The sequence below is a fragment of the Lolium perenne genome, chromosome 4, assembly GCF_019359855.2.
Source record: "Lolium perenne isolate Kyuss_39 chromosome 4, Kyuss_2.0, whole genome shotgun sequence".
NCBI lineage: Eukaryota > Viridiplantae > Streptophyta > Magnoliopsida > Poales > Poaceae > Lolium > Lolium perenne.
This window is the reverse complement of record NC_067247.2, coordinates 257952809-258024516: the sequence shown is the minus strand read 5'-3', so window position 1 is coordinate 258024516 and position 71708 is coordinate 257952809. Positions and strand designations below refer to the sequence as shown.

The 71708-nt window shown below is 44.5% G+C and overlaps 2 protein-coding genes and 2 long non-coding RNA genes across 6 annotated transcripts; 1 reads left to right on the top strand and 3 right to left on the bottom strand.

The window, feature by feature from the left end:
• Window positions 1-21515: 21515 nt before the first annotated feature.
• On the bottom strand, window positions 21516-23689 carry LOC127332158 (uncharacterized). 2 transcript variants are annotated; one of them, XR_007870240.2, is made up of 5 exons: window positions 23438-23689; window positions 23253-23349; window positions 23011-23087; window positions 22051-22141; window positions 21516-21884 (listed from the first exon to the last, which is right to left on the bottom strand). It is a non-coding gene; the product is annotated as an uncharacterized lncRNA (long non-coding RNA). The 2 variants fall into 2 exon arrangements; XR_007870245.2 differs by lacking the exon at window positions 22051-22141.
• A 5802-nt stretch (window positions 23690-29491) lies between these two features.
• LOC139829815 (uncharacterized) lies at window positions 29492-31665 on the bottom strand. Of its 2 annotated transcripts, XR_007870239.2 has the most exons (5): window positions 31414-31665; window positions 31229-31325; window positions 30987-31063; window positions 30027-30117; window positions 29492-29860 (listed from the first exon to the last, which is right to left on the bottom strand). It is a non-coding gene; the product is annotated as an uncharacterized lncRNA (long non-coding RNA). The 2 variants fall into 2 exon arrangements; XR_007870244.2 differs by lacking the exon at window positions 30027-30117.
• Window positions 31666-54691: 23026 nt separating this feature from the next.
• LOC127328450 (protein DGS1, mitochondrial-like) lies at window positions 54692-68438 on the top strand. Its single transcript, XM_051355047.1, has 15 exons — window positions 54692-54979; window positions 55038-55435; window positions 55522-55636; window positions 55732-55935; window positions 56192-56320; window positions 56436-56603; window positions 57283-57477; window positions 57697-57791; window positions 59310-59399; window positions 66726-66798; window positions 66877-66911; window positions 67012-67138; window positions 67405-67503; window positions 67850-67954; window positions 68325-68438. The coding sequence occupies exons 1-15, from the start codon at window positions 54692-54694 to the stop codon at window positions 68436-68438; spliced, it is 2235 nt and encodes a 744-aa protein (XP_051211007.1).
• A 558-nt stretch (window positions 68439-68996) lies between these two features.
• Window positions 68997-70448, bottom strand: LOC127332159 (annexin D4). The gene is made up of 2 exons (XM_051358418.2): window positions 70148-70448; window positions 68997-70063 (listed from the first exon to the last, which is right to left on the bottom strand). Exons 1-2 carry the CDS (start codon window positions 70314-70316, stop codon window positions 69153-69155), a joined length of 1080 nt encoding a protein of 359 aa, XP_051214378.1. The 5' UTR covers window positions 70317-70448; the 3' UTR covers window positions 68997-69152.
• Between the last annotated feature and the right edge of the window lie 1260 nt (window positions 70449-71708).

Genomic DNA, 71708 nt, shown 5'->3' with positions numbered 1-71708 from the left:
TCAAAGAAGGAATAGCACCTCTGGACAGTGAGGATATCAGGCAGCTCAGCTCTGCTTTCTGTCAAGTCGTGAAGGAAGAAGTGCGGAGACACTTTCCCGAGACCAAACTGCTGGGCTACTACCACCGGCTGGTAAGACTCATAACCGGGTTTGATGATCCTGTTTGAAGTACTCATGCCAACTGGAAGGAAGCAGGGGCGGATCATGATGGAATACAAGTGCCGAGTGCTGGGGTCATCGGCAAAGCTGTCCAACCTAAAGGAGACTGGATTCTCAAAGTTCTCAGACTCAGTGTAAGGAAAGAACAGGGGGTTGTCCAAGCCTTGGAAGAAAATCCTGAACCACTCTGATGCTTCCTTAGGGATCAACCTACTGCCTGGGAGGCTATACAGAGCTTGGCCGTAGCTAGTGCATCGGATCTGCTTCCCATTAGCATCTGGGAAGGTGCAGGTGGCCAAAGGTGGAAAGTTTGGGATCTGGTTTTGGAAGTACTGCTGAGCCCATAACTGAATAAACCACCAGGGGCCTCCTGTTTTAACTGTCTTTTGGGAGAACAGTTTGACAGACATCAGTTGGAGAGATCGATAGACCTCTCCAAGGAACAGTTTGCCGATGCCAAGCTGAGTGCCTTTGGCGAGTTCATAGGCCAGGGAAAGGTAATTCTTGGTTGGGGCAAGTGAAGGGCCACAGAATATGAAGTGCTCCAACCAGAAGTTCAGGAAGGCCGTGTGTTCTTTCTCTGTCACAGGGCCTTTGGTTTTCATGTAACGTCTGAGGTAGGCACCCAAGCTTGTACACTCTGTTTTGGAGGAGAGGGTGAAAGGAACCTTTGGCAGCATAAAAGCAGAGGGGCTTGGGGATGCAATGTCTAGGCCTGTGATCATGGCCACGTCTAGCAGAGTTGGTGTCATGGGGCCATGGCCAAACATGAAGCAATTCAGTGCATCAGACCAGAAGTAGCCGATGGTTTTCAGAATGTTCTCATTCTTCTCAAGTGGAGACAATGATAATGACAAAGCATCGGCTATCCCTATAGTTCCCCAGGTGGCATAATGGGTTTTTGACACTCTACTGTACCATGCCACCCAACCCTCAGGAGGATTAGGCCAGGCTCGCAGGCAGTCGGCCCAGGAAGTCAGATCTAAATTCTGGTTTACAAAGGGGATTCTGTTGGCCTCGCATGAAATTAAATGAGCGGGACTCTCGGAAGAACGGGGGCCAAGACACAGAGAATTTGGGAGAGAAGGATGCGGCAGCAGGATGTCTGAAACCTAAAATTAATAACGAAATAGGACATTAATTCAGGTGTTTGCTGTTAATCCTAACATTTACTCGGATGGCGATGAGCGGTTAAGGATTACCTTCAGACCGGAGACCATAGCATTGGCGTTGGATGATTCCGCCATTGGATGCGCTGCGGAGTTGGTTTGGCGCGGTTGAGATCTGAGGTTCGTGTGCCCGTGGGTTGGATCTGTTCGAGCGGCAATTTGGGGATCTGAGTTTGCTCTCTCAGACGGAGGTTGCAGGTTACCGTTTGAAGAGACAACTGGGTTGGCCTTACTCGCGTTTTATGGTAAAGGCCGATGCGATGCCATCGGCTCTTTGGGAGTTGACTGACTTTGACTATCGGCAAAATTAATTGGAAGCACTTCTTCATTAATAAAAGGGGTTTTTTACAATGAAGAGCCGATTGCTCAAGGAAGGAAGAACAAAACAAGAGCCGATTGCTCAAAACTACTACTAGCCCTGTACTAATAGTTCCTATTCTAAGGGCTGTCACTGGCTTCGTTGTCGGCGTCGTAGCTGCCGTCGGCGCTACTTCCAGCGGGCTCCTCGTCGCTGCTGCCCCAGCCCTCGGCCGGGGCTTCTTCCTCCTCATCATCATCATCGTCGTCGCTCTCCGACCAAGCGCGGAAGCGCTTTGCCGGCGGATACCCGGCGGAGGAGGAGTCATCCTCCTCCTCTTCCTCCTCTTCCTCCTCTTCCTCCTCCTCGTCGGAGGAGGTAAAGCTCGCCCAGGAGTAGAGGTCGTCCTCACTCTCACCCTCCAGTTCCCCGTCGACAAGGAACCGGAGGTCCGCCTCCCCATCGGTCATTGACAGGTCGTCGTCCGACCCGACGGCGACTAGGGGAAGGTCGTCGCTGGAGAAGGAGGATTGAAAAGAGAGACCCGACGAGGCGGAGGAGGAGGAAGAGGAAGACATTGCTACAGGGAAAGGGGGTTTTTGGGTGCCGATGGCTAGTACAGAGCAAGGGGATGAAGAGGCGAACTGTTCGGCGCGGTTAAATACAGGGGATATAGTGGAGATTTAATGCCACAACAGTTTCCGAGGAAGTGGTGCCAAAAAAAAAACTATCAGATCACGCGGAGAAGTTGAGAAGGCAAGGCATCATGATGAAGGATACTGCGACGGTTCTGCTCTGCCACGACATGACCCGACGAAGAAGAAGCAGAGTGGTTTTGGAATTATCATTGCCAAAACCAGGGGGGCATGTGTTATCACCAGAATTTAACCGGATCAGAGGTGGGCCGTGATTGAGATGGGTTTGGAGAATATACACGGAAATTATTCATGAATCGGCCTTGTATAAAGAGTTTGGGCCAAGTATGCCCGTGTATCTGTAAATATAGTAGGATACGTGTCGGTTAGGATTAAAAGAGTTTAGCTCGTGCACGGTTGGGATTATTCCCACGTTAGAGAGTCTACGAACTATAAATATGTATCTAGGGTTATTGAGAAATGAGGACGATCACGTTCACAACAAACCAATCTAGGCGCATCGCCACCCCTTGTTTCGAGGGTTTCTTCCGGGTAAGCACCATGCTGCCTAGATCGCATCTCGCGATCTAGGCAGTATCAAGTTTATTCGTTATTCATGCGTTGCTCGTGCTGAAGCCTTGTTGATGGCGAGCAACGTAGTTATCTTAGGTGTGTTAGGGTTAGCATTGTTTTACCGTGATATATGCTTTTATCTATGCTACCCTTAGACATCTAGCTGCCTTTACACCTATCTTAGGTGTAAGGGCAGCACCTTGCTTGATCCTTGTTTAGTAGATCCGATCCGTTATGATTGCTCCTTGTTCTTCAAGGATTAGTTTGATATCTACATAGTTAGGCCTTGCAAACGGGTTGAAGGATCCAGTAGCACGTAGGGTGTAGTTTGCTAGCCCTAGAGAAGATGTTCCGGGAATCAACTCCATGTTGGTTTTTAGGCCTTGTCTAGGGTTGGTTTATTATCATCTTTCGCATCTGCCAGGCTCAATTACGTGTAGGATGTTCCGGTTATGTGGTGAAAACCCTAAATCGTCGTAGGTCGTTTTAACTTAATATTGATCAAGCAGGACCACCATGTTATCGTATATCTCATACGAACCATGGGTGGATCGGCTCCTTGAGCCGATTCACAGGACAACCTGAGAGCCGATCGAGGCTCGTATTTAATGTTTACATGTATGCCATGCAGGAAACTAAGCGAAGCAATCCATCACCTTCCTGACCAGGTATAGGTCAGGTGGCACGTCCTTGCACCAGCATCGGACGTGCGTGCCGGAGCATTGCGGGCCGTCGCCCGAGGGACCAGGACCCACCGCAGTTCTGGGAGCCTCCCGGCTCTACGTGTTGCCCGTCGCTACTCGCCGGTGGGTTTTGGTGGTCAACACTTGCACATGATCCAAACTAGTGTGGGGACAAAGGATTTGGCTCGTGTTCGGAATTTCACCACCGCCAAGGAAGCTTGGGATGGTTTGGCCGCTAGTTGCATTGGAAGTGAGAGCATGAGAAGGAACAAGTATAATGCTCTTCAGAATAAAGCCGAAGGTTTCTTGAGGCTACCAGATGAAGATCATGAAGCCATGTACGGAAGACTTCTCACTGTTGCCGATGCCTTCTGAAATGTGGGTGCCACCCACATCAATGACTCTTGGATCAAGGATAAGTACATCGATTGCATGATGCCGTTTGAACCCATTGATGTCAAGACTCTTGTTGGGAGAGAATGCTTTTCCTCTCTCACTTCTCAACAAGCCGTGCACGAGATGCAAGCTCTCAAGGTGCTTGAGCAAAACTCTCATGATTCTCGCAATCGAGCTCTTGGGATGTCAAAAGGGTCCAACCTTGCCTTGGCGGTCAACTCCGTAGAAGAAGTGATTCCTCAAGAATCTTATAGGGTATCTTGGAGTATGTCCTATCTGGAAGAGTTGGAACACCACTACCATGACCACATGGCATTCCATGCAAACACCTTTTGGGTTGACCCATCCAAGGCCAAGGAAGACAACATCAAGAGAAACAACTCAAGTGGTTTCACAAGCTCGGGCCCAAGAACAAGATCTTGCTACAATTGTGATGACAAGCGCCATTTCATTGCCGAATGCCCCTATGAGAATAGGGAGACTCATGGTGGAAGGCTCATCCCCAAGGACAAGAGCAAAGACTCAAAGGGAAAGTATTCAAAGGCCCCCAACAAGAGATTCGACAACAAGAGAAAGAAGGGCAAAAGGCCCTCAAGGATTGTGCTAGTGACTAAAGAAGAATACTCTTCCGATGAAGTTGAAAGTTCTAGTGATGATGATGAAGAAGAAAGCTCAAAGAAAGTGGCCGCCATTGTCACTACCAACATTCCCTCTTCTTCTCTCTTTGATTCACCCAATGAGAATCCTCAAATCAAGAATGCACATTGCTTCATGGCAAGGTCCACCTTGGACACATCAATTGTGCTATCAACTCAAGAAGAGTATATTTCCGGAGATGATGATGTTGATGATGAAGAAGATGCAACCTCAAATGGATTGGTTGCCCTTGCCTCCCACTCCACTAACTCTTCATCACCAAGTGAATCTCCCAATGAGGTCATTCATGTGGAGGAAGAAAGTTGCCTCATGGCTAAATCTTCCGAGGTATCATCCCCTAACCCCCCTATGCCTAACATTTCAAATGATCTAGGGGTTGATCTTGCTAATCTAAAAGTGAAACAAGAAATGCTAGAATTTGATGATTTCATTCTTAACCTACAAGGTAACACTAAAATGCATGTTTCAAATCTCATGGTTCGTATAGCTCAACTAAATGATACTCTTGAGAAAAAATGTCAAATAGAGAGAGAAGACTCTCTTGAAATACATGCTCTTAAAAATGCTCTTGAGGAATGTCAAGAAACCATATCGTGTCTTGAAGAGAGGCAAGAAAATCTTGAAGAGCCTCAAGATAAAATTAACAAGCTCACTAAAGCTAGAGATCTTGCTAGAGCTAAGACTAAAGTGCTTATAAAGGAAAAGGCCAAATTTGGTGCTGATCATGAGAAACTTGTGAAGGATCTAGATGAACTAGATAAGGCTCACAAAGCCTTGAAGAGTGAATACTCTCTCCTCTCCAAGTCTTACGAGCAACTTCAAATTAGGCTTGCTTCATATGACATACCTAGTACCTCTACTCCTTCATGTGATCATGCAAATATTATTGAGGAAAATGCTAGGTTGAAGGATGAACTTGCTAAGGCCTCCTCTCCCCAAAGTAAACTTTCCTTGGATGATCTTTTGAGTAAGTAAAGGTCAAACAATGGGAAGGAGGGACTTGGTTTTAATGCCAAGGCTAAAAAGGCAAACAAGAAAAAGGCCAAGCCCGCACATGAGAAAAAGAAAGCCACCACTAATGGTGAAACCCCTAAGGGCAAAACCATTAATGATGATGATGCGGGAATTGATAACCCTCACCATGTTCTATTGAAAGATTATTATGGTGATGTTTATGCTAAATATGTTGGCCCATATGATGGTTATGTTGCTTGGTCTATTTGGGTCCCAAAGACCCTTGTTGCTAACAAAAGAGGACCCATTGACAAATGGGTACCTAAATCCAAGAATTGATCTCATGTAGGACTATGCCGCCGGAGGTTCAAAATGGGTACTTGATAGTGGATGTACAAGTCATATGACCGGCGGCAAGAACCTCGTCAAGGAGTTGAGGCCCAATATTAATAATATCACCGTCTCCTTTGGCGATAATTCTACATCCAAGGTATTGGGTTTTGGCAAGGTTGTGGTTGCACACAACATTACTCTTGTGGATGCCATGCTTGTCAAAACCCTTGGTTACAATTTGCTTTCCATTTCCGCCCTTGGAAAGATGGGTTTCGACGTCTTTATTGATAATGATATTGTGGTCCTCTTGTGGAGCAAGACTCTAAAAGTCGCTTTCGTTGGGTATCGCGAACACAACTTGTATGTGGTGGAATTTTCGGGGACCACCACGACAAGTGCGATGTGCCTATTCGGAAAGGCGGATGTGGGTTGGTTGTGGCATCGCCGCCTAGCCCATGTCAACATGAGAACTTTGCAAACTCTTCACAAGGGGAACCATATTGTGGGACTAATGGAAAATGTGTCTTTTGCCAAAGATCGTGTTTGTAGGGCTTGTGTTGAAGGCAAAATGCATGACTCTCCACATCCAAGCAAGACTATCATCTCTTCCAAGAGGATCTTGGAGCTCCTTCATGTGGATCTCTTTGGTCCCGTTGCTCATGCAAGTCTTGGTGCGAAGAAACATATATTGCTTGGTGATTGTTGATGACTACTCAAGATACACTTGGGTCTACTTTCTCAAGACGAAAGATGAGACTCAAAAAATATTCATTGACTTTGCTACCGAGGTGCAACGCCAACACAACCTCCTCATTATGGCAATAAGAAGTGACAACGGCTCCGAGTTCAAGAACTATACACTCAATGATTTTCTTAGTGATGAGGGGATTCGACATCAATATTCCGCTGCTTACACCCCTCAACAAAATGGTGTTGCGGAGAGGAAGAACCAGACTCTTATGGATATGGCAAGATCTATGATGGCGGAGTATAAATCCCGCTATAACTTTTGGGCCGAAGCCATCTCCACCGCTTGCCACTCCTCTAACCGGCTCTATCTCCGCAAGGGCTTGAACAAGACTCCATATGAAATACTCACCGGGAACAAGCCTAATATCTCATACTTCAAGGTGTTCGGGTGTAAGTGTTTCTACAAAATCAAAGGAGTTCGTTTATCTAAATTTGCTCCTAAAGCTTTGGATGGTATATTTGTTGGTTACGGTGCCGAATCTCACACTTATAGAGTCTTTGATGTATCCTCCGGGATTATCATCGAATCTTGTAGTGTGAAGTTCGAAGAAAATGATGGCTCCCAAGTGGGGCAAGTTGATGTATGTGCAGGTGATGAAATACCTCAAGATGCCATAGTAAGAATGGGTGTGGGATTTTTCCGCCCCATTGAGGGACACGGTGTGGCGTCTCGGGAAGGACTATGCTCTACCACGGTGGAGCCCTCATCTTCTCAACATCAACAAACCCCATCTAGTGAAGCAAGCAAATGATGCACCAACCCAAGAACAAGAACAAGACCCTCCCTCTTGTGTGCAAGATCAAGGACAAGATCAACCAAACATTCATGATGGCTCCAATGAGGATCCATTCAATTTGTGTCATTCACCTCATAATGTCCAAGATCAAGTACATGATGTTGAGCACTCTCAAGAAATTGAGGAAGCTCAAGTTGAAGGTCAAGTCGGGGACCCAAATGATCAAGTTGATCAAGTGATACCTCCAAGGCCAAGAAGAACCAAGGAGGACATCGAGGCCCGTCGTCTAGCAAGAAGAGAAAGGAACCTTGAAATTCGTGAACACACACATGACAAGGTCCTAGGTGATGTAAGGGCAAGTGTTTCCACAAGAAGGCAATTGGCTAACTTTAGCAGTCATCATGCTTATATCTCCTTAGTGGAACCCAAGAAAGTATTTGAAGCCCTTGAAGATTCGGATTGGTTGGAAGCTATGCATGAGGAACTCAACAACTTCAAGCGCAACAAAGTATGGACCTTAGTAGAGAAGCCAAAGGGGTGCCGCAATGTTATAGGCACTAAATGGATTTTCAAGAACAAGCAAGATGAGTTTGGAAATGTTGTGAGGAACAAGACAAGATTAGTGGCTCAAGGTTTCTCTCAAGTTGAAGGAATTGACTTTGGAGAGACTTATGCTCCCGTTGCTCGTCTTGAGTCCATCCGTATCCTTCTTGCTTATGCATCGCATCATAACTTTAAGTTACAACAAATGGATGTGAAAAGTGCATTTCTTAATGGTCCTTTGCATGAAGAGGTTTATGTTAAGCAACCCCCGGGGTTTGAGGATCTCAACTTTCCTAACCATGTCTATAAGCTTGACAAAGCACTTTATGGTCTCAAACAAGCTCCTAGAGCTTGGTACGAGCACCTTAAAGAATTATTGGTAGACCGTGGGTTTGATGTTGGGCTAATCGATCCCACTCTTTTTACTAAGAGGGTCAATGGGGAGCTTGTCGTTTTCCAATTATATGTTGATGAGATTATCTTTGGCTCTACTAACAAAGCTTTCAATGATAAATTCTCAAAGTTTATGACCGATAGGTTTGAGATGTCTATGATGGGAGAGATGAAGTTCTTCCTTGGTTTTGAGATCAAGCAATTGAGGGAAGGAACCTTCATCAACCAAGCAAAATATCTCCAAGACATGCTCAAGAGGTTCAAGATGACCGAGTTGAAGGGTGTAGCCACTCCTATGGTTATTAAATGTCATCTTGCACTTGATCCCAATGGTAAAGAGGTGGATCAAAAGGTATATCGCTCCATGATTGGATACTTGCTTTACCTTTGTGCATCTAGACCGGACATAGTGTTGAGTGTTGGTATGTGTGCAAGGTATCAAGCTTCTCCTAAGGAGAGCCACATGATGGCTCTCAAAAGAATCTATCGGTATTTGGTTGATACCCCAAGATATGGTATTTGGTACCCCAAAGGCTCAAATTTTATTCTCAATGGATACACCGATGCGGGTTGGGCGGGAGACAAGGATGATAGGAAATCAACTTCCGGGGCTTGCCAATTCCTTGGTAGGTCCTTGGTGTGTTGGTCTTCTAAGAAGCAAAATTGTATATCTCTCTCCACCGCCGAAGCCAAATATGTTGCCGCCGCAAGTGGATGCACTAAATTGTTATGGATGAGGCAAACTTTAAAGGAATACGATGTCATTTGTGACAAAGTGCCTCTATTATGTGACAATGAAAGTGCCATCAAGATTGCCTATAATCCGGTGCAACATTCAAGAACGAATCATATTGAGATCCGGAATCATTTCATTAGGGATCATGTTGCCCGTGGTGATATTGAGCTTATCTATGTTCCTACCAAAGATCAACTGGCCGATATATTCACGAAGCCTCTTGATGAAGCAAAATTCTCTTATTTGAGGAATGAGCTAAATATCATTGATTCAAGGAGTATAGCTTGACCATCTTGCAAACACACCTTTGTCTCAGAACTTTATTTGGTTTAGATGTGGGCATGGAAATAGGGGGAGTGCGGTTTAAATTATTGAGCTATCCCTTGATACGTCTCCAACGTATCGATAATTTCTTATGTTCCATGCCACATTATTGATGTTATCTACATGTTTTATGCACACTTTATGTCATATTCGTGCATTTTCTGGAACTAACCTATTAACAAGATGCCGAAGTGCCAGTTGCTGTTTTCTGCTGTTTTTGGTTTCAGAAATCCTAGTAAGGAAATATTCTCGGAATTGGACGAAATCAACGCCCAGGGGCCTATTTTTCCACGAAGCTTCCAGAAGTCCGAAGACGAAACGAAGTGGGGCCACAGGGTGCCCAAACCCTAGGGCGGCGCGGCCCCCCTCTGGCCGCGCCGCCCTGTCATCTGGGGCCCCTGTGCCCCCTCCCGACTTGCCCTTCCGCCTACTTAAAGCCTCCGTGACGAAACCCCCAGTACCGAGAGCCACGATACGGAAAACCTTCCAGAGACGCCGCCAACGCCGATCCCATCTCGGGGGATCCAGGAGATCGCCTCCGGCACCCTGCCGGAGAGGGGAATCATCTCCCGGAGGACTCTACGCCGCCATGGTCGCCTCCGGAGTGATGTGTGAGTAGTCTACCCCTGGACTATGGGTCCATAGCAGTAGCTAGATGGTTGTCTTCTCCCCATTGTGCTATCATTGTCGGATCTTGTGAGCTGCCTAACATGATCAAGATCATCTATCTGTAATTCTATATGTTGCGTTTGTTGGGATCCGATGAATAGAGAATACTTGTTATGTTGATTATCAAAGTTATATCTATGTGTTGTTTATGATCTTGCATGCTCTCCGTTATTAGTAGATGCTCTGGCCAAGTTGATGCTAGTAACTCCAAGAGGGAGTATTTATGCTCGATAGTGGGTTCATGTCTCCGTGAATCTGGAGGGGTGACAAGAACCTCTAAGGTTATGGATGTGCTGTTGCCACTAGGGATAAAACATTAGTGCTATGTTCAAGGATGTAGTCACTAGTTACATTACGCGCAATACTTAATGCACTTGTCTGTTGTTAGCAACTTAATACCGGAGGGTTCGGATGATAACCTGAAGGTGGACTTTTTAGGCATAGATGCAGTTGGATGGCGGTCTATGTACTTTGTCGTAATGCCCAATTAAATCTCACTATACTCATCATGATATGTATGTGCATGGTCATGCCCTCTTTATTTGTCAATTGCCCAACTGTAATTTGTTCACCCAACATGCTGTTCGTCTTATGGGAGAGACACCTCTAGTGAACTGTGGACCCCGGTCCAATTCTCTTTACTGAAATACAATCTACTGCAATACTTGTTCTACTGTTTTCTGCAAACAATCATCTTCCACACAATACGGTTAATCCTTTGTTACAGCAAGCCGGTGAGATTGACAACCTCACAGTTTCGTTGGGGCAAAGTACTTTGGTTGTGTTGTGCAGGTTCCACGTTGGCGCCGGAATCCCCGGTGTTGCGCCGCACTACATCCCGCCGCCATCAACCTTCAACGTGCTTCTTGGCTCCTCCTGGTTCGATAAACCTTGGTTTCTTTCTGAGGGAAAACTTGCTGCTGTGCGCATCATACCTTCCTCTTGGGGTTCCCAACGAACGTGTGAGTTACACACCATCAAGCTCTTTTTCTGGCGCTGTTGCCGGGGAGATCAAGACACGCTGCAAGGGGAGTCTCCACTTCTCAATCTCTTTACTTTGTTTTTGTCTTGCTTAGTTTTATTTACTACTTTGTTTGCTGCACTAAATCAAAATACAAAAAAATTAGTTGCTAGTTTTACTTTATTTGCTATCTTGTTTGCTATATCAAAAACACAAAAAAATTAGTTTACTTGCATTTGCTTTATCTAGTTTGCTTTATTTACTGTTGCTAAAATGGCCAACGCTGAAAATACTAAGTTGTGTGACTTCACAACCACAAATAATAATGATTTCTTATGCACACATATTGCTCCACCTGCTACTACAGCAGAATTCTTTGAAATTAAACCTGCTTTACTGAATCTTGTTATGCGAGAGCAATTTTCTGGTGTTAGTTCTGATGATGCTGCTGCCCATCTTAATAATTTTGTTGAACTATGTGAAATGCAAAAATATAAAGATGTAGATGGTGATATTATTAAACTAAAATTGTTCCCCTTCTCATTAAGAGGAAGAGCTAAAGATTGGTTGCTATCTCTGCCTAAGAATAGTATTGATTCATGGACTAAATGCAAGGATGCTTTTATTGGTAGATATTATCCCCCTGCTAAAATTATATCTTTCAGGAGTAGCATAATGAATTTTAAACAATTAGATACTGAACATGTTGCTCAAGCTTGGGAAAGAATGAAATCTCTGGTTAAAAATTGCCCAACCCATGGACTGACTACTTGGATGATCATCCAAACCTTCTATGCAGGACTAAATTTTTCTTCACGGAATTTATTGGATTCAGCTGCTGGAGGTACCTTTATGTCCATCACTCTTGGTGAAGCAACAAAGCTTCTTGATAATATGATGATCAACTACTCTGAATGGCACACGGAAAGAGCTCCACAAGGTAAGAAGGTAAATTCTGTCAAAGAAACCTCTTCCTTGAGTGATAAGATTGATGTTATTATGTCTATGCTTGTGAATGATAGGACTAATATTGATCCTAATAATGTTCCATTAGCTTCATTGGTTGCACAAGAAGAACATGTTGATGTAAACTTCATTAAAAATAATAATTTCAACAACAATGCTTACCGGAACAATTCTAGTAACAACTATAGGCCATATCCTTATAATAATAGCAACGGCTATGGTAATTCTTATGGGAATTCTTACAACAATAATAGGAGTTCACCCCCTGGACTTGAAGCCATGCTTAAAGAATTTATTAGTACACAAACTGCTTTTAACAAATCTGTTGAAGAAAAGCGCTTATGGGAGACAACCCATGTTTTTACCTACAGTATTTTGTTTTTATTTTATGTCTTGGAAGTTGTTTACTACTGTAGCAACCTCTCCTTATCTTAGTTTTGTGTTTTGTTGTGCCAAGTTAAGCCGTTGATAGAAAAGTAAGTACTAGATTTGGATTACTGCGCAGTTCCAGATTTCTTTGCTGTCACGAATCTGGGTCCACCTCCCTGTAGGTAGCTCAGAAAATTAAGCCAATTTACGTGCATGATCCTCAGATATGTACGCAACTTTCATTCAATTTGAGCATTTTCATCTGAGCAAGTCTGGTGCCATTTTAAAATTCTTCAATACGAACTGTTCTGTTTTGACAGATTCTGCCTTTTATTTCGCATTGCCTCTTTTGCTATGTTGGATGAATTTCTTTGATCCACTAATGTCCAGTAGCATTATGCAATGTCCAGAAGTGTTAAGAATGATTGTGTCACCTCTGAATATGTTAATTTATATTGTGCACTAACCCTCTAATGAGTTGTTTCGAGTTTGGTGTGGAGGAAGTTTTCAAGGATCAAGAGAGGAGTATGATGCAGCATGATCAAGGAGAGTGAAAGCTCTAAGCTTGGGGATGCCCCGGTGGTTCACCCCTGCATATATTAAGAAGACTCAAGCGTCTAAGCTTGGGGATGCCAAGGCATCCCCTTCTTCATCGACAACATTATCAGGTTCCTCCCCTGAAACTATATTTTTATTCCATCACATCTTATGTGCTTTTTCTTGGAGCGTCGGTTTGTTTTTGTTTTTGTTTTGTTTGAATAAAATGGATCCTAGCATTCACTTTATGGGAGAGAGACACGCTCCGCTGTTGCATATGGACAAGTATGTCCTTGGTTTCTACTCATAGTATTCATGGCGAAGTTTCTCCTTCGTTAAATTGTTATATGGTTGGAATTGGAAAATGATACATGTAGTAATTGCTATAAATGTCTTGGGTAATGTGATACTTGGCAATTGTTGTGCTCATGATTAAGCTCTTGCATCATATGCTTTGCACCCATTAATGAAGAAATACATAGAGCATGCTAAAATTTGGTTTGCATATTTGGTTTCTCTAAGGTCTAGATAATTTCTAGTATTGAGTTTGAACAACAAGGAAGACGGTGTAGAGTCTTATAATGTTTTCAATATGTCTTTTATGTGAGTTTTGCTGCACCGGTTCATCCTTGTGTTTGTTTCAAATAAGCCTTGCTAGCCTAAACCTTGTATCGAGAGGGAATACTTCTCATGCATCCAAAATACTTGAGCCAACCACTATGCCATTTGTGTCCACCATACCTACCTACTACATGGTATTTTCCGCCATTCCAAAGTAAATTGCTTGAGTGCTACCTTTAAAATTCCATCATTCACCTTTGCAATATATAGCTCATGGGACAAATAGCTTAAAAACTATTGTGGCATTGAATATGTAATTATGCACTTTATCTCTTATTAAGTTGCTTGTTGTGCGATAACCATGGTTCCTGGGGACGCCATCAACTTTTCATTGTTGAATTTCATGTGAGTTGCTATGCATGTTCGTCTTGTCTGAAGTAAGGGCGATCTACACTGAGTTGAATGGTTTGAGCATGCATATTGTTAGAGAAGAACATTGGGCCGCTAACTAAAGCCATGATCCATGGTGGAAGTTTCAGTTTTGGACAAACATCCTCAAATCTCTAATGAGAAAAGAATTAATTGTTGTTGAATGCTTAAAGCATTAAAAGAGGAGTCCATTATCTGTTGTCTATGTTGTCCCGGTATGGATGTCTAAGTTGAGAATAATCAAAAGCGAGAAATCCAAATGCGAGCTTTCTCCTTAGACCTTTGTACAGGCGGCATAGAGGTACCCCTTTGTGATACTTGGTTAAAGCATATGTATTGCGGTGATAATCCAGGTAGTCCAAGCTAATTAGGACAAGGTGCGGGCACTATTAGTACACTATGCATGAGGCTTGCAACTTATAAGATATAATTTACATGATGCATATGCTTTATTACTACCGTTGACAAAATTGTTTCATGTTTTCAAAATCAAAGCTCTAGCACAAATATAGCAATCGATGCTTTTCCTCTATGGAGGACCATTCTTTTACTTTCAATGTTGAGTCAGTTCACCTATTTCTCTCCACCTCAAGAAGCAAACACTTGTGTGAACTGTGCATTGATTCCTACATACTTGCTTATTGCACTTATTATATTACTCTATGTTGACAATATCCATGAGATATACATGTTACAAGTTGAAAGCAACCGCTGAAACTTAATCTTCTTTTGTGTTGCTTCAATGCCTTTACTTTGAATTATTGCTTTATGAGTTAACTCTTATGCAAGACTTATTGATGCTTGTCTTGAAGTGCTATTCATGAAAAGTCTTTGCTTTATGATTCACTTGTTTACTCATGTCATATACATTGTTTTGATCGCTGCATTCACTACATATGCTTTACAAATAGTATGATCAAGATTATGATGGCATGTCACTCCAGAAATTATCTGTGTTATCGTTTTACCTGCTCGGGACAAGCAGAACTAAGCTTGGGGATGCTGATACGTCTCCAACGTATCGATAATTTCTTATGTTCCATGCCACATTATTGATGTTATCTACATGTTTTATGCACACTTTATGTCATATTCGTGCATTTTCTGGAACTAACCTATTAACAAGATGCCGAAGTGCCGATTCTTGTTTTCTGCTGTTTTTGGTTTCAGAAATCCTAGTAAGGAAATATTCTCGGAATTGGACGAAATCAACACCCAGGGGCCTATTTTTCCACGAAGCTTCCAGAAGTCCGAAGACGAAACGAAGTGGGGCCACAGGGTGCCCAAACCCTAGGGCGGTGCGGCCCCCCCCTTGGCCGCGCCGCCCTGTCATCTGGGGCCCCTGTGCCCCCTCCTGACTTGCCCTTCCGCCTACTTAAAGCCTCCGTGACGAAACCCCCAGTACCGAGAGCCACGATACGGAAAACCTTCCAGAGACGCCGCCAACGCCGATCCCATCTCGGGGGATCCAGGAGATCGCCTCCGGCACCCTGCCGGAGAGGGGAATCATCTCCCGGAGGACTCTACGCCGCCATGGTCGCCTCCGGAGTGATGTGTGAGTAGTCTACCCCTGGACTATGGGTCCATAGCAGTAGCTAGATGGTTGTCTTCTCCCCATTGTGCTATCATTGTCGGATCTTGTGAGCTGCCTAACATGATCAAGATCATCTATCTGTAATTCTATATGTTGCGTTTGTTGGGATCCGATGAATAGAGAATACTTGTTATGTTGATTATCAAAGTTATATCTATGTGTTGTTTATGATCTTGCATGCTCTCCGTTATTAGTAGATGCTCTGGCCAAGTTGATGCTAGTAACTCCAAGAGGGAGTATTTATGCTCGATAGTGGGTTCATGTCTCCGTGAATCTGGAGGGGTGACAAGAACCTCTAAGGTTATGGATGTGCTGTTGCCACTAGGGATAAAACATTAGTGCTATGTTCAAGGATGTAGTCACTAGTTACATTACGCGCAATACTTAATGCAATTGTCTGTTGTTAGCAACTTAATGCGGAGGGGTTCGGATGATAACCTGAAGGTGGACTTTTTAGGCATAGATGCAGTTGGATGGCGGTCTATGTACTTTGTCGTAATGCCCAATTAAATCTCACTATACTCATCATGATATGTATGTGCATGGTCATGCCCTCTTTATTTGTCAATTGCCCAACTGTAATTTGTTCACCCAACATGCTGTTCGTCTTATGGGAGAGACACCTCTAGTGAACTGTGGACCCCGGTCCAATTCTCTTTACTGAAATACAATCTACTGCAATACTTGTTCTACTGTTTTCTGCAAACAATCATCTTCCACACAATACGGTTAATCCTTTGTTACAGCAAGCCGGTGAGATTGACAACCTCACTGTTTCGTTGGGGCAAAGTACTTTGGTTGTGTTGTGCAGGTTCCACGTTGGCGCCGGAATCCCTGGTGTTGCGCCGCACTACATCCCGCCGCCATCAACCTTCAACGTGCTTCTTGGCTCCTCCTGGTTCGATAAACCTTGGTTTCTTTTTGAGGGAAAACTTGCTGCTGTGCGCATCATACCTTCCTCTTGGGGTTCCCAACGAACGTGTGAGTTACACGCCATCATCCCTCCCCCCATAATGCCAACATTAAGAAATCATTCTCTTTATATCATATGTTGATATGTGAGCTTCAATGATGAGTAGTGGCTTGGACCCAAGATATATCTTCGCGGTGCCATGCCATAACTGTGGGGACCCCGGACTAGCTGTCCGAAATTCCCTGTTATGTATACAGTTCACGATCCCATGATCAGTGCGCCGTGAACACATAACCGAACTGATATCAAATTAAAACAAAGAAAAATAGAAATAATGTTTTATAAATCAATACTTGGTAGAAATGGGATGAAAAACAAAACCCATTTCAGTTCCTTGTTTTCTTTGAAGAGAAATCTTGGAAAGTTTTAATAAAACTAGAAGTAGTTTTGTGATCAAAACTAGAGAAGGAAAACTGTAGGATTTTTTTGAGGAGGGAAACTAATTTAGGGAGGAGTGTTCTCAAGGGTAGATGGTGGCTACAGAATGTATCCATCATTCCCACTCTTGGTTTTGTGAAGATTAAACTTGAATAAAAACAAGAGGTAAAAGTAGAAGGAAGTGATCTAGAGTTGAATCATTGGATAGGGTATAAGATCAAGTTGAATATATGTGATGCAAGGGTAGAATGAGACATGCAGGATGTGGAAATTGTAGAGGGAGATGCACAGATGAGATCCATGCGTTGAGATCACCAAGTTGTGAATTAAGGATGATTGAGCTATCTTGTACCACAAAGAGAAAAATCAAGATGGCACACCCATGTTGTCATCAGGAGAGAGGTTTGATGTAGTAAGAAGGAAAACAATTCTTCCTAAGCCACACATGTGTTTTATTCGGGGAGTTGCTTGTTTAACCACTAGGGGTGTCGTTCTATGAGGTAGCTCAAGACAAAATTCAACAAGCAAATCAAGACAGTTCATCTACCAACAGATCAAGGCAATTCACCTTAATTAGTCTATAGAAAAAGATTTTGTTCCCCCTGATTTTTGAAATAAGGACAACTAATCAAGGTTGAAAAAGTTGGGGTGTTACAGATCTTCCACCCTTAAAATAATCTCGTCCCGAGATTACTGAGTGTAGAACTAGAGGGGTTATAAAGTTTAACCAAAGTCAGGCTCCATTCTTCTGTAGACGTGCCGTTGTAGAGAAAGTCGTTTGCTTCATCTTCTGGGAGACATGTTGGATTTCGGCCGATGGCGAGCTTCATGAAGAGGTTGACTACTCCATGCAGGTGTTGGATCTGTAGCTTCTTCACGATCCTGGCGGAGGTTCAAGACTGTGGGAGGGTTAGTGCACCCAACGGTGCTTGAGCAGGGCTGAAAACCTTTTTAGAGTTAGCTTGATTTTAGTGGAAGACGAAGTCTTCCACCCTTAAGATTTTTCATCGGGTTCTCGGAAAAACTCAGAGCTTCTGCCTTGTAGTTCTGTCTGGGGCTTCGGAAGAAGTCGTCGATCTTCCGTATTCAGTTGAAGAATCTTCAGGAGACGATGTGTAGTCCACGACTTCAAGAGTCACTCACGGTGTTTATTAGACCATATAACGCGCGGTAAGTTAGTAAGTCGATGAAACGCCTGGTTGGTCTCCATATGAAGCAGCAACGAAGGCCGTCGAAGACAATCTTCAGCTTGAGGGTCAGTGTTGACTTATACCACTTAAGAAGTGAGTAGGTAAAATACACCTAATCTTGAATCTTGAGGTATCTTCATGAGCTTCACTTGATGAGGAACAGGTGAACCATGTGATGTAACTTGGCTTTGATGCTATTGTCTTCTTAGCTTGTTAGACGGCGTGTTAGAGGGTGATTTCAAGAAGATATCCTAGAGGTTAGCGCGATTATACTCCAAGGTCGGACCAAGTTTGTAGGTCTTCTCGCAGAGGTGCAGTCACTCTTGAAGGTAGGGCTTCTTCTTTCTTGGCGTAGTGGAGATGCTCCAGCTGATCTTGAAGGAAGTTAGCGTAGATCAGGGTAGGGTTAGTTCCTCTGATGGTTGAAAAACAACTGCTAACGGGCTAGAGTTAGAGCCTTTTCGTTAATCCTATCATTGCATGTGACACCCATACAATCATAACCAGAGACAAAATATCACTAACAGAGGCTACTGGTATTTTTCCTATATGCACCGTAACAAAACAAGATCAACACAATTGGAACCATTCAAAAATATTTATTTTTCAATTTTTGAGACTCAAAATACCAACCATAAACAGTGATCAAGTTTTATTTATTAAAAATCGCACAAAAATCCTAAAAATACAAGGTCAGTGGCATCTGAAAGATAATTTCATACTGGTTCTAGTGCAATTGGAATCACATCAATCGGAGCTACCAAACTATTTTTATTAGCAAAACAGTACACTGGCAGATTTCCATTTTTAATTTCTGTTTTACAAATTCCAAACAATTAAAAAGGACGGGAACGTCTAAATAGCAAGACATACATGCACACAACAAACAGATACAAACACTCAAGGCAGCACATTAGGGAACTACAAGCAATCAGCATACCAAACAAAGCACTCTAAGTATCTAGAGATACCTAACACGTGGGGGTAGCTCAATCGAAGCGATTGAGTTTTTCCTATCCATCCTATAGGTTTGGGGCTGGTCACATATGTCGACGTCTTCATCTTGCTGGCATCGACATCAACTTGGATCCTTGTAGCATTTGGTGGTGAAGGGGCCGGGTGTTGAGTCGTTGATGTTGAAGCGGAGGAGAAATCTGTGTAGAACTTCTATTCTCGACATCCCGAAAACATAAGGTCTTCGAAGAGGTAGCTGTTGAGGTGCTCCCGAAGTCGATATCTTCTCGTGGCTGGCCTAAAAATTACTAGTCAAGAAACTGAGGACTTGATCCCTGATGACTGCAAAAAGTGCAAGTCCACGGAGGAACAAGGTCAGCTCCCTGACAGACTTTGGTGATAACCAAAGACATGATATTATTATCTCTTTTATGTGCACACTAAGTCGGCCTCCAATCTTCAGTAGTTGTCGTTGGAGATACGTGAGACTTCATAAAAGGTTGATCCATCTTTGACTTCGAGTCTCCGGGTCTGAGTCGGGGACATCGTCCAATCATGTAGGTTTGAAATGGATTAGACAATAGAGTAATTTTTTTTCAAACATTTTAATCAAGTGGAGAGACAAGAATTTAGAAGTCTTGAAGAAATAAGAGGAGTAGAAGCTATGCTTCCGACTAAAGAAAGAATTTGTTTCATAAATAGTTTTTCCCAAGTAATTGTTTCCTAACTAACGTCCATGCTAACTAAGGTCTCCTACAGTCAGGATAGCTCTGATACCAGCTCTGTGGGGACCCCGGACTAGCTGTCCGAAATTCCCTGTTATGTATACAGTTCACGATCCCATGATCAGTGCGCCGTGAACACATAACCGAACTGATATCAAATTACACCATCCATTACAAAGCGGAATAAGAAAATTACAATATGGTCACATGACCAGTACTTACATAATAGCCTCGGAGGGCCTAACTAAACATCAGAGTAACATCATCACTTCAGCAGCGCAGTACCCAAGTCATCTGCCATAACCCTACAGGCAACTGACTGGGAAGACGTTCCTAGCTCGCATAGACGTCGCCAACTCCTTCTTCATCCATCGTGTTCCTCCAAATCTGGCCAAGTAAATAGCCAGGGACAAAGCCGTGAGTACATTGGGAATTGTACTCGCAAACCATCAAGAAGGTGAATACAAGTCTAACTAGAGAAGACAAGAGGGAGAGAATAGTTTCTCTTATGGAAATAGCATGCATGAGAAGATCAGTTTCTCTTGCTTGTGGATATAGCATGCCGGCATCTCAAGTGATGCGGATACTATGGTGTTTTCAAAGACATCATGCTAACCTAATAAGAGGGAAGGTAGCATACCGCCCTCTCAATTGATGGGGACGCTAGGGAAGTCCTATGACATATCTATATCTTTATTGAAGAAGAGTTAGCATATCGCCACCTCATTTGATGGGAATGCTAGAGAGATCCTATGACATATCTATATCTTTATTGAAGAAGATACTTCAAAAGAGTTCTACAACATAAAACACTAGGATAGGGGTAACCCAATTTATTTCCTTTCCGACCATCTCCATATGGTCAACCAAACCATTCCCGTACCCTTCCGGTACTCCGAAAACAAGTTCATTTCTTTCATTTTCCAAACAATTTTTTTGTAAACCAAAAACTCATCAGGCTAAGCAACAGCCATTCCAACCGTCCATGACCGCGGACACGGCTATTCGAATAGATTTGACTCTGCAGAGTTTGCACACTTTCCCCACAAGATCCGCGAGTTTATCATTTGGGCATCATCCCTGCATATCACCTATGCAATGACAAAAACTCGGACATAGCCTTTCGCCTATTCGACTTAGCACAGATCCTACCCTATGGAGTATGTACCTCCCGGCACCGTGGCAGCTCACCTCCTTTGAGCGTGGCTCCACCGCCAAGCCAGGAGACCCATAGTGTCTTCCTGGACGGGTCAGCCCCGAAGGCCTCCCGTTATACTATTGTCTCCACCAACGACAATCCGGATTCAGGGGTAACCTTACCCTTATATAGTTGTGCGGTGTCCCATGTTAAGAAGAACAAACTACGAGCTAAGCCCCGTCCCACTCCAGGGTAATGTGGTTGCGCGGGTTAATTGTCACGGGTGAATACTTAGGCGCCAAAGTTTTCGAAAACAAGATTTTCTTTTCAACCATCTTTGCCAAGATCCTTTCCTTTCATAACACACACTTGGGTAAGTCCAACTCACCCAAGGTTTTCAAAAACATTTACAACAAGGTAAACCTTGAGGGGTTCCCATCCTATAGTTTCATGAATGGAACTAAAACATCACCATGGCCGAGATGAAGGTCATCACGCCCATGAGGGGATGTGTGAGTGGCGTAAAGAGGATCATACTTGCTTAAGGTAAGCATGTATAATGACAACATAAGAGGAAACATTTTCAGATTGGTGGTGCTAAGTGTACAAGTTAGATGGTGGAGTATCACTATCCAACCTACTTTCCCATGGGTACACGGCATACTTCTCTCAAGTTGAGAATACGCCAAGATCATGACATTGATACCTCTATACTACAAAGAGGGTGGATGTGGTGTAAGTTACTATCTTGAGATGGAACATGCTCAAGTTGAGCATACAAGATAACCAAGTGAAATAGCACGGCCATGATACCATGCATCCCATAATCACCATGACAATAGTGGAGTATCACCACTAGGGAGTTCCCCACTTGAAATCACACATAGATGACATAAATAGAGAGAGTAACACACATAGAATTAAGGTGCTTTGGACATCAACAAATGACATCCAACTAGACACCAAATCAGAGATCAAAAGATGGCTTGCCTTGGCTTATTTGTCCCCGGACTTCTTCAACTCCATAAATATAAGAATCCCAACAATATAAATAAAATCCTCGTCCGATTCCACTTCTTCTTCTCCGGAATTGTTCGCATCTATCGCCGGAAAATATAAAAGGAACACAATCAATCACATTGCATCAACAAGACAACATTCATCAATCAAAAACTAACCATGCAGCCAAGGTATAACATACTAAGGACCTATAGATACCACAAAACAACTTTAAGAGTTTTAGTTTAGAAAACCCCATTTATTTACCTAGTAAAGGTATGAGTGCATCACAACTTAGCAATTGCCTCTCTCGGGTATCACTATGGTATAAACCAAATATCCCCTGGTAGATAACATCCTAAAGAGGACAAGTGCATTAGTTTGACATCAAATACAATCACAAAGCATTTTCAAACATTTTTGAAAAAGTAGAAAACAGTTTTCCTAACTTAATTTGTTCCCATAACACTACAACCAAAATAGGAAGCAAACCATATTCCACATCATTTGGAAACTTAAGCAAAACAAAAGAGCTAATGTTAGGTTGCAGAGGTTTTGTTTTGCAAGCATAAAACAAAGGTTGCCCACCTCTACTAAAATGAGTTGGTCAAGGGTTTTAGATAAACCGAAAAGTTTTGTTTCAACAATGCATGTCACACATAAACATTACTAACAGCAACAAATATGTATGAACAGAGACTAATAATATTTTTCCTAGATATCCAGTACTAATACAAGACTAACCCAATTGGAATCACCCAAAAATATTAAACCTACAATTTTAGGAATTTCTTTGAATCTGACTGTACAGAAAACAAGATCTGTAAGCCATAAATCGTAGAAAAAACCTAAAAATATGAGGCCACTGGCATTTGAAAGATATTTAAACAGAGATTCACACACAATTGGATTTGGGTTCAAATTGTTTCTGAAACTCTCACAAATGGATTTACAAGTTTACTGCATGTTTTCACCATTTGCTTTAACTATGGAGTTGCAGAACAGATAAAGGTTTGAAACTTGTTTGAGATGATTAAGAAAACATTCAGTAATCCTACAGAATTGGAATCACTCAATTAGGTTCAAAAATGGATTTTTGATGAATTAAAATCTAACATCCATGTCTGCAGAACACACAGAACAAGTTTAATTCACCAAAAATCATACACAAATCACAAAAATATGAGGTCTGCTGCATCTGAAAGGTATTGAATAGGTGGTTTTTACCCAGTTGGTTTCATTCAAAAATTAGTTTCCAAGCTCCTGGTTTAATTCGACAAAGTCAGATCTGACCAGAACTTGATCTGCAAACCATTTCAGTTTCAGGAGGTCAATCGAAGTGAAACCACCGCCAAAATGAAGGTACGGTAGAGGGCTTTCAACCGCAGTTGAGTTTGCTCAAAAAGGTTTTGTAAAACGGAAGAAATCTCACAAACAGTGATTCTGCATGTTTGTAGAACTTTATTTACCATGCAAAATCCGTAACGAATTTGAGGATGAGACCAACGCCAAGTTGTAGATCTTTTCAATACCTATCTGCGGAACTTTGAATCACTCGATTTGGATCTGCACACAAGATTTGGCGGATTTTACAAGTTCGTACCAGAATCTGAAACAGCAAGATACAGAAATTACTGCAAGGTTTTGGACGAACTTTGCTCAAGAACTTCAGATCTGAGGATAGCTCAAGCTTCTCCATGCTTGGACCAACATGCACCTGCATCAAGATCCAATCTTAGCAAGGGAGGAAGAAGAAGAGGAGAGAAAACCATCTAGGGTTGGGGAGAAGAAGGAGAGGGAGGCTCTCATGGTGCGGAGGAGCTTGAGGGAGAGGGAGAGCTTCATCTTGGTGGCTTGCCATGGCCATGGCCGGCCATGGGAGCAAGGGGCAGCAGCATTTTCGTGGGGGGAGAGGTAGAGGAGAGTGTGAGGGAGTGGAGTGTGAGAAAAATGACCAAAGGAGGAGGGAGTGGCCGGCCAAGGGCCAATTTATAGAGGGAGAGGAGTGGCTGCCTCCTTATTTGATTGGCCAAGGTGGGTGGCTGCCCATTTAGTGATTGGGGTAGTTGGGAGGCAAGGCTTGGAAGAGAAGGAAATGAGGAGGGAGGGCTGGCCGAATTTTCTTGCCATGGCCGGCTCCTTCTTGACAACCACAAGTGAACAAACAAAGTGCAAGGCCACTTCATGAATGTCGACCAAGGTTGAGTATTTGAGGGTTAGCTAAAAATGGTTTGATGATGTATTAAAATTTGGGAGAGAGGTGATAATAAACATTGGTGGCAATGTTGGAGAATAAAGTACTTTGATCAAATTATCAAATTGGCCAAGAGATGATGGTGGTGATGGTGGTTGAGACAATGGTAGAGCAAGATTAAGAGAGATGGTGAGTGAAGTAACCATATACTCACAATGAAGAATATGGGGACTTAAATCATGAATTCATGAGGTCAAGGTAATGATGGAAAAGAATATAAATTGCTCTACAAATGAGAGGTCAATAGGGAGTGAGTTGAAAGTATCAAATGATCATCCATTTGATCCAGAATTGGAGGATGGAGGGGATACAATGTGGTGGATCAGAGATGTGCATAAGATGTGCAAGAGTTGTCATTTGAAATAGATCTTGTTTGAAAAGTATTTGAAACACCTCAATTGTCTAGGGACAATTGGGAACGAACTCAAGTGGAATGAAGTTTGAAAGTGTTGAGATAAAACTAGTTGGAACATAGGGGTTCAAAATATTCTACTTACTTTCTCAAGTAAGGTAGAGTTTTTTCTCAAAGGTAAAAATAAGCAAGAGGAAAACAAGAAATGGTATAGGTACCATAAACAAGCTTTTTGTTAAAACAAAGAAAAATAGAAATAATGTTTTATAAATCAATACTTGGTAGAAATGGGATGAAAAACAAAACCCATTTCAGTTCCTTGTTTTCTTTGAAGAGAAATCTTGGAAAGTTTTAATAAAACTAGAAGTAGTTTTGTGATCAAAACTAGAGAAGGAAAACTGTAGGATTTTTTTGAGGAGGGAAACTAATTTAGGGAGGAGTGTTCTCAAGGGTAGATGGTGGCTACAGAATGTATCCATCATTCCCACTCTTGGTTTTGTGAAGATTAAACTTGAATAAAAACAAGAGGTAAAAGTAGAAGGAAGTGATCTAGAGTTGAATCATTGGATAGGGTATAAGATCAAGTTGAATATATGTGATGCAAGGGTAGAATGAGACATGCAGGATGTGGAAATTGTAGAGGGAGATGCACAGATGAGATCCATGCGTTGAGATCACCAAGTTGTGAATTAAGGATGATTGAGCTATCTTGTACCACAAAGAGAAAAATCAAGATGGCACACCCATGTTGTCATCAGGAGAGAGGTTTGATGTAGTAAGAAGGAAAACAATTCTTCCTAAGCCACACATGTGTTTTATTCGGGGAGTTGCTTGTTTAACCACTAGGGGTGTCGTTCTATGAGGTAGCTCAAGACAAAATTCAACAAGCAAATCAAGACAGTTCATCTACCAACAGATCAAGGCAATTCACCTTAATTAGTCTATAGAAAAAGATTTTGTTCCCCCTGATTTTTGAAATAAGGACAACTAATCAAGGTTGAAAAAGTTGGGGTGTTACAGATCTTCCACCCTTAAAATAATCTCGTCCCGAGATTACTGAGTGTAGAACTAGAGGGGTTATAAAGTTTAACCAAAGTCAGGCTCCATTCTTCTGTAGACGTGCCGTTGTAGAGAAAGTCGTTTGCTTCATCTTCTGGGAGACATGTTGGATTTCGGCCGATGGCGAGCTTCATGAAGAGGTTGACTACTCCATGCAGGTGTTGGATCTGTAGCTTCTTCACGATCCTGGCGGAGGTTCAAGACTGTGGGAGGGTTAGTGCACCCAACGGTGCTTGAGCAGGGCTGAAAACCTTTTTAGAGTTAGCTTGATTTTAGTGGAAGACGAAGTCTTCCACCCTTAAGATTTTTCATCGGGTTCTCGGAAAAACTCAGAGCTTCTGCCTTGTAGTTCTGTCTGGGGCTTCGGAAGAAGTCGTCGATCTTCCGTATTCAGTTGAAGAATCTTCAGGAGACGATGTGTAGTCCACGACTTCAAGAGTCACTCACGGTGTTTATTAGACCATATAACGCGCGGTAAGTTAGTAAGTCGATGAAACGCCTGGTTGGTCTCCATATGAAGCAGCAACGAAGGCCGTCGAAGACAATCTTCAGCTTGAGGGTCAGTGTTGACTTATACCACTTAAGAAGTGAGTAGGTAAAATACACCTAATCTTGAATCTTGAGGTATCTTCATGAGCTTCACTTGATGAGGAACAGGTGAACCATGTGATGTAACTTGGCTTTGATGCTATTGTCTTCTTAGCTTGTTAGACGGCGTGTTAGAGGGTGATTTCAAGAAGATATCCTAGAGGTTAGCGCGATTATACTCCAAGGTCGGACCAAGTTTGTAGGTCTTCTCGCAGAGGTGCAGTCACTCTTGAAGGTAGGGCTTCTTCTTTCTTGGCGTAGTGGAGATGCTCCAGCTGATCTTGAAGGAAGTTAGCGTAGATCAGGGTAGGGTTAGTTCCTCTGATGGTTGAAAAACAACTGCTAACGGGCTAGAGTTAGAGCCTTTTCGTTAATCCTATCATTGCATGTGACACCCATACAATCATAACCAGAGACAAAATATCACTAACAGAGGCTACTGGTATTTTTCCTATATGCACCGTAACAAAACAAGATCAACACAATTGGAACCATTCAAAAATATTTATTTTTCAATTTTTGAGACTCAAAATACCAACCATAAACAGTGATCAAGTTTTATTTATTAAAAATCGCACAAAAATCCTAAAAATACAAGGTCAGTGGCATCTGAAAGATAATTTCATACTGGTTCTAGTGCAATTGGAATCACATCAATCGGAGCTACCAAACTATTTTTATTAGCAAAACAGTACACTGGCAGATTTCCATTTTTAATTTCTGTTTTACAAATTCCAAACAATTAAAAAGGACGGGAACGTCTAAATAGCAAGACATACATGCACACAACAAACAGATACAAACACTCAAGGCAGCACATTAGGGAACTACAAGCAATCAGCATACCAAACAAAGCACTCTAAGTATCTAGAGATACCTAACACGTGGGGGTAGCTCAATCGAAGCGATTGAGTTTTTCCTATCCATCCTATAGGTTTGGGGCTGGTCACATATGTCGACGTCTTCATCTTGCTGGCATCGACATCAACTTGGATCCTTGTAGCATTTGGTGGTGAAGGGGCCGGGTGTTGAGTCGTTGATGTTGAAGCGGAGGAGAAATCTGTGTAGAACTTCTATTCTCGACATCCCGAAAACATAAGGTCTTCGAAGAGGTAGCTGTTGAGGTGCTCCCGAAGTCGATATCTTCTCGTGGCTGGCCTAAAAATTACTAGTCAAGAAACTGAGGACTTGATCCCTGATGACTGCAAAAAGTGCAAGTCCACGGAGGAACAAGGTCAGCTCCCTGACAGACTTTGGTGATAACCAAAGACATGATATTATTATCTCTTTTATGTGCACACTAAGTCGGCCTCCAATCTTCAGTAGTTGTCGTTGGAGATACGTGAGACTTCATAAAAGGTTGATCCATCTTTGACTTCGAGTCTCCGGGTCTGAGTCGGGGACATCGTCCAATCATGTAGGTTTGAAATGGATTAGACAATAGAGTAATTTTTTTTCAAACATTTTAATCAAGTGGAGAGACAAGAATTTAGAAGTCTTGAAGAAATAAGAGGAGTAGAAGCTATGCTTCCGACTAAAGAAAGAATTTGTTTCATAAATAGTTTTTCCCAAGTAATTGTTTCCTAACTAACGTCCATGCTAACTAAGGTCTCCTACAGTCAGGATAGCTCTGATACCAGCTCTGTGGGGACCCCGGACTAGCTGTCCGAAATTCCCAGTTATGTATACAGTTCACGATCCCATGATCAGTGCGCCGTGAACACATAACCGAACTGATATCAAATTACACCATCCATTACAAAGCGGAATAAGAAAATTACAATATGGTCACATGACCAGTACTTACATAATAGCCTCGGAGGGCCTAACTAAACATCAGAGTAACATCATCACTTCAGCAGCGCAGTACCCAAGTCATCTGCCATAACCCTACAGGCAACTGACTGGGAAGACGTTCCTAGCTCGCATAGACGTCGCCAACTCCTTCTTCATCCATCGTGTTCCTCCAAATCTGGCCAAGTAAATAGCCAGGGACAAAGCCGTGAGTACATTGGGAATTGTACTCGCAAACCATCAAGAAGGTGAATACAAGTCTAACTAGAGAAGACAAGAGGGAGAGAATAGTTTCTCTTATGGAAATAGCATGCATGAGAAGATCAGTTTCTCTTGCTTGTGGATATAGCATGCCGGCATCTCAAGTGATGCGGATACTATGGTGTTTTCAAAGACATCATGCTAACCTAATAAGAGGGAAGGTAGCATACCGCCCTCTCAATTGATGGGGACGCTAGGGAAGTCCTATGACATATCTATATCTTTATTGAAGAAGAGTTAGCATATCGCCACCTCATTTGATGGGAATGCTAGAGAGATCCTATGACATATCTATATCTTTATTGAAGAAGATACTTCAAAAGAGTTCTACAACATAAAACACTAGGATAGGGGTAACCCAATTTATTTCCTTTCCGACCATCTCCATATGGTCAACCAAACCATTCCCGTACCCTTCCGGTACTCCGAAAACAAGTTCATTTCTTTCATTTTCCAAACAATTTTTTTGTAAACCAAAAACTCATCAGGCTAAGCAACAGCCATTCCAACCGTCCATGACCGCGGACACGGCTATTCGAATAGATTTGACTCTGCAGAGTTTGCACACTTTCCCCACAAGATCCGCGAGTTTATCATTTGGGCATCATCCCTGCATATCACCTATGCAATGACAAAAACTCGGACATAGCCTTTCGCCTATTCGACTTAGCACAGGATCCTACCCTATGGAGTATGTACCTCCCCGGCACCGTGGCAGCTCACCTCCTTTGAGCGTGGCTCCACCGCCAAGCCAGGAGACCCATAGTGTCTTCCGGACGGGTCAGCCCCGAAGGCCTCCCGTTATACTATTGTCTCCACCAACGACAATCCGGATTCAGGGGTAACCTTACCCTTATATAGTTGTGCGGTGTCCCATGTTAAGAAGAACAAACTACGAGCTAAGCCCCGTCCCACTCCAGGGTAATGTGGTTGCGCGGGTTAATTGTCACGGGTGAATACTTAGGCGCCAAAGTTTTCGAAAACAAGATTTTCTTTTCAACCATCTTTGCCAAGATCCTTTCCTTTCATAACACACACTTGGGTAAGTCCAACTCACCCAAGGTTTTCAAAAACATTTACAACAAGGTAAACCTTGAGGGGTTCCCATCCTATAGTTTCATGAATGGAACTAAAACATCACCATGGCCGAGATGAAGGTCATCACGCCCATGAGGGGATGTGTGAGTGGCGTAAAGAGGATCATACTTGCTTAAGGTAAGCATGTATAATGACAACATAAGAGGAAACATTTTCAGATTGGTGGTGCTAAGTGTACAAGTTAGATGGTGGAGTATCACTATCCAACCTACTTTCCCATGGGTACACGGCATACTTCTCTCAAGTTGAGAATACGCCAAGATCATGACATTGATACCTCTATACTACAAAGAGGGTGGATGTGGTGTAAGTTACTATCTTGAGATGGAACATGCTCAAGTTGAGCATACAAGATAACCAAGTGAAATAGCACGGCCATGATACCATGCATCCCATAATCACCATGACAATAGTGGAGTATCACCACTAGGGAGTTCCCCACTTGAAATCACACATAGATGACATAAATAGAGAGAGTAACACACATAGAATTAAGGTGCTTTGGACATCAACAAATGACATCCAACTAGACACCAAATCAGAGATCAAAAGATGGCTTGCCTTGGCTTATTTGTCCCCGGACTTCTTCAACTCCATAAATATAAGAATCCCAACAATATAAATAAAATCCTCGTCCGATTCCACTTCTTCTTCTCCGGAATTGTTCGCATCTATCGCCGGAAAATATAAAAGGAACACAATCAATCACATTGCATCAACAAGACAACATTCATCAATCAAAAACTAACCATGCAGCCAAGGTATAACATACTAAGGACCTATAGATACCACAAAACAACTTTAAGAGTTTTAGTTTAGAAAACCCCATTTATTTACCTAGTAAAGGTATGAGTGCATCACAACTTAGCAATTGCCTCTCTCGGGTATCACTATGGTATAAACCAAATATCCCCTGGTAGATAACATCCTAAAGAGGACAAGTGCATTAGTTTGACATCAAATACAATCACAAAGCATTTTCAAACATTTTTGAAAAAGTAGAAAACAGTTTTCCTAACTTAATTTGTTCCCATAACACTACAACCAAAATAGGAAGCAAACCATATTCCACATCATTTGGAAACTTAAGCAAAACAAAAGAGCTAATGTTAGGTTGCAGAGGTTTTGTTTTGCAAGCATAAAACAAAGGTTGCCCACCTCTACTAAAATGAGTTGGTCAAGGGTTTTAGATAAACCGAAAAGTTTTGTTTCAACAATGCATGTCACACATAAACATTACTAACAGCAACAAATATGTATGAACAGAGACTAATAATATTTTTCCTAGATATCCAGTACTAATACAAGACTAACCCAATTGGAATCACCCAAAAATATTAAACCTACAATTTTAGGAATTTCTTTGAATCTGACTGTACAGAAAACAAGATCTGTAAGCCATAAATCGTAGAAAAAACCTAAAAATATGAGGCCACTGGCATTTGAAAGATATTTAAACAGAGATTCACACACAATTGGATTTGGGTTCAAATTGTTTCTGAAACTCTCACAAATGGATTTACAAGTTTACTGCATGTTTTCACCATTTGCTTTAACTATGGAGTTGCAGAACAGATAAAGGTTTGAAACTTGTTTGAGATGATTAAGAAAACATTCAGTAATCCTACAGAATTGGAATCACTCAATTAGGTTCAAAAATGGATTTTTGATGAATTAAAATCTAACATCCATGTCTGCAGAACACACAGAACAAGTTTAATTCACCAAAAATCATACACAAATCACAAAAATATGAGGTCTGCTGCATCTGAAAGGTATTGAATAGGTGGTTTTTACCCAGTTGGTTTCATTCAAAAATTAGTTTCCAAGCTCCTGGTTTAATTCGACAAAGTCAGATCTGACCAGAACTTGATCTGCAAACCATTTCAGTTTCAGGAGGTCAATCGAAGTGAAACCACCGCCAAAATGAAGGTACGGTAGAGGGCTTTCAACCGCAGTTGAGTTTGCTCAAAAAGGTTTTGTAAAACGGAAGAAATCTCACAAACAGTGATTCTGCATGTTTGTAGAACTTTATTTACCATGCAAAATCCGTAACGAATTTGAGGATGAGACCAACGCCAAGTTGTAGATCTTTTCAATACCTATCTGCGGAACTTTGAATCACTCGATTTGGATCTGCACACAAGATTTGGCGGATTTTACAAGTTCGTACCAGAATCTGAAACAGCAAGATACAGAAATTACTGCAAGGTTTTGGACGAACTTTGCTCAAGAACTTCAGATCTGAGGATAGCTCAAGCTTCTCCATGCTTGGACCAACATGCACCTGCATCAAGATCCAATCTTAGCAAGGGAGGAAGAAGAAGAGGAGAGAAAACCATCTAGGGTTGGGGAGAAGAAGGAGAGGGAGGCTCTCATGGTGCGGAGGAGCTTGAGGGAGAGGGAGAGCTTCATCTTGGTGGCTTGCCATGGCCATGGCCGGCCATGGGAGCAAGGGGCAGCAGCATTTTCGTGGGGGGAGAGGTAGAGGAGAGTGTGAGGGAGTGGAGTGTGAGAAAAATGACCAAAGGAGGAGGGAGTGGCCGGCCAAGGGCCAATTTATAGAGGGAGAGGAGTGGCTGCCTCCTTATTTGATTGGCCAAGGTGGGTGGCTGCCCATTTAGTGATTGGGGTAGTTGGGAGGCAAGGCTTGGAAGAGAAGGAAATGAGGAGGGAGGGCTGGCCGAATTTTCTTGCCATGGCCGGCTCCTTCTTGACAACCACAAGTGAACAAACAAAGTGCAAGGCCACTTCATGAATGTCGACCAAGGTTGAGTATTTGAGGGGTTAGCTAAAAATGGTTTGATGATGTATTAAAATTTGGGAGAGAGGTGATAATAAACATTGGTGGCAATGTTGGAGAATAAAGTACTTTGATCAAATTATCAAATTGGCCAAGAGATGATGGTGGTGATGGTGGTTGAGACAATGGTAGAGCAAGATTAAGAGAGATGGTGAGTGAAGTAACCATATACTCACAATGAAGAATATGGGGACTTAAATCATGAATTCATGAGGTCAAGGTAATGATGGAAAAGAATATAAATTGCTCTACAAATGAGAGGTCAATAGGGAGTGAGTTGAAAGTATCAAATGATCATCCATTTGATCCAGAATTGGAGGATGGAGGGGATACAATGTGGTGGATCAGAGATGTGCATAAGATGTGCAAGAGTTGTCATTTGAAATAGATCTTGTTTGAAAAGTATTTGAAACACCTCAATTGTCTAGGGACAATTGGGAATGAACTCAAGTGGAATGAAGTTTGAAAGTGTTGAGATAAAACTAGTTGGAACATAGGGGTTCAAAATATTCTACTTACTTTCTCAAGTAAGGTAGAGTTTTTTCTCAAAGGTAAAAATAAGCAAGAGGAAAACAAGAAATGGTATAGGTACCATAAACAAGCTTTTTGTTAAAACAAAGAAAAATAGAAATAATGTTTTATAAATCAATACTTGGTAGAAATGGGATGAAAAACAAAACCCATTTCAGTTCCTTGTTTTCTTTGAAGAGAAATCTTGGAAAGTTTTAATAAAACTAGAAGTAGTTTTGTGATCAAAACTAGAGAAGGAAAACTGTAGGATTTTTTTGAGGAGGGAAACTAATTTAGGGAGGAGTGTTCTCAAGGGTAGATGGTGGCTACAGAATGTATCCATCATTCCCACTCTTGGTTTTGTGAAGATTAAACTTGAATAAAAACAAGAGGTAAAAGTAGAAGGAAGTGATCTAGAGTTGAATCATTGGATAGGGTATAAGATCAAGTTGAATATATGTGATGCAAGGGTAGAATGAGACATGCAGGATGTGGAAATTGTAGAGGGAGATGCACAGATGAGATCCATGCGTTGAGATCACCAAGTTGTGAATTAAGGATGATTGAGCTATCTTGTACCACAAAGAGAAAAATCAAGATGGCACACCCATGTTGTCATCAGGAGAGAGGTTTGATGTAGTAAGAAGGAAAACAATTCTTCCTAAGCCACACATGTGTTTTATTCGGGGAGTTGCTTGTTTAACCACTAGGGGTGTCGTTCTATGAGGTAGCTCAAGACAAAATTCAACAAGCAAATCAAGACAGTTCATCTACCAACAGATCAAGGCAATTCACCTTAATTAGTCTATAGAAAAAGATTTTGTTCCCCCTGATTTTTGAAATAAGGACAACTAATCAAGGTTGAAAAAGTTGGGGTGTTACAATAACACTCATATATGGTGGCCTAGGCCACCACACTCTTCTTTGTGAAGAGTTGGAGTTATTTGGATCTTATCGCCGTTTTATTTGACAACTCCTTGTTCTTATGGGAAATCACTCTAGTTTGGCCTTATTTGCTCATATCTTGCAAACTTGAGTGATCATGTACCATTAACAGTTTGTGCCTTCTAAACCTAAGCCTACACTCATCTATAAGCCATTTCCATCTTGCTCATATGTCATGTTTTGGTAAAAACTTGGAGTTTGAGGATTTTCGGTCGGATGATCTAGGTTGCCCCATCTTATTGGTAAATATGCATCTTATATGTGACGTGATACATTATTGCATCACATATGGGTTTATGCAAATAACCAACTAAAGATAGGCAGGATTTCCGGTGTTCTGGAAATTTCCAGAAAACCGGATAATCCGGCCAAGTGGCACCCCGGAAAATCCGGCCCGGCCGGATTATCCGCCCTTACTTTGGGCCGGATTATCCGGCCTGGGCTGGTTGTGACAAGGTATCAACTTGTCAATGCCTATGGATTATAGGCTAGGGTTTAGTTGGAAGTAGAGGGTAAGTAGATCTCGAAGGTTTCAGCCGAAAAGTACTCGACGATTATGAAAACTAGGGTTTGTAGACCATGATTCGATTCCTTCTTCGTCCCTCGACTCCCCCTTTATATAGGAGGTGGAGCCGAGGGATTCGTGCTATACAAGTTACAGAGTCCGGAACGGTTTCTAACTCATCCCGCCAGATTACAAATAACACTTCCTATTACAACTCTTGACTTTCCTTGATATATCTTGGGCTCCCGAATCTTCTTATTCTTCGGGTAGTGGGCCTTCAGTAAACCCCGGGTACTATCTTCGGCAGGCCCATTTGGGATGCCTATGTCAGTAGCCCCCGAGATTTTGCTTGAATCGTAGAATCAGGGAAAATCTCCACTGTTTATTTTTATTCGAAAGCTTCAACTTTTTTATATTTCTTCACATAAAATTCTATATTGTACAGGGATAATGGTAGTTGGGGCTAGTTCATCTGACGGATCAGGTACTAGTTAACTGCTCTAGTGGCAATCCGCAAAAACCTACTTCAAAATCACGTCCCTGGACATGATCTCGGGATACTGGTGTAAACTTCGACAGGTGCCGCTTAAGGTCTTACCATTCTGTCGAGTCCCAGTCAAATTTATCGGGTACCTAACGCGTCCGTTAGGATTTTTCTTCGTATCTGTTGATACGGATAAAAGCAGCAGAGCGCAGTCTTTGGCGATGCCACGCCCAGCAGAACGGATCTGGGGTCTTACCTTCGCAAATTTGCGGCATTCAGAAATTGATCGCAACTTCGGCGTTCTGAGAATATATTGTCGAGTGCTTTTCCGGCTGTTGGAATGGCACATTTTATCGAGTCAAATATGACTTATATTGCTCTCCCGATGGGAGTATATGTAGAGTTAATTATAACTCGAAATATACTCTCTTGCTTTTCTATCTTTTATTTTTGAACTTCATCGGGTACGCGAACAGCGTTCCCGATGGGAGTAGCCCCCGAGGCTACAACCAAGAACTTGTGCTTGGTTGTAGGCTCGACATTTTAGTCCACCTTGTCGCTATATTGTCGTTATTTCCCAATATGATCTCTCTCTTCTTTTTTTATCTCTCGGGTGCGCGAACAGCGCTCCCGATGGGAGTAGCCCCCGAGGCTACAGCCAAGGACTTGTGCTTGGTTGTAGGCTCCCGCAATTTCTATATTGCCATACTCGAAATTTTACTTTTTGTCGAAGTAGCCCCCGAGCGTTTGGGCAAAAACTTGTATTTGATCAAAGGCTCCCGAAGTATTTAATAATTCCTCCTGTCGCCAATCTTCTTTTATTTTTCTTGTCGACATGCTTCCCTTAAACAAAATTGCTTCATCTCTGTTTATAATCTTGATTTTTCTGCCTTGTGGGTCCATTGTTTCCACCATGTTGACACGTCGTGCAAGTGGGGGACACACGTCCTCCGCTTTTTCTGGCGCACGTACAGTAACGCCTATCTCAGTAAAAATACCTTTTTACCCTTGTATCTAGAAGATCTTTTTTCACCACACGATTTCTTCATCCAACGGCGCACCGCTTCACCCGATTCTTATATAAACCTTTCTTCAACCTCCGTTCATCCCCTCGCTTGCGCCGCTCATCTGTTCCTCTTCGCAAAAGCTTCCCCTGCGCCCAACTCTCTCTGATCATCCGCACTCACGAGCATTGCTCTGTCCATTGCCGTTGATGCCACCGCGCACGCGACTCACTCGCCACAGTACCCCGGAATCCAAGATGGCCGCCGAGGATCTTGAGTGGGAGAGATCCAAAATCTCCAACCAAGACACCAACATGCTGAAGAGGCTTGGCCTCATGAAGAAGGAGGACGCCATCCGCTTTCCCAGCGAAGAAAGCTACCCCAAGCCTCCAATGGAGTACCGGGTTAGTTTTGTTGATCACCTTATCCGTGGTCTTTCGACCCCAATTCACGATTTCCTCCGCGGCCTTCTTTTTCGTTTATGGGATTCAACCGCACCAGTTGACCCCCAATTCCATCCTTCACATTTCTATTTTCATCACACTTTGCGAATGCTTCCTCGGAATCCCTCCCAATTGGGCTCGTGGAAGCGCATTTTCTCGCCTCCGCCGCAATGGCTCCCACAACGTCACTTATAACATAGGTGGCGTTGTTATCTGTGTTCGTACTGATGTCGATTATTTCGACGTCAAATTTCCTGATTCTGTCCAAGGATGGCGCAAAAAGTGGCTCTACATTCACGAAGAAAGCGCCAACTCCGTTGAACACAACATAGTTCCTTTCGACGGAAGTGCCAGAATTCAGCGCCGCCGCTCCTGGGATGCCGAAGCTTCGAGGAAGAGAAAAGGCGACAGAGGCACTCATGTCTCGTATTCGTCGCCTTCAAAACACTCGAGGCAAAGAGCTGTCTGGTGTTCAAATCACTGCCTACTTCCTTAGGATTAGAGTGCAGCCTCTTCAGGCTCGCAAAAATCCCCTTTGGACGTATTCTGGTAAAAATGACGCCAACAGAATCTCCGGTGATCTTTCCACCAAGGACTTGGAGAAGTTGATTCGAAGACTTTCTCGCCTGGGCAAAGATCCAATTCCTTCCTCTTGTCGCGTGGAGCCGTACAGCTCCGCCAATCCACTCCCCGAGGTATTTTGTCTTCCCGAGTTTTTATCTTGTTCTGCACTTTCTCTGCATCTCGTTGTATTGTCATCTCTTTAATTTTCCTTTGATCACTATTTTTTACAGAACCATCCTACGATGACCTCCCTTCCTCCTCTTCCGGAGGGTGGAGAAGTCGAAGAACAGGCCATCGTTGCCGAAGATACTCAAGGTTCTTCTATTCCTGAAAGTGAAGTCGCGGGTTCTCACAAATCTGCGGCTTCTCACGAAAAAGAAGTTGAGTCTGAAGCCAGTGAGTCGACGCAATCCCTTCCTCCTGCTGTTTCTCCAAGGAACAAAAGGAAAAGGACTGATGCCGAGGATTCTGGCACTTCTAAGGCTGAAGAAGTTGTTCCTTCTCATCCGAAGGCAGCTTACGATCCTTATGTTGAATCCCTCGTCAGCTCGTAAGTCGTCTTTATTTCTCCCCCTTTTTTTTTTTTTTGTACTCGAAATATTTATCTTGTCTTGCTTTTTATGCTGCCGATTTTTTGATCAACAGTGATGACGAGGAAGAAGTACCAACTACTGACGTGGCTCCTCGGACAAGCACGTCACGTACTGTACTTGCTTCAGACACGCTAGTTGAAGGAGAAGAAACCTCGCCTCCTCAACAAAACGTCGTCACCACTACTCTACCATCAAGCCCCCTTGCTCCTTCACCAAAAAGGACAAGGGTTGAAAAGATTGTTGAACCTGCCCCTCAGTTGGGCAATTTTCGACTCTGCTCTTAGATGATGTAAGCTTGTCGACATCTATATTTTCCTTATTTTGTTTTTTCACACCTTTTCTCTTTTTCATGCCGATGTTTCTCTTGCTGTGTTCACCTTGAACAGCCTATGATCAAAGATCTTCTCCGCATCGGTTCCCAATTTATTGGATACCGTGAATATGCTAATAGAGTCGAAGGTAACGACTTTTATACTTGCTGTTTTTCCTTGATTTTTTACTCCTGTTGCTTTTCGCGATTTTGATCTTTCTTCTCTCTCTTTTCCATATCTCGACAGAGAAACTTGCAGAGGCCAACGAACGCGCCAACGCACTTGCTCGAAAACTTGAGCAAAGTGAGGCGGCTCGCAAGAAAGCCGAACTCGCTGCTAGCAAAGCCAAGGCCGAAGCTGATGAAGCCAAGGCGAAAGCTGCTGGTGTCGAGGAACTGCAGAAAAAACTTGAGGATGCTACAGCTGCCTTGGATGAGCACAAAGCTGCGCAAGCTTCTCGTGAAGAAGGAATCCTCAAGCGCTCGAAAACTCGTAGTCGCCGCACTTTCAAAGTAATTTTGCTGATCCCTTCGATTTTTATGAGAATAGTTGTTTCTTGTCTTTTCACTAATGCTTTGTTTCCTTGACAGCCCAAACAAACCAGGATTTTGATCTGACGAATCCTGTCAATTACCCTGTCCTTGACGCACTTTCCTATCTGGAGCTTCATGGATCCGAGATTCGTGAAGGTGTGTCGAATGCTAGCGCAGTGTTGTCGGCATTGTTCCCCTACTTCTTCCCGAAGAAAGAGGAGCCTGCGACTTTCCTCAACCTTGCCAAGATGTTCAATACACCGGAAGACCTTGGACTGAAGATGCGCCAAGAAAATATGAAGGTTGCCGTTGAGAACACTGTCGCGTTGGTTGCCGACAATGGCACTATTGATCGGATGAAAGTTGGCGACACCGAGCAGATAGAGCAATCAAGATGGAGGTCGTTGATTAAGGCAGCCAAGCCCAACACGAAGAAGATCTTGGCCTATCTCGGGATCAAACCAGCGTTGACTCCTAGCTCATCAAGGCCGGAGGTCTAGTTGCATGCCTCTTTATTTTTCTTTCTATGTTTCTTTTGCTCTTGTCGCCAAAGTAGTCATTTGGCGACACGTACTTCCTTAGCTCCACTGTAATGCCCTTGTAATTATTCCAAGAGATTAATGAAAACTCTATCTTTGCTTGTTGTTTGATGTTGTCTTGTTTAAATTTCAGTTGATATTTGATAACTATACTCCATCTTCCGCTCCTTCCGATGTTTCGCCTTCTTCTCGCGCGAGGAGAACTTTTGCTGATACTGCACCTGTCGACGATACCTTGTCGCAAGAACTGGATGAGCTTCGACAGCAGCTTCAGTATGCGAAGAAGCAAACACTTGTGATGATGGAGCAATCTCGTAAGTCATCTGAAGCCGAAAAAGTTGCTCTTCAGCAAGCTCGCGAGGCCGTGGCTGCTAAGGAAATTGCTGCTTCCGAGGCTGAAAAGGCAACCACTCGAGAAAATTTCATGCTCGAATTAATGAATGAAGCCAGTGCAGATATGTCGGGTATGCTTGCTTCATCCTCCGATATCTTTCATCCTCATGCTATGTCTCTTAAAGGTTTCCCCTTCGTTGTTTTGATAGGTTCCTTTACTGATGCTGCTGCCGAGGAAGAGAGGGTAAATGCTAGGACGAACCTCCTTGTTAACCTTTCCCTGGACCATGGTTCTTTGTTTTGGGCTACCCCAGAGAGGACCCGACAAATTGTCAGATTCCAAGATCGCACCTCTCAAACTCGCGATTTCCTTGACTTCTGTACCAAGACCTTGTCCATGGTTTACAACTCCATGTTTCCTCGGAACGTCCAACCAAAAACTCTCCCTGAATTGATGGAAAGATTCAAGGATGCTCGCAGTATCCATGATTTTGTCAAAGCTCAACTGGTAGCTGGCGCCAGATTTGCTCTTATCATGCTCCAGATCTGCCACTCAAATCTTGACCTTACCCAAGTTGTCGCAAAAGTTCATCAAAAGGTACAACGTCGAAGAGTTGGTGTTGACAGGATTAACACGAAGGTTACGCCTATAGCCGAAGAAATGATTGAGGACCTTCTTCGGATGGACGCCGACTTTTTTGCCGATGGCCATTATGCCGATTTTCTTGGTGCTGCTCCTGAAGAAAACAGAGTTACTCTTGATGACATATTGAATCAAGACTAGTTATTTTCCTCTTGTAGATACTTCTTCTTTGTAATCCATGACTATATTGTAAAGCAATCATTATATTTCTCTGTTCGTCTAGCCCCCGAGTGTTTCGGTGACTCTTTACTGTATTTATATATTTGCGAGGTTTTGAACCAAGGCATTTATATATTTATGGCGAATATGAGCCCCCGAGCTTCTTTATTGAGTACTATTTTGTACTGACTCACGAGGTATTTTAATACCAAGGCAAGGTTTTTTCTTTTTTGATGGACTATATTGAAATTCGTCGGAGCGAAGACTTTGAACATGTCGATAAAGAGAAAGGTATATTGACACTATCTTTATTATATTGCAGCACCGCGAGCCCGCCTCATTAAAAACCTTCTCCGGCCCCACTCGGTGCCCCGAAAAAGGAAAAGAGTGCGTCTGAAAACTCGCGGGCGTTTCAGTATATTGAAGTTTTACAAGGACTATATTTCGACTCTAGGCGTAGAACCGCCCGAGTTGCGCCACGTTCCAGTGGGTTTGGCTCCTCCACCCCTGTCTTCTTGTCCTTTATCCTGTATGCTCCTCCTCCGATTACTTCCGTGACAATGTAAGGGCCAAGCCATGGTGACTCGAGTTTTTCATGACTTTTTTGCGTGAGCCGAAGAACTAGGTCTCCCACCTGAAAAGATCTTGGCCGCAAACGTCGACTGTGGTAATTCTTCAAGTCCTGTTGGTATTTGGTTACCCGAGACAATACTTCGTCTCGGGCTTCATCAAGTGCGTCCACGTCGTCTTCTAGTGCTTTTCTCGACACTTCTTCGTCATATTCGACGACACGTGGAGAGTTGTGCTCTATCTCGATTGGTAGTACTGCTTCTGCTCCATGAACCAAGAAAAACGGAGTTTCCTGTGTTGCTGTGTTTGGTGTTGTTCGGATGCTCCACAACACACTTGGTAGTTCTTCTGGCCAGGTATGTCGAGCTTTTTCCAGTGGTCCTAACAAGCGTTTCTTGATGCCATTGCAGATTATACCATTGGCTTTCTCGACTTGCCCATTGGTTTGAGGATGTGCAACTGACGCAAAGTGCAACTTGATACCCACCTCTTCGCAATAATCTTTGAATTCGTGGGATGTGGAGTTACTGCCGTTGTCTGTGACGATGCTGTGGGGCACTCCAAATCTGAAAACGAGGCCTTTTATGAATTTTACTGCGGATGCTCCGTCTGGTGAATTTATCGGCTTCGCTTCTATCCACTTTGTAAATTTGTCGACAGCTACTAGCATATACTCCTTTCCTCCTGGCCAGGATTTGTGTATCTTGCCCACCATATCAAGTCCCCATTGAGCAAAGGGCCATGACAATGGTATTGGTGCTAGCTCTGCTGCTGGAGAGTGAGGTTTTGCGGCAAACCTTTTGACACGCGTCGCAAGTTCTTACTATGTCCTTGGCGTCCTCGATTGCTGTCAACCAGTAGAATCCTGCCCGAAAGACCTTGGCTGCAATAGCTCGACTACTCGCGTGGTGGCCACATATTCCTTCGTGTACGTCCTTCAGAATTATTCTTCCTTCTTCGGGTGTAACACACCTTTGCAAGACGCCTGAAATACTCCGCTTATACAGTTCTCCTTTGACCACCGTGAAAGCTTTGGAGCGTCGAATTACTCGCCTTGCCTCAACTGGATCGTCGGGTATTTCTTTCCTGAGGATGTATGATATGTACGGCTGCATCCACGGTGTCTGTATCATCATGACCAGGTCCTGATCTTCTTCTTCTTCTTCTTGCTTTTCCTTGGTAGCCCCCGAGGGTTTCTTCTCCTTCTTTTTTGATTTTGTTGATTTGGTGGACCTCTCTGTTATCTCTTCCCAGAATACACCTGGCGGGACTGCAAGGCATTGCGACCCGATGTTTGCAAGAACGTCGGCTTCGTCGTTGCTCAATCTGCTAATATGATTTACTTCGCATCCATCGAACAACTTCTCGAGCTCGTTGTACACCTCCTTGTATGCCATCATGCTATCATTGACTGCGTCACATTGGTTCATAACTTGCTGAGCCACCAACTGTGAGTCGCCAAAGATTTTTAGTCGAGTTGCACCGCAGGCTTTCGCCATCTTCATCCCGTGTATGAGAGCCTCATATTCTGCTTCATTGTTAGATGCGTTAGGGAACGTCATCCGAAGGATGTACTTTAACTTATCGCCTTCAGGTGATATGAGTACTACTCCTGCGCCAGCTCCTTCTAGTCTTTTGGACCCGTCAAAGTTCATGGTCCAGGTTCTCGACAAGTCTGGAGGTCCTGTATTTTGCAACTCCATCCACTCTGCAATGAAGTCCGGCAGTATTTGCGACTTGATTGCTTTTCTTTTTTCATACGTGATGTCCCGAGGGGAAAGTTCTATTCCCCAAAGGGAGACACGACCCGTAGCTTCTGGGTTGTTCAGTATATTTGACAAGGGAGCTTCATTGACCACTATGATCGGATGTGCCGAAAAATAGTGGCGCAATTTTCGTGCTGTCGCGAACACTCCATATGCTATCTTTTGGTACTGAGGATACCTTTGTTTTGAGGGCGATAAAACTTCGCTAACGAAGTATACTGGCCTCTGCACGCCGTGGAGTTTTCCTTCTTCTTCCCTTTCAACAACTAGCACCGTGCTCACCACTTGGGGCGTGGCTGCGATATACAGCAGGAGAGGTTCCCTTTCTTTTGGCGCCACCAAAATTGGTGGTGTCGAGATTGTGCGCTTCAAATCCTCGAAAGCTCTGTCGGCTTCTTCGTTCCACTGGAATTTATCTCCTTGCTTTATCAAAGCGTAAAATGGTAACGCTTTTTCACCCAGCCTAGCGACGAATCTGCTCAAAGCTGCGACTCGCCCAGTTAGCTGTTGTATCTCCTTCAACTTTGTTGGCTTCCTCATTGTTATGATAGCTTGTATTTTGTCGGGATTTGCTTCAATCCCTCTTGCTGAGACTAGAAACCCCAGAAGTTCTCCTGCTGGGACGCCAAAGGAACACTTCGTCGGGTTCAGCTTCAGGCAGAATTTGTCGAGGTTATCAAAAGTTTCTTTGAGATCCTCGATCAGTGTTGTCCCCTTTTTTGACGTTATGACGACATCGTCGATGTATACTTGTACGTTTTTTCCGATCTGTGTCGCCAAACACTTCTGCATCATTCTCTGATATGTTGCTCCCGCATTTTTTAGACCGAAGGGCATTGTGTTCTGTAGCAAAACACGCCGTAAGGTGTAATAAACGGTCTTTACTTCATCTTCTTCTTTCAATCTGATCTGGTTATAACCAGAATATGCATCCAGGAAGGAAAGACGTTCACATCCAGCCGTGGAGTCGATAATTTGATCGATCCTCGGGAGGGGAAAGTGATCCTTTGGACAATGTTTATTGAGACACGTAAAGTCGACGCACATGCGAAGGACCTTAGTGTTTTTCTTCGGCACCAGCACAGGATTTGCTACCCATGTGGCTTCTGTGAATATCTCTTTTATAAAACCAGCTTCTTGTAGTCGATTGATTTCTGACATCATGGCTTTGCGGTTTGGTTCCGAAAAACGCCGCAAAGGTTGTTTGATTGGTCTCGCTAGTGGATCCAAGTTTAGGTGGTGCTCGGCAAGTTCCACAGGTGCTCCTGGCATGTCACTGGACACCATGCGAAGATTTTCCAGTGCTCACGGAGGAACTCGACGAGCGCGCTTTCCTATGCGATATCCATGTCGTTTGCGATAGATGTCGTCTTTTTCGGGTCTGTCGGGTGAATCTGCACTTCTTTTGAATTTTTCTCGGTACTGAAAGTTGATTCTTTGTTTGGCCTTCCAACGTCTGGTAGTACGTCGTAATCAGTCATGCTTTTTGACGCCAAGTACTCAGCTTGCATCCCGAAAGTTTCTGACAGCCGGTGAAAATCCTTGTCGCATTTATCGGCTAAGGCAAAGCTTCCTTTTTACTGTGATTGGTCCCTTTGGTCCAGGCATCCTCCACAACAGGTATGTATAGTGTGGCACCGCCATAAATCTAGCATATGCTGGTCGTCCCAACAGAGCGTGGTACTGCGACGGAAAATCCACGACTTCAAATTCGAGCCTCTCGATTCTATAATTTTCTCGGGTCCCAAACTGAACGTCGAGATTGATCTTTCCCAATGGATAACTTGGTTTCTCCGGTGTGATGCCGTGGAACCTTGTGTCTGTTGGTTTCAAGTTTGCTAAGGATATGTTCATCTTCCTCAATGTATCTGCATACATAAGGTTCAAGCTGCTGCCGCCGTCTATGAACACTCGAGAGACATCAAATCCCGCGATAATCGCCGCAGAATAAGTGCTGACTGCCCTGGTCGAGGAACTTGCTGCGGATGATCTGCTATTGTGAAGCCGATATCTTGTCCTGACCAATTAAGGTACTCAACTGTTGGTGGAGGCATTTTCTCTGCCATAAACACCTGTCGTGAGATTACTTTCTGAGCTCTATTGGACGGCCTTCCCTTTTGAATCATCGACACTGCTCCATTGGAGTTAGGATCAACATAAGGTGGTGGTGCAGGTGCTGCCGCTATTCTGAGCTGATGCCGATTGTCGTCTGTAATCGCGGGAGGAGGCGGCAAGTGAATCTCGCTCGGGTTCTCGAGGATTTCTCTCGTGCTGCCCGCGCGTTAGCGTTTCGCATACCGCAACATTGCCTGAAAATTTCGACGGTCTTTTACGCAAGTGCCCTGACTGTCTTTTTCCGTTGCTGTCGAGGAAAAAGTGCATCTGGCACGGTCCATTCATCATCTCTTCAGGGGACACGAAAGGTCTTGGGAACCTAGGCCCGCTATTTTGCCTGCTGCGTGAATCATCCCTGTTATCACCTCGCTGTTCATTGCTTCTCTGGTAATCATCTCTGTTGCTTCCTCCTGTATTTGTCCGAAAACCTGCCGAAATTTGTCCTGGAGCGTCGTAGTTCTGGTACTGCCGAGGAAATCTTCGCCTCGGTTGATAGTTTCGACCACGGTCCTCCTCTGGCGACCTGTGCCGTTTGTTGTGGACAGCGTCTTCTCCATCTGCCCATTTATTTGCTATCTCCATTAACGCGGATACTGTCTTTGGATTGGTCCTTCCCAAATCCTCGACAAAATCTCCACGCCTGACTCCTGCGACAAACGCATCTATTGCTCTCTCGTCAGATATATTTTCTGCCGAGTTTTTGATGATATTCCACCTTTGGATGTACTTTCTCATTGGCTCATCTGGCTTTTGTCGACATGCTCTCAACTCCTCTAACGACGCGGGTTTTTTGCACGTGGATCTGAAGTTCTTGACGAACACGTCCTCGAAACTTTCCCAGCTGTCGATAGATCCTGGAGTGAGTTTCTTTATCCACGATCATGCGGCTCCACTCAAATGCACCTGAATGCTTTGCATGGCTGTTGCCCTGGTTCCTCCCGTGAGCTTCACTGTCTCCAGATAGTCGACTAACCAATCCTCTGGATCTTGAAGGCCGTCGAACTTTTTGAAATTGTCGGGTAGCTTGAATCCTGAAGGGACTCGAGTTTTTCGGACTCTCCTTGTGAAGCATGGCAAGCCGCACATATCTTCGTCGTTAAGCTCCGGAGATTGCCGATGATCCCTTCTGCTTTGTCGTGCTCTGTCGACTCTTGCTTGTGCTGCCGTATCTCTTGCTCCACTTGGTCCTTCAGGGGCTGCCGCCGTTGCTGCTGCAGGTCGTGGACTATTTTGCCTTGCTGTTTCTTCGGGAGGCGTTGAAACGAACGCTGTCCCCATAGCTCCAACTCCTGCTATCGCCATATTGTATAGTGTTTCCCTTGGATCACCTGGAGGTGGTTTAGACGCGAGGATAAAAGCTTGTGTCGCCATATACCCAGCTTCTGGTGTCTTAGGGATAATGTTTCCTCTTGTGTCTATCGACATAAAGGACATGTCGAGGTTTTGAACCAAGTGCTCTCTTTCTCGCGGGTATGTGTTGTAACCTTGATCTTCCTCTGCTCCGAGCCTCCCCGTGGCTATCACCCGAAGTTCTAGATTGTCGACTCAGATCTGCCCTTCTCCTGCTGGATGCGTGCTGCTTCCTTTCTCCCGTTCAACTCAATTTGTCTGCTTTTCCAATTCCCTCGCAGCTCGTGCGAGCCTATATTGATATGCTTGCAATTCTTCTGGTGTGGCTGTGGTAGCCATTGGTTCTGTGCCGTTCATAGCTCTCGCGGCTCTGTCCCACGCTGCTTGTGAAAGTTGAACTCTATCTCGCGGCTCTGGCCCGACGTATTTGTTGCCCAGGCCTTGTCGCAGATTGGAGGGATCGACGTATGGATTTCCCAGACTGTCGAAAGCCTCAGATGTCTCCTCTTGATCTTCAATGGCGTAAATCTGATGATACTTTGTACTCAGATCTACGTTGGGTTTGGTGACATCATCGTTGAGATTGATGAAGACCTTGCCCACTGTGATAGATTTGTCGATGAAGTCGTAACTGTCGACATCGCTTGAGCCATCGCTTATATATAAGTCCGCAGATGACTCAAACGACATGTCGTTGAAGATCTTGGCGAGTTTCTCTCTTGTTCTGGTGCTGATGTAGCGTGTCGCCGAAGTTTCTTCTTCTCCTGACTCGGTTGACGACGCATAGCTTGAAAAATCGGTATCGACCTTCGATGATCCCGACGAAATCGGAACCTCGACACGATACGATCCTTCCTTCTCGACGCGAAAGTGAAACCTTCCGAACGTCATCTCCATGGGCTCCGCCAGATACGCATATGCATCCAAACGGGAGGGTGGGTGAGGAACAAAATCGACAAGACCAGCAGCGATCTGTTTACCTCGATCCATTGTGTTGCTTGCAGTTGATGATGTCGAAGATCTTGAACGTGCCATCGAGATCAGATCCTTACGCCTCTAATTCCCACAGACGGCGCCAATTGACAAGGTATCAACTTGTCAATGCCTATGGATTATAGGCTAGGGTTTAGTTGGAAGTAGAGGGTAAGTAGATCTCGAAGGTTTCAGCCGAAAAGTACTCGACGATTATGAAAACTAGGGTTTGTAGACCATGATTCGATTCCTTCTTCGTCCCTCGACTCCCCCTTTATATAGGAGGTGGAGCCGAGGGATTCGTGCTATACAAGTTACAGAGTCCGGAACGGTTTCTAACTCATCCCGCCAGATTACAAATAACACTTCCTATTACAACTCTTGACTTTCCTTGATATATCTTGGGCTCCCGAATCTTCTTATTCTTCGGGTAGTGGGCCTTCAGTAAACCCCGGGTACTATCTTCGGCAGGCCCATTTGGGATGCCTATGTCAGGTTGCGAGGGGATTTAGAGAGGCCGCGGGGTGGACAGTTGCCACAGCAACTAGTTACCCCCCACGCGCCCTCTCTCTCCTCCATAGCCGCCGGAGCTCCTCCTCGCCGGAGCCGCCCCGTCCGCTCCCTCTCGGAGTTTTTGGGTGGATCGGGTGCCTCTCCTTCCTAGCTATCATCTTCTCCAAGCGGCTTCCCCAATGGATGCGGGTATGACTCACAATACCTAACCCTAGGTGTTGTGATTTGTATGTACTATTTTCTTGGTGGAGATGGTGTCTAGTTGTTCCAAATCGTGTGTAGTATACTCCTCTTGCATGCTATAAGGCCGATCTGGTCGTAGACAAGCTTTTGATTGCAAGTTCTGCAAGATTCGCAGGGCCGGATTATCCGGCCCCCGCGAAGACCGGATTATCCGGTCAGGCCGGATTATCCGCCCCCCGGGGACACCGGATTATCCGGCCTGGAGCTTCATCGCCGCTGCAGTGTTGATTCAATCTATCTTTTATAGACTTTTACTGACTTATAGTATATTTCTAGAGTACATTACTGTATCATACATGACTTATGAGCATTATCTTCTCTTTGCTATCCGCCTTTGTTGTTCACAGGTAGTGTTTCTCGGGGTGCTCGGAGATGCCCAAGGCGTGATCGTTCAAGTGATGAATTCGCACCGAATGCTCCTCGCAAGTCCACAACTTCTAGGCAGAAGAACAAGGCTCCTAGGGATAACTACAAGAGATAACTACAAGACAATGGACATTGTCTCTTATGCAGCAATCCGTATGAAGAACTGGTATGAAGACCTTCCAAGGGATGAAGAGACAGAGGGCAGGCGCTTCTGGTGCATGGAGCAGGAGTTCATCTACAAGGACATTTATGAGCCCATGAGGAAAGTGCGACCCATGAAAGCAATCGATGTGGATCTTCTGGCAGTCAATAATCATTTTGAGGATGCCATCTGGGTGACTGGTAGGATGGGCTTGCAGGATCTGATGAAGATTCAGTGTGACTATAGTCCAGAGTTGATTAAGAAATTCTTTGCTACTCTGGCCATCAAGAAAGATGCTGAGCGCACTATGGAATGGATGTCTGGCTCCACTCACTGTGAGGCAACCTTGCGCCGGTTTGTCTCTATTCTTGGACTTCCTGAAGAAGGAGGCCGTCGCCTCCATGGTCCTCAGAAGACAGATAAGAATGTGCTTTTTGATCTCTATAACTCTTCTGGAGTGGTTGGTACTACCAAGGGGCTGCTTCCCATCTACGGTCAGTTGCTCCGTTTCTTTCGAGCCACCATTGCTCCAAGTGGTGGAAACAATGATACACTCCGGGGAGCTCTTGTGGATCTTATGCACCTCAGTCTTAGGTGTGCTCGTGATGCTAATGAGGAACATGACTTCTCTCTTGATGTCATGGACTTCATCTTTAATGAGATTCATGATGCCATGGTCTCCCGGACCACCATGCCATATGCACCATATATGCAGCTCCTCATCAACAACTCTGTGGCAATGGATGAAGACTTGAGCCGTTTCCCATTGATGAAGCACACTGTCAAGAAGGCTTACAAGCTTAAGCCGGTTCCTCATGCTGCACCTGCTCCTGACTCCTTTATGGGAGATGCTCGCTCTAGTGGTTTTGCTCCTGCTCGCCATGTTGATCTTCCTGCCATGAAGAGGCAAGTGAGGAAGCTTAGTTGGTTTCAGCGTCACATTCTTTGCATGAATATTGAGATCCATAAGGAGAACTATGCAGCCAGCCGAGAGCGTTCTGAGATTCAGCATACTCAGGCGGTCATTCTTCATAAGCTCAGTGGTGAGCAATGACCCCCGCCTCAGCCTCCAGTTCACCCAGGTTACAGTGGGTGGCATTCTTCATAGGTTCCGTGGAATGATCTTGAGGACTGCATTCAAAGGGCCAACTACACTCGCCGCTCTCCGGATGCCCCTGACACTGAAGAAGAAGAAGAGGAAGAGGTGTACCAGTCCGAGGACGAAGAGGGCTCCGAGTGATCTCCATGGGGCGAGTAGCATCGCGCTTTTCCCTTTTTGGCGTCTCGATGCCAAAGGGGGAGAAGTGTTCTATTAGGACTTCTCTCGGGGATTTACATGGTTTGGGCACAAGCATATGCGTTTATCATTCCTTTATTGCTTGTGTTCCCTCTTATTTGAACTATTTGGTTTGGTTGTGTTCCGTTTAAAACTATGTGCTATATGTGGTGTGAAACATTGTTAAGGTTTTCGGATTTCTATATGTTGAGATCAAGGTTATTATATTGTGTGTGATGCTATATCTCCGTATTATATATCTCCATGGGTATGATTTCTATCACCTTATCTCAACTTCATATATGTCTATGTCTCTCTTGTTAGAGCTCATGTTGGATACCTCTTGTGTTGAGGCACCTCGCACCTATGTGTTGTGTATTTGTATTCAAATGCAAATTACTTATATGCACACATGTAGGGGGAGTGCCTCTATGTTTTGCCAACATGCTTGATCTCTATAGTGATTCTCTTGCAAATCCGTATATTGTCATCAAACACCAAAAAGGGGGAGATTGAAAGATCATCTCTCATAATATGTTTTGTGTGTTTGATGTCAATGTATGTGATACACTAATGTTTGATTAAGTGGTACATGGATTATATAGATACATGTATATGTGTGTTGGATGTGGTAAGTCGTGTCAAAAAGAAGCTGTAACAGGATCACCAGGCCGGATAATCCGGGCCGGATAGTTCCAAAATATCCGGCCCCCAATTTTCGGCTAAGGACTTGAGGATTTGTGGCTCAGTACACCCTGGACATGGGCCGGATAATTGCCCGGACATTTTCCCGGATTTGCCCCATGGCCGGATAATCCGGGCCGGATATTTCCAAAATATCCGCCCCCCAAAATCGGCTAAGGACCTGAGGCAAAGCAGCTCTGGACATGGGCCGGACATTTGGCCGGATATTTGGCCGGATTTTCCCTGAGGCCGGATTTTCCGGGGGGGGGGGGGGGGGGTTATCCGGCCCTAACTTAGGCCGGATTATCCGGCCCCCCGGATGCTCCAACGGCTGGAATTTGGAGGGGGGGTATTTATACCCCCCTTCTTCTACCTTGCTCCTTGCTCAATCATTGCACAAAAATCTGCCAAGCTTCACCACCATTAGAGCCACCTCAAAAACACAAGATTTGCAAGATCTCCTTCCTCCCCCAACCAAAGCTCTTGATCTTTGGAGATTCGAAGGAGAAGACACCGATCTACATCCTCACCGAAGCAATTTACATTTCCCCTCATTTATTTGAGGGCCCTCTTGCTAGTGTTGTTCTTTGGTTCCCTAGTTGATTGTTGTTGATGTGTTGTTGTTGATTGTTGTATTGTTACAGATTTGGGAGCATCCAATACGGTTGTGGATGTGTGCCCCAAGAACCTTGTAAAGGCCCGGTTTCCGCCTCGAGGAAATCCCTTAGTGGAAGTGGGCTAGGCCTTCGTGGCGTTGCCCATAGGAGATCTGAGTGAAGCCTTTGTGGCTGTTGGTTTGGCTTTCGTAGCAACCACACTCCTCCAAACGTAGACGTACCTTCTTGCAAAGGAAGGGAACTACGGGAATCATCTCCGTGTCATCGCGTGCTCCACTCTCGGTTACCTCTATCCTATTCTATCTCCTATATATTGCGGAGCTATATCGTGCTTAGTTGTTAGACTTGTCATATAGGTAAATTCACTTAGTTGCATATTTAGAGAATTTACCTTTGTGTCAAACCTAAATTGAAAAAGAACTAAAAATTGATTAGCACCTATTCACCCCCCCCCTCTAGGTGCGGCATACGATCCTTTCAGCACCGCGCCGTATGCAACGTCTGCTGTAGGGACGATTTCATGCTCCGGCGCTGCATATCGACGGTTTATATAGCGCGGCCTATATGGCGCGCCTGTTGGAGATGCTCTTAACTCTTTTTGGAATTATATTTATTATAAAGAGGTCTAAATAACCCCTAAGTATCAGGTTTGGGACGGTAACCCCCAAGTTTAGATTGGGACATTTTTATCCCCCTAAGTATCAAATACCATGCAGTTTACCCCCTTGGCTATTTTGGCAGCTGTTTTGGTCCACATGGCAAGTGGTTTTGGCCATGGTGGCATCGCATACAGCGCCACAGCGACGGCAATGCACACGCCCACGAAGATGCAACTTGCCCGCGGGTCCCTCCAGCTCACCAAGGCACCAACGCCTCCAGCTCACGAGGGCCACTCCCACAGCCGCCGCCGGGATGAACCGGATCCCGTCCATCTCGCTGTGGTGGGCGTGTCTGCGTCATCTGCTTCGACCTGAAGCGCGGGCAGCCGGTGGAGGTATGCTTCCCGCCTGATGCGCTCACCCACGGCGGCCTCGACCGCCTCATCGCATTTTCATCTTTCTCAGACGAATAAGAGGGGACGAACTCGATCATGGGCTCATGGCGGTCTTTGAGTACATAGATGACACAGTTACTCCGGTGGGTCTCCAGTGCGCGGGTGCATGCGTGCTTCCTGAGCCAAGATGGGAGAGCGGGATACAGACACCATGCGGACCGAAAAGTTGCGACTGCTCAAGGCCTCAACACTACAGGAATGGGGCTATATGCCGAGGGCCGGGAACCCTCGGCGTAGCATGCTTTGGCCCTCGGCGTAGGCTATGCCGAGGGCCGCCCTCGGCATAGCTCCTCGGCGTGTAAGTCTCTCGGCAAAGGCACTATCGCCGTCGGCGTAGCCCGGCCCTCGGCGTAGCACGCTACGCCGACGGCAAAACCCTCGGCATAGACTTTTAAAAAATTCAAATTTCCCGTTTCCAAAAAAATTCAAAAAAAAAATTTTTTTTTCTATATGCCGACGGCAAAACCCTAGGCATAGACTTTTAAAATTTTTTAAATTTTAATTTCTTTTACACAATTTTTTCCTTTTTTTCCTTTTTTTTCTTTTTTTACTTGTTTATCTTTCACCCAATACACTTTTAACTCTAACTACACTTAATCTTATGTCAAATTACAATCATGGTTAAACTTCCCAGTCGGTCACCCATCCTCACACTACTCCAAATTTCAAAGACGCTTAACTTCTTGGTTCCATTCGGATGAGCTTCCATTATAGAATTGACACCTCTTGCTGATAATAATAGCATATCAACCCTATTAACCCTTGAACCGTGATGCACACTTCTTTATTTTTGAATCCCAAACAATTACTTAAGTAGACAACAATGAATATATATAAGTAATAATAATATTGAATTCAAATAAAAATAAAATGATTTTATTTTTTGGTCTTTTTTCTATTTAATATTGAATAATTAATATCTTTAAATCGGAAAATCAAAATTCCACAAATAATATGTCTAAATCGATCAGAAAAATGAGAGGAATCTAAATATAACATACATATCATCATTTGAACCTAAAAATTAGAGGAATCCAAATATGACGCCCAATTTGCCATGTGGCCAAAACAGCCCCCTCGCGAGATGCGAAATGGCCGTATCAGGCGGGCTGGTGCACCGTTCGCCAACACGCTAAACGGACAAAAATTAGCACATAAAGTGATGTGTTATAGACATAAAACCATTTTTTGCGGAATTTATTGAGCGACGGAAAGTGTACCCCTAGTTCAAATTCGGTCAGTTTCCAGCGGATTCGGCGGGACACCGCAGGAAGCCGCATGGATTCCCAGATAGCTAGCGCGCACATATGACATGTGATATGTGGTGCGAAGGCGGTGTCCTACCACTACGCGGAGGTCTCGCGCAATACTAAAATGCGCCCCATGTAGCTGCTTCACAAAATAAACCCGTTTTGGTACCCCGAAAATGAAAAAACCATCGCCCATCGGTCGGATTGGAAATCCGCTCCCGGGGCCTTGCTTCCCATCCCAGGGACCACGCACATGCCAAATATGGCCTCGTTCCGACAAACTATGCGGTGTCACGGGACATTTCCTACTCATTTGCCCTAAAAGCCATAGAACTCCGGACGTGATAGCCCTGTTTGTGAAGGGTTTTCCAAAATAATTGCCGTATCCTAATTCCGACTTTTGTAGTGGTTACTAGAACACATAAAATGACGCCATGCGGCTCCGCGGGATTTTCTGACTTTGTTTAAATTGTCATTTGGCCAAAACGGGCCCCCACGGAGATGCGGTATGTCCGTACCGGGCGCGCTGGTGCACCCGTTTACCATCGCGCTAAACGGACAAAAATTGGCATATAAATTGATATGTCATAGACCTAAAAACATTTTTTGCGGAATTTATTGAGCGACGGAAAGTGTAGCCCTAGTTCAAATCCGGTCACTTTCCAGCGGATTCGGCGGGACACCGCAGGAAGCCGCATGGATTCCCAGATAGCTAGCGCGCACATATGGCATGTGATATGGGGTGCGAAGACGGTGTCCTACCACTACGCAGAGGTCTCGCGCAATACTAAAATGCGCCCCATGTAGTTCCTTCACAAAAAAACCTGTTTTGGCACCCCGAAAATGAAAAAACCATCGCCCATGGGTCGGATTGGAAATGCGCTCCCGGGGCATTGCTTCCCATCCCAGGGACCACGCACGTGCCAAATATGGTCTCGTTCCGACAAACTATGCGGTGTCACGGGCCGTTTCCTACTCATTGCCCTAAAAGCCATAGAAATCCGGACTTGATAGCCCTGTTCGTGAAGGGTTTTCCAAAATAATTGTCGTATCCCAATTCCATCTTTTGGAGTGGTTACTAGGACACATAAAATGATGTCATGCGGCTCCGCGAGATTTTCTGACTTCGTTTAAATTGCCATCTGGCTAAAACGGGAACATGAGAACATATAAGAAAGTGATTGAATTGTTTCTATGTTAACATGTTATTCTACATGATTCAAATATGCATGATTTTGACATAAACGGATAGAGGATATTTTTCTGAACATTTTGATACCTCATACGCATTTTTCTGACATCATATGAATTAGTTATGATTTTTACAAAATTACACAAATTTGAAAAATAGCCTACGCCGAGGGTGGCCGTTGGCGTAGCCCTGTCTACGCCTAGGGCCAAAGATATGCCGAGGGCTGCCCTCGGCGTAGAGGTCGCTACGCCGACGGCCACGTTTCGCCGAGTGTTGAAAGGGCAGGCTGGCCTGGCCGGGCCATACGCCGACGGCCCCGACTTTTGGCCGTCGGCGTATAGCCTGGCCCTCGGCATAGCCTCGCATTCCTGTAGTGCAAGTGGCACAACACAACAGACATCTGCATAGGCGTGGCGGCCGACCCGGGCATTCCCGAAGTCGTCGTCGCCAAGCCCGAAAAGATCCTTCATCTCATAGCCCTCCTCCATGAGTTTTGGACAGAACCAGTTGGCCTTAGGAAGAGGCACGATGAGGAAAGGATCGTATCTTCTCTTCTCTAGCTTTTCACCCGTACAGACCAGTGAGGTTCTGGGCAAGCCCCGTTTGGATCCACGCGGCTTGGCGGACGTGGAGGCCGGAGATCACTCTTCTACCATGCTTCTCCAATTGGGGACATGTGGCTGCACATCTAGTCCAACGCGGAAAGAGGGCTCGCCGCCCTCCTGCTGCTCGACCCTCCATCAACTCCCAGTCTCCCACGCGCTACGCCGGATCCGTGATCTCCATGGAATGTGCGGCGCGGGAAGGCCAATTAGTTCCGCATCATTGGGGTGCTCGCCTGGGCGGTCGGGCTGGAGCGGTGGCTGGACATCGTGCGGCAATGGCGGTGGCCGGTGGCGCAATCCTTCCACCACCGTCCACGTGCTTTACCTTGTCCTCGTCTGGTACCCGGACTCCTGGAGCTGGTGGTGCCCACGGTGTCGCTGTACGTATTCCTGATCGGCACATGTGGTAGTCGTTTCTATGCCCGCGCCGGCCGTCGTGCAGCTATCGCAGGCCAACACGGTGGAGCGAGACGAGCTGGGAAAGGAGTTCGACACTGTACCGACGCCTGACGTCCTCTGGCTACGATACAAGAGTACGGATGCTGGCCGGGAAGCTACAACGATTCATCGACGTCGCGGCGCAGGGCGAGCGGCTGAGGCATTGGTCAGCGGTCGGGTCTTCGCCGCTGTGGCCCTGTATGCGATGCCACCGTGGCCAAAGCCACTTGCAACCCGGACGAAAACAGTTGCCAAAACAGCCAAAGAGGTAAACTGCATGGTATTTGATACTTAGGGGTGTTATAAATGCTTCAATCTAAACTTAGGAAGTTACTGTCCCAAACCTGATACTTACGGATTTGGACTTCTTTCTATTTATTATGATCCCTAAGCCAACTCCCCGTCAGGGTCGGTTCGACCGCAAAAGCCCAACGAAAGCATTCAAACAGAGTACCCGCCACCATTGCCGTTCCCCTGATCCTATGGCGACCACGCCGCCGAAGCAGAACCCTAATTCAGGCGACCCGAGCGAGGCCGTTAACTCTGCTGCTGCCTCAGCTCCGGCGGCGCCCGTTCGCATATGGAGCTCCCTCTTCGCCGGCCCGCCTCCGAGCAAGGATACCAGACTCCTCGCCGCCGTTTCCGACCACCATCGACGCCTCTTCCGGGGCCGCCGAAGCCGACGCCCAACTCTCCCACTACCCATCTACCGTCCCCCGATTCAGTTAGTATTTGATAGATTTGTTACGTGACAGTTCTTCTGTGGTAATTCAAAGTTATTTTTATATGACTATACATGTTGTTTTGCAGGGATACCGATGAGATGGCGATAGCTCGTGCCATCTTAGAAGATATTGTGTACCACACTCTGTCTAGTTTGCATACTATTCAGCAAACCTTACTCTATTGGAAGTCGAGAGCTGAGGTACCGAGAGTTAACCAATGAACTTTTAAAATCTTTTTACACTAGTATATACAGGAGTTTATCTTAATGTTTTCGCCTGGGCTGTTTTTCTCCAGCAAACAAGATTACAGAGGATGTATTTTATGGCATGTCAAAGAGGTCCAAGAGCCTTTGTTGAAGCAGCATGCGGAATGCTGTCTAGACTCAGGAGCAATTGGAGTCCTTTCCCGTACCTTTTAAACTCTGCGAATTGTATGCTGACTACAAAACGTGCTCGCCTGAAAAGCATGAAACACTGCTTGGCAGCTTTTCTTGCTGAGGTTTGTATATATCTGATGCGTCTTTTTTTAATATATAACAAAGCAACATTTATGATAGAATTTTGATATTTTTGCTTATGTCAGGTAGAGAGTCAACCTTGTAGTTGCTCTCTTCCAAATAAAACTCTTTTCTACTGTAGTGTAGTGAGATTCGTATGTCCAAACCCATGCTTATTCATCTCTGGAAAAATATTGCTTTTGATAAATGAATAGATATTATAAACGCAAACTTAACTATTGTTTGCCTTCTCTATAGGTTTATTCAGAAGTTAGTAAACACATGGAAGGGCCACCTGAAAGTTCCGATAAATCGCTGCATACTCTATTCATTGTTTTGAACAGGGTCTTCCCCAAACTGGAGGCATCACTTAGAAATGCTAGTGAGGTATGTAGTGTTTGCCTTTCATGTATTTGGATGTTATAGGTAAACACATGTACCACTTTATATGCAATAATAATGTAATTTTTATGTTCAATAAATATTAATATAATTTTTTCAGGGGGGAGCCGCATTATTTGCACATGACGGAAACTCATCTGAACTTCTCTTCAAAAGATTGCCTGAAGTTGATGTTGAGAGTTCACAGTGGACAGAGGCATTATCAACAGATGCTATAGGTTTGATCTACCAAAATCTCCAGAAACTAGATAGTTTTATTTCCTCTCAGGTAATCAAACCTCCTTTCACAGCGACACATATGATACTTCTACTTCTCAGCCTCTCAGTGGAGTGATCCTTTGTAGTTATGGGGTAAACACAGATGACAGGATGGCCGGGCAGTGACAGTTCATTAAAAGGGAGAAATGAGACTAGAAAGCAGAACAAACATTTTTGCTCTTTATTTTCTCAATCAAATAAGGATAAACCCCTCTATTTTTTATGGATGTCATCTCTAGTAGATAAAATAAGTAGCTAGGAAACAGATAGGTAGGCAGCTAACTCAAAACAATCCTATCATGGGGATTGTAGCTACTGGTGCACACACTAAGGTTCTAGATTAATGTTACCTGTGTGCTCAAAGGGGTACTAGGAGTTCAGTTTATAATAACCTGGGCTCTGACACATGTTTGAGATTTTTTTTTTTGCATTTTTGTGCTTCTTGTATACAATATTTGTATGTATACGCCAGTCCACAAATATTATTTGACGCACACATGCTTTCTTATTATGAAGCAGTGGTAGGATTATGGATTTTTTAAACTTCCACGCCTGAGATATCAATTATAATGTGTTCAAACTCAATTTTCAATCTCACTGCATCTAACAAGTGTATGTTGCTTTGAATTCTGCTATATAAAGCAATAGGTTGCTTAATTTATCTGAAGTAACTTTTTCTGCAATGATAGTTTTCAAGCCTAAAAAAGCCAAACAATTTGACCGTATACTGGATACCCTACACATGTGGAGCAATTGGCCTCTCTGCATGTTCTCTATGGCTTTTACGCCATAGCAATTTAATGGGAAGTTCTGATATGGACAACTGGACTCAGTGTGGCAAGGAGTTGGTCGCTAGATTTCGGGATAAGCATTTTGAGAAACCAGTAAGATATTTTCTCTCTCTCTCTATGTCCTTCATTGTTTAATATGCACCCGCTTCTTTATCATAATGTTCTAAATACTGTTTATTTCGTTTCTGTGCGAAACTAACAGATATTAGCAAGCATTGCTAAAAACATGTCTATATTTAGTTCTTTAAATTGGAGATCAGTTGTGTTATAGTACTCATCATGATTATTTTGTTCTCTTCTGAATATCATCAGAGCATTCCCCGTAAAGAGCTTTTCGAGACATTTGAAGGAACAGATGAACTTGCAATGGAGCAAGAGATCCAACAAACTGACAGATCATTGCGCAGGTTACTCCCCAATGCTGCCACTCTAATGTGTCAAAATCATTCTACATATGTTTTTTCTTGCACCCAATGCATGCATTTTTGTCACAAAAAATAATACAAAGTGTTTCGCATGCCTACCCAGATAAGTATAGAATAAACCACACAATATGTATCGGTGGTTTCAAGATTTTTTTGTGAAAGTATAACAGTATATATGATTTCACTAATGTGCCAAGCACATGTATCAGTTTGATTTAGGGCTTGTTATAGAGCGTGTTAGGATAGCATGGACCACAAGAGCGCCACATCGGATAGCACCCCTGTCCCCTGCCTCATGGGCAGGGAGGACTAAAAGAAATCAGAGACTAGGATCAGATTGGTCTATTCTGTCCTTAACCAAAAAGGGTATAATCAGACCTCTTTATATAGATGCTATGGACTCTTAAAGATAGAGTTAAGTCCCTAAAGATAATAACTAATAAAAAGATACTATCTCGTGATACACATCCATGATTTTGGCTGTCTTGCTTGGTTCTTCCATGGGTCACCTTGTATATGCTTATTAGTCGACTGCTGCCCGAAGACTCCATCTATCTCTAGGCTCATGCTAGATGCAGTTTACTCATAATTTTTTTTGCTGAAGCAATTAAGTTTAACCAGTTGCATTGCTTATGATGAGTTTTTTTTAGAAAAAATAGGAATTTAATTGTGTATCCTAAAAGATTATGGAATAAACACATTCCTGCAACTATGTAGTTACACTTGTCACATTGGTTAACCAACATTTACTAGTAGAAGGTACGTGCATAGCACGTGGTATCTTGTGATCAGACGGCAAAAAAGATATTACGATACATATCCCTACAAAAAAAACGTACGTGCCAAGGTTTTCTATGTCTGTAGTTGATGATTACTTCTCAAAACAGCCACAAAAGATCTTGAGTAAAAAATCATCTCATCATGATGGATTCACGATAGCTCCAGAAGGATAACATCGGCCTCTTTTTCGCGTGTGTCCATATGGAGCAAATCCAGGAAATCTCAACTATAGAATAGCTTCAGTTTACTATTGATAAACGGTAGCGATTCATTTTATGGAAAAAATCGACGGCTAATAAGTGCTTCTACATCACGGTGGGTAGCTAACCCAAGTTCAAAAACTGGTGTACTATAGTAGTAGAGATAACTAACTTTTCAATAATGTTGCCATATGAAATTGTGGGCTGAATCTAGTTTTCGAAGCCTTACCTGTTTAGATCATTTTGTACGATTGAACAGTTCACAGCGACTGATGTTCATTATTAAGGAATAATCTAATAGTTTGTTGGTCCTGGCGCCTAAATGTTTTTCTTATCTATTCCTGTCCTGCAATTATTGGTCTGTTAATATTCTTTCGTTCGGATGATGTAATTTAGTTTAAGTCCCACTTTTTTAATATGCAGAACTTTATTTGCAGTTATGTTCTGAAATGCATTAGAATATCATAAATCATAATATCTTGCATTCTGTAACCCTGCTTGTTTAATGTTGGTTTTTTAGGATGTTGTTTGCCTTTTGTGAAAAAAATTCACTTGAAAAGATGCCCCAAGATGTATCAACACAAGCTCTGGTGGGGACTGCCACGAAGAGGTAAGACTGTTTGTACTCTTAAGTGTACATATTGTTGTGGTGTTCCATCTGAGTTTTTGCTGTCTTTTAGTACTAAAGAATTTTTGGCACTCGGGCAGAACTTGAAAATTCATGTTTTGAGGGGGCATAAACAAGCCATCTGAGGTAGTTAGTTCAAGTGATGGCATAAAAAGTCATCTGAGGCAGAACTAGAAAATTCATGTTTCACTGGCAGAGGAGTTGGGTCCCATGGTGTTGGGTGGCAGAGATCTGGTAGGGTGCATGACGCTAGTGCAGAGGCAGAACGGAGAAGAGGGAGGGAGGGGAGGAAGGGAAACGTTGTGACACTAAAAGGAGTTTGATCAAGCTTGTGGGCCGACGTTTTACCTGGAGCAATGAACAAGCAGATCCAACCCTTGTGCGCCTCGACAGGGCATTCTGCAACTCGGAGTGGGACGATTTACACCCGGCTGCTAAGCTCCTTCCGCAGTCCTCCTCCATGTCGGACCACTGCCCTCTGCTTCTGGTTCAAGACCTAGTCTTCAAAACACCCCCGCGTTTTGGATTCGAGAGTTTCTGGCCCCTATTACAGGGATACAACGAGGTGGTCCAACAGTCTTGGAATGAGCCGTGTGCCCTCACCAATCCGTTTGCGGTGCTGGATTACAAACTAAAACGTCTGGCTAAGGCACTGGCCTCCTGGGCAAAAAACTATATTGGAGACATCAAGAAACAAATGCTGGTGGGGCAAGAGATCATCCTGAGACTTGATTTGGCCCAAGAAAGCAGGCAGCTTACGGTGGGGGAGCGAGAGCTACGTTCAACTCTTAAAGCAAGGGCGGTGGGTCTCGCAGTCATTAATAGAATTAGAATGAGGCAGAGGGCAAGAATCAAATGGCTTAAGCTTGGTGACGCAAATACAAAATTCTTCCACTCTCGTGCAGCGCACAGAAAACAGAAAAACACAATTTAGTCCCTACACTCCGATGATGGGATTGCCACATCCCCGGTGGAAATTGAAGGAGTAATTTTCAAACACATGGCCAGCGTTGTTGGTGCTAATATCCCATGCTCTGAGCGTTTTGAGTGGAGCCTCCTTGGGCTGCCAGTACCTGATTTGTCACAGCTTGACTCCCCCTTTACCATGGAGGAGCTTAAGAAAGCGGTCTTTGACACGCCGGCGGATAAGGCGCCAGGGCCGGACGGGTTCTCCGGGGTTTTTTCCGAACCTCTTGGAATGTGATCAAGTTTGATCTGCTGCAAGCACTCCACAAGTTCCATGATCTTAATGACCTGTCCTTTGACTGCCTTAACACCGCATACTACGTCCTACTGCCCAAGAAAGTGGACCCGTCGCAGATCACAAACTACCGCCCAATTAGTCTGATCCACGCTTTTGCCAAGCTTGTCTCCAAAATCCTTGCATTAAGGCTGCAACCACGAATGGACGAGCTGGTTTCGCAATGCCAAAGTGCTTTCATCAGCGGTAGGAGCATTGAGGACAACTTCCTTTATGTGCAGAATCTGGCTAAACATTACCATCAAACCAAGACCCCGTCTCTGCTACTGAAGCTGGACATTGCTAAAGCTTTTGACACAGTTTCGTGGACCTACATGTTGGATATGCTTGAGGCCCGCGACTTTCCTCTACGCTGGAGGAATTGGATTGCCATGTTGTTCAGATCTGCTTCTTCCAGGGTGCTAATCAATGGGGTGCCTGGAAGGAAAATCGAGCACTTTAGAGGGCTACGGCAGGGCGATTCCCTCTCCCCCTTCCTCTTCGATTTGGCAATGGAGCCCATGCACTGTCTGCTCAAACTAGCAACGGAGGCAGGGGTACTAACTGTCGGGAATCCCGGAGGTCAGGGCTAGACAAACCCAGATATCACATCTGGCATAAGCCTAACCTAGATCTCTAGGGCCTACAGGGTGAGAATCGGTAACACAACAGTGACTCTACGACTGAAAGCAAAATATATTACAACTCTTAGCAGAGTTAAGATCCAAATTTATTACACGCAGAGGTCACTGACCACAATTCAACAAGCAACGGAAAGCAAATTATGTTATCTAGATAACAAGACTGCAAAGGGCCTAAGAGGCCATAACATAAGGCGATGTCCTAGCCCATAAGTCTCAGGCTGCCGCCTGAGGAACTCCGAACTACTCGTCGACGTCAAGGTAGAAGCCACCACCAGTTGGAAGAACTTCGTCTGAAACAAAGCATGCAAGGCTGAGTATAGGGACTCAGCAAGACTTAGTACAAACTATTAGCAAAGCGGGTATGCGAGGCTTTATGTGGAGCTTATTTTGCAGAAAGCCAGTTTTCCTTTGTAAACAGGAGGGAGCAGAAGCTCGTCTATTCAGACCATTTTCAAAAGGGGTAAGAGAGCGATAACAACTCTAACTCTAAGATCATCATGTTGAATCCACCGAATCTTCATCATTACCTGAACCTATCACCTAGGATCACCCCTCGACACCCTGAGAAGGGATCCTTATTCACACATAGATATCAAGTTTTACGATCAGGTTCAAGTTGTCTATGATCATCACGTCCTTTCCCAAGTCGTCCTTAACCGTGGACACGGCTTTTCGAAAAGATTTACCCTGCAGGGGTGTACAACTTTACCCACACGCGCCGACCGACTCTTAATGCCAGAACGTTAGCACACTTCCTTAGTGTGCCGGCAGAGGGTGGTCGACCAAAACCTTTCCCTTACTTCGCCTATTCCATGAGTCAAACTAACTGGGGAGCTCCGTCATCGTAGGTAGCCATTCTCCGAGGCGGTCCCGGTCATTGTGCGCAGGGGATCCAGTTCAATGCCTCCAGCATCCTTCACCCCGGCCACGCCCTGTATGATGCACTTTGAAAACCTTTTCCACCTTTCCCCCATGCGTATGGCAAATGGAACTCGCAAACTAATTGACTCATGGGTAAGCTAGGTAAGTTCGGGCCAAGGGGTTCCCATGGGCCCCGTGTGGCCGTACGCTCGCCTTGGTTCCAGAGGCAAGAACTCAGGTCCTAGTATCGGCGAGAACGAGTCAAATCACCACATCCCATGTGGCGGCCCATCCAAGCCTTTAGCATGTTTATTAACATCATCACTGATCTTACCACGTCATCCTGTCAAACTAGGTTCATTCGTAGCTCTGATTCATCAACCGGATGGACCAGACTTCAACAGCTAAGCATGGCTAAGCATAATATATATGGCTCTAGCGATGCAAACAAAGCTCAACCTAGTTTTGCTGGGAGCGGTGGATCAGGAACTTTGGGCTACAAAGATGGAATATGCACACATAGGATATCTACCAGTGCCGATAAAACATATTTGAAGCGGATGCAATATGTAAGAACCAGAAGTAAAAGCATTTTGAAACCATATATGAACCAGGTTAGGGCTTGCCTTGTCCCTCGTTGTTCTGGTGCTGCTCTTCGGTGGCGTTGATCTCAGGCTCGCGTTCGGTCCCTATCGATGAAGAACCAAACACCGGAAAGGAAGAGCACAATCAAGACAAGGTACAATGCAATGCACATACAATATGATGACATGTCATATTAAGGGGTTTGGGTAACCCTAGGTGCATCGACGGAAATTAAAGGGGGTTCGGCATCGATCCCGACATATGAGAGGGGTCGAATTAGGGTTTCTACTAAGGCTTGATGTTTAATTGGTTCAAGCATGTATGAAACATGGATAAACAGCTAGGAAATGTTTTTCTGATCATTTTGATATATAATTTTATATTTTTCTGATTTAAAATGAATTATTTATGAATTTCCAAAGTTTAATTCCTTTTAAATCAATTTCTGAAAATTATACAAAAAAAAATAATAAAAGTTTAACAATTTGGACCCACATGTCATAATTTTATTCTTTTCTAAACATTTATGAAATTATTAAAATCCTGACCAGGGGACCCACATGTCATATTATTTCTATTTAAAGAATTACAGAAAAGATTTACTGAAAATACAGAAAAATGGAAAAGTCATATATGGCGTCATGCTGACATCATGCTGACGCCAGCACGGCCATGAGCTCGAAATTGAGCTCTGGTTGAGGCTCAATCGGGCGATTTAGCCCGCGATTGCACGCGCGGGAAAGGGGAAAAGCAGCGCGGCGACATGGGGAACCTTTGGCTGGCGGCGCAGCCCGCGAATAGTCGCCGGAGCATGGCCGGCAGCCATGGGCGGCGGCGGCCGGGGCAGGTGCCCGACGCGGCGGAGCTAGAGGGCGAGGGGAAGCGGACCGAGGGGACAGGGAGGTGCAGCGGCTCACCGTGAGCGTCTTGGCGTGGTCGGCGACGGCCGGGGGTCTTCACCGGCGGCGAATCGACGGTGGCCGACTGTCGGAAGTAGGCTAGGGTTAGGGTTGCGTGGGGCTCGGGAGAGCACGGGAGAGGGGGAAATACGGGGCTAGGGTTCGGGGCGGCGGCCGGCGAGGCTTTATAGCCACCGGGGGCGGCGGAGATGATCCTGGCCGGCCAGGCCATCGAGTGGCCGGCGAGCAGCCAGGCAGCAACTTTGGTCGGCGGGGAGAAGATGAACATTTTGCAAAAACCCCCCCTGGGTGAAGATTGGGCTGGTGGCGGGTTTGCTGTTGGGCCACCTGGGCCGAGCCAGAGAGAAGAGAAGGGGAAAGGAGATGGGCTGCGCCCAGGGAGAGGAAGAGAGAGCTCTCTCTCTCTTTTTCTATTTTTCTGGTTTTCTTTCTCTTTTCAAAATTGCAAATTCAACTTACTTTTGAATTTTGTTTGAAACTCAATTTGCCAGAGAACAATAAACACAGATGGACTTATTGAATAACAACAAGGCCATGTTGCTTAGTGTTGAAAATCTTGAGAGATTTGAATGAGAAAGGAAAGAGAAGGGTTTGCATAATTGAAAACAATTCAATTTTGATGCAAATTTTACTCAAATGCAAACTTATATGCATGCAATGCTCATGAACACTCATTTACTTAGATAAACAAGGTTGGGATGTTACACTAACCAAGCTCAAAGGAAAGAAATGCACCTTCAGAGCCTCCTTGTATGCTGACGACGTCGCGCTCTTCCTGACCCCCTCTGAACACGATATTGCGGGAATTGGCGCTATCCTTGCTGGATTTGGGAGAGCAACAGGGCTCATAACTAACTTGTCCAAAAGCTCCATCACGCCAATTTGCTGCAGCCCGATGCAGGTCCAGAGCTTAGCCAATGACATCGGCATCCAAGTCAAGCCCTTTCCATGCACCTACCTGGGGATGCCTCTCTCAGTAAAGAAACTAACCAAGGCGGATTGGCAAGCACTGCTTGACAAGGTGGATAAGCACCTCGCTACTTGGAAGGCAAGGATGATGAGTTTTACGGGTCGTTTATAGATGCTCAACTCAGTCCTCTCTTCTTTGCCTGTCTACCTAATGACGGTAAACGAGATGCCTGCTTGGGTAAGGGTGGAGTTTGACCGCCGCCAGCGTGCTTGGCTTTGGGCGGGAGACGACACATGCACCGGTGCGAAATGCAAAGTTAGTTGGAAGCAGGTGTGCAAGCCCAAAGCTTTGGGCGGGCTGGGAGTTCATTGCATCAAGGCCTTCGACACCGCTTTGAGGATTAGATGGTTATGGCAGAAATGGAAGAATCCCAACAAACCTTGGACCCACTTGAAAGTAACTTCGACGAAAAGAGAGCGGGACCTGTTCGCGGCCACAACAAGAATCACCATTGGTAATGGGGAGAAGGCAACATTCTGGACTGACAGATGGTTGTGTGACCAGATCCCTGCTGACATTGCTCCTGACATATTCAAAATTTCCATCAGGAAGAACAGGACCGTTAAGGAGGCTTTGGCAAATGATAAGTGGTTGGTTGATCTGAGGCACCACCTTGATGTTCATCACCTCCCTCAGCTCCTAAAATTAGCAAAACTGGTCGAAAGGGTGCTTCTAACAGAAGAGCCGGATGACATCACTTGGAGATTTGGTAGCAAGAGCTTCTACACAGCGCGATCCGCATACATGTTACAATTTCTGGGGACTACTAGAACTGACTACTCCAAGACTATTTGGAAAGGGTGGGCGCCCGCCAGGTGCAAGTTCTTCATATGGACCTTAATGCTGAACAGGGTGCTAACGGCTGATAAACTTCTTCTACGGCGTTGGGACAATGAGTACTTTTGCCCGTTGTGCCGACGGAACCTAGAAACAGCAAGCCATCTATTCACCGAGTGCGACTTCAGTAATAAGGTTTGGAGGGAGATGGCGAATTACTTCAGCTTGGAAGCTCTAAACCCCTCGTGTTGGATCGGCAAGGACCTTTCCATCCAACAATGGTACAAGGAGATGGTTGGAAATCAGTCCAAAGCACAAAGGAAAATGATTCTTCCGGCGGCCAACCTAATCTGTTGGGAGCTTTGGAAGGAGAGGAACAGAAGAATCTTTGATAAAAAAGAGTTGCATGTTCTGGCGTACATAACCAAAATCAAAGATGAGGCCAATGTATGGAGGTTGGCAGGAGCACCACTGCCTTTAGTTGAGCAGGCTGGTGGAACCCCCTTCGATCCAGGTTAATCCCCTTGTATACCTCTTTTACAGGAAGGTCTAGCTTTTGGCCTTCCTAACCTTTGTATAAACTATCTCCGCTATTGCATTGAAAACAGCAGCTCTCCTGCTGTCATTCAAAAAAAAAAAAGGAGTTTGATCTGCATTTCCGCATATTGGGATGTTGGCGGCTACTCAACATCAAGTAATAGCGAGCTGAGATAGTTTGATCTGCGGGGCATTGTTTCTGCCCTGAATGATCACTCGATAAACTTATTTGGATAGTTCTTTGTTGAGATATAGCACACCATTTCCCAACAGCGTGAGCATTTGGGTAAATGTAAATTGGTCGGTGCATGCAATTTAATATGATGGTATCCGAGCTTAGATATCTCGAGTTCAAGTCCTAGCCAACACAACGTAAATAGAAGTTTATTTGTGTTGTGCTTCTATGCCACGTGTACATGTCTAGCCATGAGGCAACTGTTGAAGTAAGCTTAGCTTTTGGGTTAACTGGTCAGTGCATGCAATTCAATACTATTCTTTAAAAGCCAAATTGACGATTTACAAAACTTGGCTACACGACACTCTCTATGGTATTTGCAAGAACACATTTTTCTCATGGCGACATAGTCTTTTGCAAATTGCCACAATTTTGAAGTGAGTCATAGCAAAGATACAAAAACAGTGTGTTCAAGCAAATGCCACAAAGGAAAAGTGTCTTGTGGCCAGTTTTCTGTTATTTTGACCATCCAAGTAATGAGTGGACAGGATGATTGATTGTTTCTTTGACAATTGAATAATATATGGGGATTAATGCAGATATGTGGAGGAATCGATTCATCCAATTCAAAATGAGTTCAGTGAAGGATTAGCAAATGTCATGCTTCTGAAGGTATCTCACGTTTTTTATACAGTTCAAATATTTGAAGTAAACTTGCATTCTTCCGATCTTTAATGTTGGACATTTCAGATCCACGAGATGAACCTTGAACTCCTTCTTCAAAGGTAAGTGTACTATTATTCCTGAAAATATGGCTTAAATTACGTACAGGTACTTTCTGGCTTGCCTAAGTTTCGACAAGGCTAATTGGATCGTTCTATATAGGTCAAGACTCTTACATAAGCAGCTTGTGAAGGCAACTGGGAGATATGTTGCTACTCTTGCAGCTCTACCAGCATATGGTCTCTCTCTTCTGCTACTCCGTTTCGGGCGAGCATTATTGGCTATGCATGTATGTATATGGACTTTGTCGTTATCTTCTTGATTGCGCTATCACATGTGGGGCATCTTTGACAAAAAATTGCATGTGTCTATGACCTTGATGCTCTTTAACCTATTTGAGTAGTATAATTTTTTTTGCAATCTGTGTCGTGGAGAAGTGTGGAAAAAATTAAATAAAATGGATTGTAGGTGTAATTAAGTTAAATATGACTATAAAATGGTTTGTAGGTGTGTAAATTAAATATAACTAACTATTGTGGTAACTATTAAAAATAGGACCGAAGAGGCAGGATTGCACGGCATGAGCGGAAACTACTTCTCATTGGAATAGACCAAATGCTTATGAAGTCTCGGAAATGCATGTTCAATGGAATGGTAATTTTATCCAGATCTTGAACTGGTCTACTCTGGCCTGTTTATTTACTGTTCTCAAGATTTATTAGGTTTCATTCAGCCTCCTGTTTGTGTTTACTACTACTCGCTGAATATGAACATTGAGTTTCTGGTTGGTTTTGTATTTGACATGCACAAATCTTGTCATTTCACCAAATATGAGATGACTAGAATCACCCTTTCATAGATTGGCCACCTCATCCCGAATCTCTGAAAATAAAATGTTATATTAACGAGAGAATTGTTTCCAAAATTGAATTAAAGAGGAGTATAAGAATATTGGCATTCTGCGATGATAGCGATTTCCTGAATTTCTTACTTACCGCAGGAGAAAGAGGCAAGCTGTAATTTCGGGTTGATACTGTACAATCTGGACAGTTTATACAAAGGTGTTGAGTCGGATGCCAGACGAACAGGGGAATGGTTAAGGCGAGTCCGATTTCAAAATTTCTTCCTATTTTCTTTCTTGATGGAAAGGGCTAGGCAATCTACTTATACACTTCACAACACCCCCACTCGCGTGTGACGGGAGAAGAGAAAGTCAACACGTGAAAGAAGAAGAGCACACCGAAACAGGGCATCAGCGGTGGTTAAAGGGGGGGGGAAACATCAATTTTTAGGCTTAATTGCGAAAACCATGTGAAAACCAGGATTTGAACTCGAGACCTGGGGTTCTGATACCATGTTAAGATTCATGCACTAGCCACTTGAACCAAAAGTCCGAACTGATTGAAAGAACTAGACAATCTACTTATACACTTCACAACATGGAAGACCAGCTGTTTGCTCTTTCACGTCTGCAGGACATGTATGCCTGCATATTCCAGTCCCCGTGCCCAGGATCCACCAACTACAGCTACTCAGATCAGAGAGCGACGATACTCAAACTTGAAGCAAATCTCAGCCATCCAATCTGAAATGAGCAGTGCGGGCTGATAGCTACAGTGACACTCTGCATACGAAATCATGGAGCTAGTAATATTTTATGCTGCTGTACAAATGCCGCAATACTGTCTACATATACTGTTTAGGCCACGGTGATCTGTACTAATGTGTAGATCATTTCGAGGCAGAAACTAAAGCATGTGAAGAAGGATAAGATTGGCCTCACAATGGAGCGGAAAACCAGTGATAGTTGAGTTAGTTTCCTTTGACGGAATCTCGTCAGAAGGTGGAGAGCTCCCGCATTACATTATAATAAGAGAGAAAATAGTCTAGTTAATAAAAAAAACCGGACCCGACGAACACAGTTAATTAAGGGATACCAACCAAAACCCCACACAACACATACGAATATGAATCAAGGCACGTTGTCCGATTAGTCGAGTTAGATTGTTCGGGGCTATATCTATGAATATGAATCAAGGCACCTTCGGAGAGAAGAACTTAGATATATCACCGCTTGCTTATCTCATTGCAGATATTGGAGATTTAGTTTCTGGTAATACATGAACTCAGAAACTTGTTGAGCTATGTTATTCAAAATGGCAAATTCCTTTATTCATGCCCGATACTGGAGATAGCAAATTCGGGGTTGAAGATAATATAAACTGTCGCTGCAAATTGCGATTAATTAAGGCAAGCAAATAGATGGTGCACGTGACTCTGGCTAGTAAGCTTGGATGGGTGGATCACTTGCCGATCATGGCAAGCAGCGCGTCTCTGTAATGGCCGTGGGTGTTCTTGGCGACGGCGTCCACGAGCTTGGCCCCGTGCTGCTTCAGGTAAGCCTCCTTGATCTCCTCCATGTCGGCGTCGGATCGGGACACGACGACCCTGGTGAGCGCCGCCTTGGCCTGCTTGTCGGCGCCGTCCTTGAACGCCTCGACGATCAGGTCGGCGAAGTACTTGGCCGGGGAGTCGAGGCACCTCACGGCCTCCCTCATGCACGGCGCCTCGCCGCCGAACTCCTCCTCGAGCGGCTTGCCGCTGATCTTCTCGTACATCCTGAAGGTGGCCCGGAGCTGCGGCTTGCTCCTGGTGGCGAGCACCCGCACCACCAGCTCGCTCTGCGGCTTGGCGCCGCCGGCGGCGGCGAGCGCGGTGGCCTCCTCCTTGGCGAGGTCCTCGCTGACGCGCGGGCCCTCGTAGCGGTACGCGGCGACGAGGCCGACGAGGAGGCTGGTCTCCTTGTCCTTGAGGCGGTAGGCGACGTCCTCCTCGAGGGAGCGGTGGTAGAGCGCGTGGTAGGCGCGGCGGGCGCCGAGGAGCTCATCGGCGGTGCGTGTGCATGCGAGCTCGACGATGACGGCGGCCGGGTGGTGCTTCTTGTGCAGCGCGCGGTGCGCCCAGCGCGCGTCGCGCTCCCAGGGATGCATCGCCCACAGCACCATGAGGTTCTTGAACCGGGAGAACTCCGTCTTGAGGTGCTTCACGTACTCGTCCGAGCACCGCTCGATGGTGACGTTGCTGCCGCCCGCAGCCGACGGCGTGAAGAATCCCGGGAAGCCCTGCCGGAACTGCGACCGCTTCTCCGGCTGCTTCCTCCACCGGCCCAATGCCGACACCAGTGCATTCTCCTCCACGCCCAGGCCGCCCAGACCTGCATGCAGGAGCGAGCGATCGGTCAAGGAGAGACGTCGACCAGAACCAGTTAACTAATTACCGAGAATGTAGTTTCGTGTACCTGAGAAGGCCTTGGTGAGCTCCTGGTGCTCGTCGGCCATGGTGGCCTCCTTGACGACGACGCTAGGCTGCTCCCTCCTCGGTGGCCTCGAGCGCAAGGGCGGCGCCGGTGGAGCTGCGGTGCTGCTGTTGCTGCTCGCCTGTGCTGCTATTGCGAGAAACTGCTGCATCGGGGAGGCCTTTATATACGCTAGATCGCGCACCCAGGCGAGTCACCAAGGCATGGACCAAATGCTTGTTAATTTATACAAGCACTACCAGTACTATACTGCCTTCTCCATCCTTTGTAACATCTCACGCACGTCAATTACAAACTTAATTTGTTCAATCGGTTACTGTAGAGTTCAACACATAACGCTGCAGAAAGTTAATGGCCATGCGACCATGCCGTTTAATGGAAACATCGAAATCACGCTGGCCTTTGTCGTAAGAACAAATAAAAAAATCATCTAAAAAAAGAACAAATAAAAAGATGGGGAAGAGGCCAGCCTGGCGAGCTCTCGATCGCCGTTGCCATGGATGAAGGTGGAGCCATTCGTGTTGCACGTTTCCTTGTCCAGTAAGACTAGTCACAATGCAAAGTATCATATAGAAGTATCATGCGTATGATACTACTACATGTTACTATCTCCACAATGCATGGTATCATATATTAGTATCATAGTCTCCATATATTAATTGTTTTGTAGAATCTCAATGCAAATATGTGTACAAGATTTACTTGCCATTATTTCTTCTAGTAGTATGTGCTATGATACGGTATCTATCTATGATACTAGTACACTCTCTCTCATCCTTAATTGCACTGTCACATCAGTATTTTGCATGCATGGAATGCATGATACAACCTATGATACTCCCATTGTGGGTAGTCTAAGCAATGGCGACTGGACAGATAGGTGTGGGCACGATGAATTTAATTACTCAACGACCAAGCTAAATTATAATTGGTAACACGTGGATTTGCCGTTGGCAAAGCAATAATCTCGCAATGTGATCTGTTCAGATGCCACCTAATGAAATGTGCCTTGACCAACCAAGAAAATTACGAAAAGAAATATGTCTCACACGGCTTATTCTGAATACATGTTAGAGGTTTGTTTGACTGAATACGTCGATGCAAGGTCGGATTTCAGCGGGTCCATAAACAAGCCAGGTATGTAGCTGGCACCTGCCACGAATTGGTACTTCTCCGTTTCATGAAATATGTCTTAAATTTTTCTAAATTTGCTAATTTGATGGACTCAGATGGAGGGAGCACATGTACATCAGATTTCAGACAATTCTGATGAAAATCCAGACAACTGCTTACATGACGTTCAGATCGATCCTGCGGTTGGTGTGGAATCAAACTCTCTTCTTTAGAGCATCTCCACTCGTCTCCTCGACTAGGCCCCGAGCGACGTATTTCCAATCCGGACGGTGTTATTCGGCCCAGTCGCGCACCCGGTTCCTCGATTTCGTCCGGATTTGGGCCTAAATTCATCCGGCGATCCCACGCCATCCCCGGCCCCCCGGGGAGCGGTCGGGGACTTCGGACGAAACAAAAGCGCGCGAAACGT

Coding starts and splice junctions, on each gene's coding strand:
- LOC127328450 (XM_051355047.1), top strand. CDS start 54,692: ATGCCCGCGCCGGCCGTCGTGCAGCTATCGCAGGCCAACACGGTGGAG. Junction 55,436..55,521: donor ATCTACCGTCCCCCGATTCA/GTTAGTATTTGA, acceptor GTTGTTTTGCAG/GGATACCGATGAGATGGCGA. Junction 59,400..66,725: donor GTGGGGACTGCCACGAAGAG/GTAAGACTGTTT, acceptor GGATTAATGCAG/ATATGTGGAGGAATCGATTC.
- LOC127332159 (XM_051358418.2), bottom strand. CDS start 70,316: ATGCAGCAGTTTCTCGCAATAGCAGCACAGGCGAGCAGCAACAGCAGC. Junction 70,064..70,147: donor GCTCACCAAGGCCTTCTCAG/GTACACGAAACT, acceptor TCCTGCATGCAG/GTCTGGGCGGCCTGGGCGTG.